This window comes from Rousettus aegyptiacus, unplaced genomic scaffold (genome assembly GCF_014176215.1).
Source record: "Rousettus aegyptiacus isolate mRouAeg1 unplaced genomic scaffold, mRouAeg1.p scaffold_m13_p_7, whole genome shotgun sequence".
In the NCBI taxonomy this organism is placed as follows: domain Eukaryota; kingdom Metazoa; phylum Chordata; class Mammalia; order Chiroptera; family Pteropodidae; genus Rousettus; species Rousettus aegyptiacus.
In genome coordinates, this window is record NW_023416310.1 from 56,783,163 (window position 1) to 56,844,110 (window position 60,948).

The 60,948-nt window shown below is 50.2% G+C and overlaps 1 protein-coding gene, 1 long non-coding RNA gene and 2 pseudogenes across 5 annotated transcripts; 3 read left to right on the forward strand and 1 right to left on the reverse strand.

The window, feature by feature from the left end:
* Positions 1–14,337: 14,337 nt before the first annotated feature.
* Positions 14,338–15,137, forward strand: LOC118605486. Its single transcript, XR_004952189.1, has 2 exons — positions 14,338–14,623; positions 14,764–15,137. It is a non-coding gene; the product is annotated as an uncharacterized LOC118605486 (long non-coding RNA).
* A 9,154-nt stretch (positions 15,138–24,291) lies between these two features.
* LOC118605823 lies at positions 24,292–24,410 on the reverse strand (annotated as a pseudogene).
* Positions 24,411–29,531: 5,121 nt separating this feature from the next.
* Positions 29,532–60,645, forward strand: ATOH8 (atonal bHLH transcription factor 8). 4 transcript variants are annotated; one of them, XM_016136628.2, is made up of 3 exons: positions 29,532–30,421; positions 37,605–37,796; positions 59,598–60,645. In XM_016136628.2, exons 1-3 carry the CDS (start codon positions 29,669–29,671, stop codon positions 59,601–59,603), a joined length of 951 nt encoding a protein of 316 aa, XP_015992114.1. In that variant the 5' UTR covers positions 29,532–29,668; the 3' UTR covers positions 59,604–60,645. The 4 variants fall into 4 exon arrangements, with proteins under 4 accessions (XP_015992114.1, XP_015992123.1, XP_036080584.1 ...); XM_016136637.2 differs by lacking the exon at positions 59,598–60,645 and adding an exon at positions 57,877–59,589; XM_036224691.1 differs by lacking the exon at positions 59,598–60,645 and adding an exon at positions 48,091–48,627.
* Positions 53,626–54,822, forward strand: LOC118605300 (annotated as a pseudogene).
* Positions 60,646–60,948: the final 303 nt, after the last annotated feature.

The window sequence follows — 60,948 nt, forward strand, 5'->3', positions numbered from 1 at the left end:
TTGGGTTGGTTACAAATTTGGGTGTCCAGGCAGAAGAGAAGCCAGAGGGATGGGAGGGAAGCTGAGGAATGTGTACCATAGACGCCAAGAGAGCTCGGGCTTCCTAAAAGAGGCTGCTAATAGTTTCATTCTGATGAGGCAGAAAAAAAGTGACCCTGGACTTGACACGTGCAGTTTTTGCTAGAGTGGTGGAAGAAAAAAACACTTTAATCTGGGCTGAGAAATGTATGGGAGGTCAGAAAGTGGATATGGCATATGTAGACAATCTAGTGGAGAAGTGCAACCAGTTTAGGCCCGAAAGATGCCTTGAGCTGGTTTTCTTCTCCCATTCATTGTCTTTCATTAGACAGGTCTTCCCTAGGAGGTAAGACGGTGGCCTCAGCTTCAGCCTGTTCCTTCGTGCAAGCTAGTAAGGGCATGAATTTCTTTCCTAGGAATCTCAGTAGAATTATCACTGTTTCCATTGGGTCATGTTTCTTTCTTTGCTTGGACTAATCCCAGAGCCTGCCCATGGCCCCTAGAGCTAAGGGTGGGGTCAATGATTCCAGAAGTTCCCTTAGAGAGGAGGTTGATCTCAGAGGGAAATTAAGGTACAAATTCCAAAAGAATGAGTCGACATTGGGTAGCAAAAATAAAAAAAAATATATATATATATAGATGTTCCCTAAATTGAATTATATCTGAATTTTCCATGTCTAAATTGGTATTTGCTGTACTATTTATATAAAAACCAGGAGCCATCAGGGGAAAGAATTGCCCAAAGAATTTTGTTTCGGGCCCCTTTGCACTCCCATGCAGAATCCTCACATGTCCAGATAGGCTGTTGCCCTTTCTGACCACAGGGTGCCTGAGAGACCTGGAACGCCCCAGGGAGCAGGCATCCTGACCCCAAAAGGTACGAGCTCACTGGGCTGTAAAGTACATCCTGGCCACTGCTCTCAGAGGCAGGAACTCCCGGAATGGGCCCATGGTCTAAGTCACAGAGCTAACAAGTCCTAGAATTTAGTTTGGAAAAAAAAAAAATCCAAAAGATACCAAGGGATATAAGGAAATGTACATCTCAGTCTCACCCAAACCCCCAGTCCCTGAGGTCACCTTCCCATAGTCGAACCTTGTTACCAGTTTCTGATGTACCATTTCAGAAATTGTTAGTGCTTATGTGAACATATGTGTGTGTCTGTGCCCTCCCCCCCGCCCCCAATTATTGCATCTTGTATGTACTATTCTGTACTGGTTTCTATGTAATAATATTACATGGCGATTATTAATGGCTACATAGTACTTTATTGGATGAATGTACCATAATTTATTTTAACCAATTCTCTGTTAAATTGGTTGTTTCCAATCTTGTGCTAATAAAACAAGGTGATGAGTATTCTAGATTATATGCCTTTGCCACACCTGTGAGTATGTACGTAGGATATGACAATTGATAAATAACTGAAAGACCTCCTCTTTCTGAGACAAGACCTCGAGCATCACTGCTTGTTCTAGAGCATTGCTAAACGCATGCTCACTTTCAAGAAACCCCAGTCTCTGATACTCAGGTCAATATTTCAAACTGTTGGAGGGCATCGGTGGGGCCAGATTAACATTTTAGGAATGGATGAGCTCGCCTCGGGAAGAAGTGTAGACAAATAAGAGGGTGCGGGGACGAGAACTTCTTCACCATGTGGTTATTGAGAGAAAGAGCAGCCAGCCAAACAGAAGACTACAAAGACAATCAGATGAGATGTCAGCAAATTCAGAAGATGGGACATTTATGAATGGAACAAAAACTCAGTGGTGGGGGAATGCAAAATCTAACAGAATATTCCCCAGTTCCTTCGAGGGCCCAGGGTCCCCTTCATGTGGCATCCCATTTCCTCACCCCTGTACCACTATCTGGACATTTGTCTTGATCATCCTCTTTCTTTCCTCTATAGGTTAACCCCCAATATATCTATTCTCATCTAAGCAACATACTGTTAATGAACATGCAGCAGCAAGCTCACATCTCGCTGTGTGAGAAGAGGGCCGTTTGTACCATTGGATAAAAGCTCCTAGGACAGGAGCAGCTGAACAAAGTCTACCTCAGCCTTCTGAGAGCTTCCAAGAGGCCCTTTGAGGAAGGCATTGGGTGAGGTCACAAGTGAACCTTGAAAACTCAGGGCCACCACAGCAAGGGGATTTGGTTGGGCTATCATGTGGACCAGGGTGGATTTCCAGCAGAGATGTGGTCAGAGGACAGCTGTTCACTGTGGTCGATCCTCAGCCCCCAGGAGCAGGTCAGAGCGGAACACTTGGAAAGTGAAACAAGGGGCCTCAGCTGAACCTCTCTTGGAAGGGAGAACAGGAACTTCATCAGTACACGGTCATGATCAGCTGGACAAGCAGCTGATCCTGGGCCCGACTCCTCGGGCATTGTTCTGTCCTCAGGTGAAGCGGACGGTGTAAGGAGGTGAGCATCTTGGTGATGGCAACCTTCACCACGCCTGTGTGCAGTTGGCACCCATTGTCCTCTGTATCAAGTCATCAGCTCCCTTCCTCCTCTCCCTTCTCCATCACTCCTGGGCTGCTTTGCTCCTGCCTGAGAGCACCTGTTTCCTGATTTCCTGCCTCCCTTCTTGCTGACTGTCTCTTGCTGTGGTACAGTGCATCCTCCAGTAGCTTCTGGAGAAAGGTGTACTCCAGATAAATTTTTTTGGGACTTCATGTGTCTGAAAATGTCTCTCACTTCCACCCCCCAATTTATTGAGAGTTTTCTGGGTTTATAAATATAGATTGTAAAGAATTTTCCTTGCAAAATTGCTTCCTTGTCTTCTTGCTTTTAAGGTTGCTCTTGAGTAATCAGAAGCCATAATGATTCTGATCCTTTTTTACTTATTCTGATTTTCCTCCCTGAAGCTTCTCACATCTAACGTTATTCCTCTAGTGCTCTGAAATGCCTTGGCGTGGGTTCGATTTTATTCACTTTTCCTGGGCACATACAGGTCTTTTCAATCGGGAAATGTACATCCTTCAGTTCTGTGTACTTTTATTAAATTTTTCTTTATTGGTGCCTTCTTTTTATTTTTTTCTGATCTCTCTTTCTGGAACTCAGAAAGAGTAATTCGGATATTAGACTTCCTTTTCTGGTTTCTCTGACTTTTCTCTTTTTGCTTTTTGCTTTACTTTCTGGGAAATTTCCTCAATTTATTTTCCTGTCATGTTTTTCATTGCCTCTATGATTTCTTTTTCACTTTAAAAAGCTTCAACAAATCCTCTTCTTTGAAAAAGCAATCTCTCCCTAGCTGATGGATACAGTAGCTTTTCTCATATCTCTGAAAATGTTAAATTAATATTATCAACATTAGTAATTGTCCTCCCCTGACACCCACACATATTGTCTGTTCCCAGGTTGTTGTCTTTCATGTGCTGATTTTTTAAAAATTGAGATAAAATAGACGTTTAATGTTACATTAGTTTCAGCTGTACAACATAATGATTTTATATATATGCATTTATTGTGAAATGATCACCAAATAAGTCTAGTTAATATCCATCACCACACATAATTACAAATTTTTTCTTGTGATGAGAACTTTTAAGATCTACTCACTTAGCAACAGTCAAATACACAATATTATTAATTATAGTCACCACTCTGTACATTAATCAGTCTCATGATTTATTTATTTTATAACTGGACATTTGTACCTTTTGTTCATCTTCATCCATTCACCTGCCCCCAACTCCAGTTCCCTGTCTCTGGTGGCCACCAATTTGTTCTCTGTGAATTGAGTTTTGTTTATTTTTTAGATTTCACAATTAAGTGAGATCATATAGTATTTGTCTTTCTCTGTCACAAATATCAGGGTTACCTTCTCTTTTATAGCTGAATTATATATATATGTGTGTGTGTGTGTATGTGTGTATATGTATGCATATAATATATGTATATATGTATATAATATGTTATATAATATAATAAAGAAAATGTTTTATTAATGTATATATATAACATTTTCTTTATTAATTCATCCATCAATGGACTCAGGTTGTTTCTATGTCTTGGCTATTATAAATAATGATGCTGTGAACACAGGGGCGCAGATATCTTTTCGAGTTAGTGTCTTTGTTTCCTTCAGATAAAAATCTGGAAGTGGAATTGCTGGATCACATGGTAGTTCTAATTTTAGTTTTTTGAGGAGACTTCATTCTGTTTTCCATAGTGGCTGCTCCAATTTACAATCCTATCAACATTGTACATAGGTTCTCTTTTCTCCACATCCTTGCCAACACTTGTTATTTCTTATATTTTTGATAATAGTTATTCTAATGAGTGTGAGGTGTTATTACATTTGTGGTTTTGATTTGAATTTCCCCTATGATTAACGATGATGGGCACCTTTTCATGTACTTGTTGACCACCTGCGTGTCCTCTTTGGAAAAATGTCTATTTGAATCCTCTACTATTTTTTAATCAGATTGCAGTTTTTTGGCTATTGAGTTGCATGTGTTCTTGATATATTTTGGATATTAACCCCTTAATGGATATATGATTTACAAATATTTTCTCCCATTAGGTAAGAGGCTTTTCAAATTAGTTTATAGTTTCTCTGTTGTGCCCAGGTTTCTTTCCCTCCCTCCCTTCCTTCCTTCCTTCCTTCCATCCTTCTTTCTTTTTCTTTCTTTTTCTTTCATTTGTTTGTATCCAGGGGTTTATGTATTTCCTCACAGCTTCTCAGATTTGAAATTTTCTAAAATCTTCCACCTGGAGGTAAAGATCTGACTGGGTGACTCTCGGGGCCCAGTGGGGAAGGAGAGCCAGGGGCCCCAGCATTCAGCATCGTGTACAGAAAAACTATCTGTTTCTCTTTTGGAGCTCACACCCTCACCTGTGCCAGCTGACCTCTGGTCCAGAGACCCCCAGTTTCTTCCTCTCCAGAGAGAACACTTTTCGGCTCGGTCAGGTGGGAGAGCGCATCTGCTCAGTGGTGCAGGGGAAGGGAGGAGGCCGGGGAGCTGGCACCTCTCACCCAGCTTACCCTTATCCCCTAAGGTCAGCACCCCCTCCCACCATTCTATTCCCAGTGTTTCCAGGGACTGATCTTTTGAGAATTTCACAGCAAGTGGGGTGGTTCTCAGCTTCACATCTGGCATCGACTCTTCCTGGGCTCCAGTAAATCAGGTCCTACTCACTCGTCCACGTTCTGGTTTCCAAAATTTGATTGCTGTGGTCCTCGCTCACGTTTTCCCAGTTCTTTTGGTTTCTCTCTCCCCCGTTCCCACCTTAATCTCTTTACTATAATGTGTGAGGGGTTTCAGGAGGGGGAAATGGTGAATGTGTGTGCTCAACCTGACCTATTAACCTGAAAGCTTCAATCAGCTTTTTCTTATCACCCTCTTACAGAGAGCCAGAGTCAAACAATGAGGAAAGCCTCTGCATAAGTAAGAGAGAAAAACAAGTCAAACAAAAGCAAATGAACAAGCACAAGGGAACTAAAGACAACGCAAGATATAGAGAAAAACTTCAAAAAAATATAATACTCAACATTATGGGATGGTCACTATATATGGATTTAATTTTGAAATGGATAACTAGAGAACTTTAGAAACAAGTAGTTTCTCAAAATCTTAAAAACACATAAAGATGCACATACAAGAGTGTTTATCACAACATGGTTTCTAATAGTAGAAAATTTATACAACCAAAATTTCTAAAAATAGAGGAGTAATTTAATATAACAATAGTGGAATACCATGCAGCCATTAAAAATGATGTGGTAGAAATGTATTTATGTAAATGGAAAATCACTCACAACACATCCTCAAAATATTAGAGCACAGAATGAAAATATTTACAGTAATATCTCATTTTGAAAAAAATATGTATATGTGCACAGAAAAATGTACTAATCTAGCTAAAAGATGAAGACTGTCAAACAATTTAAAGATGTTTATGGACAGATAAAAATATATATCAAAAATATTGGCAGTGATTACCTGGAGGTAGTGGAATTACAGGTGAGTATTAATTTCTTCTTTGTACTTTTCAGTATTTTGTCAGTTATTTTTCAAAATGCATGTACTATGTCAAAATGCATGTACACGTGAACACTTTTTTTTCTGTTTTGCTTTTAATGTTTATTCCATTTGATCTAATAATTCTTTTCCTAGAAAATATTCTAGAAAAATAATCAGAGCAGATTGGAAAAATTATCTAAAAGGATTTTTATCAAAGTGTTATTTAGAACTGCAAAAAGTTGGGAATGAACTAATAACTGACAGTCTAAGATTGATTAGATCATATTATACTTTTTATGTTGGAATTTATGGCTATTAAAACAATTCATGTAAGGATCTTTTTTTTAAAAAAAATAGAATATGTAGAGGTAGGAAGTATGACCTCAGCGTTGTTTAAAATAGCTAGGTATATTTAGGAAAAAGACTTGAAAGAAGCACACTAAACTATTGTAAGTGGTTGTTTAGTGATGGGATTCCCCCCACTGAGAATGATTTCTGGGAGGTCTCTTATCCACTATTCTATTCTCAGAATCTGGTGGCTGCTCAAAAGTTCTTCTTTATACTTTCTTGTATAAATTCCAAAATTTCTACAATAAGCATGTTTGTATCATCATAATAAGTTAAAAATTTTTAGTGAGCAAAAGTATAAAGAAAGAGAAAATTGGAGAGGAGGTGGCGAAGAAAAATACACCCTTTCCTGAACTGACTCCATTCTCCTCAGGGTGGTGGTGGCAATGAGTGATGTGAGATGACTTCAACCTCACCTCCCCAAATTGGCCAAGGTTTGGGCTTTCAGACCACACAAGGTGCAAAATTCTGGTACCTGGCCTGATTTCCTGGAGTGGGCGAGCTTGAGTCAGAGGCGGAGTGTGGCAGTTCTGTTCAGATTCTCCAGCCCAGCCAGGGGTCCCTGGGGTGTTTCACACGTCGTTGATTTTCATCTTGCACATGTTTAGGCCACTATGGGCATCATAATTATTTCCTTGGGTGCAGATTCTTTGCCAGCACTGGGAAGTGGTAGCAGACCAAGGTGAAGGTGAAGAAGATGGACTTATGGAAAGAAGGTCTCATGGAGAGAGCAGGAGTGAGGTAGAGGGTCACCAAGATTCTCTTTGTTATAATAATAGCAATAGTTACTGCTTTGGGTCTTTACTATGTGCCAGGCACTGTGGTAAGCTATTTTCATGCATTATCTGCTTTAATCCACACAAAACCTATGTGAGGTAGGATCCATATCATCACCCCCATTTTACAGAGGATAAAACTGAGGCTTAGACAGGTGAAGGAGGCCACGACGGTCACGCCATAAGTTAAAATGTAAAACTCTGAGTTGAAAAATTCCTGAGGCCTGTTCTTAGCAAAGCGGCATGACCAGGACGACTGTGGAATGGGAGCTCCAGTGAAAACTCTGTGGAGCAGTTTCTCAGACATCAGAAGCTGCGGGCTCTTGGAGACTCTGCTCAATGTAGGCCCTGGAGGCCACCAGGGGGCAGCAGAGGCCGGCGCTATTGAGGCTGCTCTGTCCCCACCTGACTGCAGGCTCTTGCAGCTGTCCTGAGTTAAAATCTGAACCGCTGGTGGCCAAGAATAGCAAGAGGCTGTAATTTACGTGAGTACTCCTTCATAGAGTTTCGAAAGCCCCTCACGTCATCCCGATTATTTTACAATCCTGCTCACAGAGCACTTTTTCCAGCTTTGTCCAACAGGTCCTATCTTGGCTGCTGAGAAGAGCTCCGGGACACACGACTCCTGAAGATGACATGGTAGATGCTGGGCTGGGCACTGGGATTGAAACAAAATGAAAAAACAGGTCTTGCCCGTAACAGAGCCTGTTACATAAACAAATAACCAAGGTACACTGTGTGAGGTGCAATAACAGATGTACATGTGAGATTTGGTGGCAGCACAAAGTGGAGAAAGAGGGACCGAATTATAACATAGGGATTTAGCTCAGAGGTGACCCAAGGGAGCATGTCTGCCAGCAGGAGTAACCTTTGCTGTGAGCTGAAGCAGAGAAAGAGGCTGAGAATTCTGGTCTAGGAGGGTGTCAGGTAGAAGGGCCCAGTTTGAAAAATATTGGATGCTAAGAGAATGTTAAATATTCTAGAAATCAAAAAGTTTGCATCTCTATATCCTGTGTTGGGGTGCAGGTTGGGAAGTTTCAACCTGGGCTCAGGAAAATGGTATGAGAGGGTAGAAGATGGTGGTTAGGAGGTTGTTGTGGTCGGTGAGCTCCAGGACCCAGCAAAACTAGTGGGGTAGAGACCTCTGGACCAGGCCCACAGCTGCCATGGTCCTTCATCTCTAAGGAGGACAGGAGAGCTTGGACCAGCCCAGATGTTCCCTTCTCTAAGCCAAGGACCTAGGCTCTAAGGTTTATCCCAGCCAGGGTTATCTTAGTGGGATTCCAGGTCTTCACCCAGGCCACTCTCTCCCACCAAAAGTTTGAAATGGGCCTGGTTGAATGAATGACTGACAACTTGGACTCATTCATAGCTGATAACCTGTGTGATCCTTGAAGCTCTGTCCTCCCCCAAGATTGGCTAAGAAGGGAATGGGGTTGGAAGGGAAAGTGGGGGCCCTACAGACACTGACATAACTCTATTTGCCCACTGCAGCCCAGCAGCCTTCAGTCATGCCTGCCACATGGCACTGCGGACACAGGTGTGCCGCCCCACGGCCACAGAATGCCTGTGCTGCATGGGACATCCCTGCTTTGCCAGTCTTTGATTTTATGCCCAAGCATCCCTCCTCTGTGCAGACTAATCCCGGATGGTGGCTTAGGCAGCTGTCCTCAGCACGGCTGAGGGCGAGGGAGAGGGAAGGGCACCTGGGCCTGGGCACTCGGTGTGCAATGGCCCTGCCACAAGCAAAGTATTGTTTTGTACTCATGTTCTTTCTTAAAAGTTCACATGCATTTTTCCTTCTATTTTTTAGTGTGTCCTGGTACATTCTAGCACAAAAACAGTGTTTAAAACGACTTATAATTCCATTTAAAGTGAATTAAATGGCTGGTTTTTTCATTTGGCTCTAAGATGCTGTCAGTTTCAAGAAGCACCATGGATTTAAGGATATGCAATGTATTTTTTTTTTTTTTTGAGAAGCAAGAAACATAGCCACATTAAATAAACATATCAATGCATTCAGATTTTTAGAAATGTTAATATATGAAAAAATGTACATCTTAGAATTAGGGAAAATTTTATTGGTAGTTTTTAGCCTCCAAAAAGGCTTTGGCATAAAATTGGCTCTTCCTGAAGAAGTGTGATGTCTGCCCTTGGCTTCCTGTCCCCATGGTGCAGCCCCGGGCAGCACAGGGCCAGGTCATGCTTGTTGTGAAGTGATCCCTCGGTTCTCCCAGAGAGAAAACTTTCTGGTCATCCAGAATGCTCAGGGGCTGGTGTTCTAGTTAATCAAACCATTCTGGTTAAATAAGGATCACTCTCAATACATTAAAAATTTTAGACTCTTGGAGCTAGAAATTGTGATCGATAGATACCTAATATGGGCCTTTCTTCCTTATATTGTCATTTCCAGAACATGAATAGACTCTCACCCAGCAGTTGATGATTTCACAGAGTTCCTCAGGGCCTGTGTAACCAACACAAAGAGGCGAGAGATGGGGCTGAATGAGAATCTGTGAATGGTTTTGTTATATATTTTGGCCAAGCGCTTTGTCACACATGTCATCTCATTTGTTTCTTGCAACAACACTGGGAATATTATTACCATAGATATTCTCATTGGACCAAGGAAGAAACTGATCGCGCTCTGTACCTGGCACGATGTGGCTAGTGAGTGGCAGAACGGGCCTTCCACCAGCCTTCCTACAGCTTGGTCCCCAGGCCTCCCTCTTTTTCAGGTGACTTCTCTGCTGTGGGAAACACAAGGCCGGCTTTGGTTTTGTTTGTTCCAACAAAATCAGATTTATGTTTTGCATCTTTTCCCCACCCTGAGACTTTGAATAGAGAGAGAGAGAGAGAGACCTCTGGGTTGTGTGTGGTTCTATGACAAAGGCCTATTAAAATGCATTCAAAGTAATTATTTGTTTGAGCCCCAACTGTGTGCTCCACAAGGGGCAAACAAATCACCAAGGTGGGCTCCTCCAGTGAGTCTTCATGCCTGGCTGTAAATCCCCTAAGTGCAGGCCCTGGTGACCACCTGTCTATGAAAGACCCAGTCACTCCTGAGCTCTGCTGGACTGCCTCGGCCTGCCCTTGAGGCGCCCCTTGTCAGTGGGGATTGTCAGTGGCGACATGGGCGGTTAGGCTGTGAACCCATCTGCTAACACAGCAGTGCGAGCTCAGTGTGGGTAAAGAGCTGCCTGAACTCAGACCAGGGCTCTCAGATCTGCTAGTGGAGGAGGGTCAGGGGCGGGGTCAGTAGGGGGTAGGGGGACCTATCACTGAGGAGGAGACATTTGAGCTGCCCTCTGAAGGATGAAAGAAACTCACCAGACAGATGGAGGGCTTTCTTGGCCAGGGGAAAGCATGAGCAAAGCTCAAAGTACACAGCACTTAAAGGATGGTGTGGGTAGGAAAGTACGTGTGTGTCTGTATCTGTGTGTATTTGAGAGAGACTCTTATTTGAGTTCTTCTATCTTTGCGTGTCTCTGGCTTCCCCTTCCAGACTCTGAGCTCCACGAGCCTCTCCCTGCTCCCTTCTGCACTCCCCAGAGCCTCCACACTTCAGCCCAAGTGCTTCCCTGTCCCCTCAGCAGCTTCCCTCCCTTACTTGGTTCTTCCTAAGCCTGCCCTGTGCTTGGCTTCCAGAAGGACACTTGATCCCATCTCATGGCTGGCAGTGGAGCGCGGCCCTTGGAGCAGCTGCAAGGACGGTGTTGACTCCAGATGGAAAGTGTTTCGAGAATTTTGATGTGACATCACCTCAGCATGACATTGCACTGACAGTAACTGATCTGGGAGTGGCCAGGTGAAGTCATTCCCAACCTTGCCTCTTGTCAAGGGCTGGCTCAGATCGAGAAGCTCGGCTTGGCGGGTAGAAATCTAGAACTGAGGGGTGGCACAGGGAGAGGCCTTCTGGGTGTCAAGACCATCAGTGAGAGCAGCCTGGAGTCAAACGAATGCCCTTCACCCATCCCCTGTGACTTGAGCCCAGTGGAGGCCCTGCACCCACATCACTGGTTGTGGGCGAAGCCCAGCTGTGCTGCTCTGGGCTCTCTTACCCCACCCCATGGCCAGGGCCCTCTTTCTCAAGGCCAGGCCCCCACTCCTAAAGAGCAGCTAAAGTTCTGTATGTGGCCTCTTGCAGCTCAGCCCCCCCAGCTCTGCTAAGCCCCACTCAGCCAGCCAAGAGCTGGGACTGCCCTAGCAGCATGCGGGAGGATGAAAGGGGAGCGCCCTGCCACAGCTGACATCCGCACCCTGGGCCCAGGCCCAGGACCTGTCTCCAAGGCACCATCTGTTGCCTGTGAGGACTGAGTAGGGACAGAAGGCTGGCACTGGGGCTCAGAGGGCAGGGTGGGAGCGGGAAGTGACAGGGGCATGCACAGTGGTTTTGAAGTCCCCCTAGTGAGGCAGCACCCTTATTGTCCCCCTTCCTCGGCTACTGTCAGCCACCTGTGCAGAGTTTGGACCTAAGGTTGAAGAAGAAAAGAGTTAGAGATGGTCAGCCCCCACCCAGCCCAGGCTGGCCCGAGCTTCCCTGACATCTAAGATCACTCCCTTCTGGGGAAGCCAGAGAGCACAGCCAGATGGTTTCCATCCTAGGTGAGCAACCAGTTCCAGGCATCACAGGGTCACCATGGAATCATGAGACAGAAACTGGGCACTGGGCATCAGGCCACAGGATAGGCTGCCTGAGGTTGGCGCCCTGGCTGGCTCTCTGTTTCTCCCTCGGAGCAGGCCATCCTCAGAGCACAGAGCCAGACATGGCCAGAGACTCCTCTGGGTGGGAATAAACCCCCACTGGTCAGGGCTCTTGGAGCAGTCACAATTTCCAGGGACAAGTTATGCGTTTCCAGGGACTAGGGAGCAGGATCCCCTCTGCTGTCTTACCCTGCTACTAGCTACTTTGGAAGGGGCCAGTGGGTTGGGGAGAAGAGTGAAGGGGAAAGTGAGTGGATCTGAAGATCAGGAAGGAAAAGGAGAAGGAAGAGAAGAGCATGGGAGTGGAGAGGGAGAAGAAAGGGAGGAGGGGTGAGAGGAAGTGTTGGGCTACAGGTAACAGAGACCCCGCAATAACAGTGGCTTGAACAAGATGGCAATTTCTCTTACATACGGCTTTAGGTGGGTGGTTCAGGGCCAGCGTGGGAACCCAGGCTCCTTCTTGTCCCACCGTGCCCAACAATCCCAGGCTGCAGCATGGAGAACAGGGTGGGGGAAGGGCACACCCCTCACTTTAGAGGTGAGAGCAGGAGTTGCACTGAGCATCTATGTGTCCATGGTAAAAAGCTCAATGGGAAAGAAAAAAGTAGACGGTGGACATTGGGCAGAGGAGAGGGGGGAGGGAGAGAGAGAGAGAGAGAGAGAGAGAGAGAGAGAGAGAGAGAGAGAGAGAGAGAAGCTCTGGAAAGGATAGAGGAAGCAGGAAGGAAAGGAGGGAAAGACTCTTTGGAGCAGCTTGCACCAAAGTCGGACCTGATGTTCCAGCACACCTGGTCCCACCCCAGGGCAACCAGGTCTAGGGGTTTGTCAGAGGCAAGTTTCTTGGGATCCAGGAGCTCTTTTCCTTCCTTAGAGATTAACATGCCACTGGGCACAGATCCAAAGTGGCTGTTGGTGAGGGTCTCTGGAGAAAGGTCTGCAGCTAATAAAAGGAAAGAAGACAAAGTGCAGGGGTTTACTTTCCTACGTAGCTAAGAAGAGACTTCCGAGTGTCTCTGGTGGTGTAAAGAAGGATATGATGACTCATACTGAGTTGTATTCTTTCAGATATAAGGAAGAAACTTGTTCATTTTTGTTCAAAGTTTGCGAAGGTACATAAAACCTGGGACCAGCTCACAAATCAATTAGGTTGCTTTGGGCCACAAGTAACAGAAAACCCAACCACAATGTTTAACAAGGGCATTTATTATCTCTCAAAACAAGAAGTCCAGAGGAGGGCACTTCCAGGGTCGATATTTGACAGCTCCATGATGTCTGGGCTCTGGTCTCATTTTCCAGAAGTTTCATAGCTTTTCCTTTTGATTGTAAGATGGTAGCTGGACCTCCAAGCACTATGTTCTCCTAAAATTAATTAAATGAAGGAAGTCTTCTTTTCACCAGTGGCAAATATTTATCTGAGAGGAAAACCTTCCCCAGAACCTCTCCCTCAGAATTCCCCTTCTCTCGGCTCGATTGGGCTACATCTCTATCCCTCAACCAACCACTGGCGAGGGGGGATGGGACCACCCCCTCCCATGGGATGGTTGATTTAGATCTATAATGATTCATCATCTGGGGACCACCCTCTCTGAGCACATTGCAGCTGGATCCTGAACAAGAACAAATTCTGTTTTCAGAGAAATAGGAAGCCCATGGTTAGGCCTAGGATGGACATTAATAATCAATTACAGCTCTCTTTCTCCCAGGGTCTTTAGCCATCAAATGTTGTTGGCATAGGAAATAAAGCATATATATCGTCTTGACCATAGATAATGGGAAGTAAAGAAGTCATAATTCAAGGCATCCTTAGGAGCCAGTCATCTTGTCATTGCTTCAAGTGCTGCCTTTAAACACATCTAAAAATTCTTCAATGGTCCTTTCAAATCATGGAAGCTAATTTCCTTCGAGTGTGGTCTGGACCTAGTGATTCATTTCTAGTGAATAGAAAATGGCAGAAGCGATGGTGTGCGAATCTTGAGATCAAGTTATAAAAGGCAGTGTAGATTTTGCCTTGTTCTCTCTTGGATCATTTGCTCTGGGGAAGTCCAGCCACCACGTCATGAGGATGCTCCAGCAGCCCTCCAAAGAGGGCCCTGTGGGGAAGAACTGAAACCTGCCAACAGCCATGTGACGGAGCCATTTTGGAAGTGGATCGTTCAGCCCCACTCAGGTCTTCAGACACCTGCAATCCTGGCCGACATCTTGACTGCCACCACATGACAGACCCCAAGCTAGAACCCCACCAGCTAAGCTGTTTTCAAATTCCCGACTCACAGAAACCATGAGATAATAAATGTTCACTGTTTGTTATGCACCCAGGGCTGGGACTAGAGTGAAGCAAGAGAGGAACCTGGGGTACAAAATTTGAGGCCCTGCCCCAAGAATGAGCACCTTCTTAAATTTTGTGCATTAGGTTCTGCCTTTGCCTCGCCCTAGTCCCGACCCTGTGTCTAGCAGCACATGAACCTCTGTGCCCTTGCCATTTCCTGGTGTGCTCTAGATTGACATGGGGATCCTTGGGGTTCTGAAGAAGCTGGCTCCATCTCTGGTTCCAAGGGTGGAGCGTGTGACTAAGCCACTAAGCACATTCCAGGACCCTTAGGTCACAGTGATGGGATCAGTATGGCATGTGACCCAGTCCTGTCTAATTAGAGGAGATGTCAAGCCTTTTGCTAGGGATGCTGGGATAGGTATGATCCCAGTCTTATGATTGAACAAGGTAAGTGTAACCATGAGAACTCCTGGCAGGCCATTTGGGACCTCTGAGAAGAGCCAGTTTGGGACAAAGTTGCTAGCAGGAGACAATGAAAGTGGGTCTTTGGTGATATTTTTCAGCTGCTAGATTAACGCCTACCTGAAGCCAGCCTCGTCTCTGGACTTTTTAACCTAGTGAGCTAAATATTTCCCTTTTAAAAATGTAAACCAGTCTGAGTGTGGTTTTCTGTTACAGGCTCAGGAAAGCACAACCGTGATGTTAAACACACAGAGGAGACCCTACTCTGCTTACTCACACAGATGCTGCCACGGATCCAGCTGCTTCACACTGTGCAGAGTGAGCAGCCAGATGTTCCCATTAAAGTGTTCTTGTTTCAGCCAGATGTTGAATATCTTATAGATGGAAGGAAGGTTAACATGATTTAATGCTTAAAAGCAAATATCCTTCCCTTCTCCTCTCCCGGCCCCTATCTAGTGAGTGCCTGTCCACTCGTAGTCCCTTCCAGGTGGCTATGTCTCACTCCCATCCTCAGTTGCCATGTTTCATATCATGTGATACTCCCCACTACTACTTGTCCCCTTTCTCGACTGTTTGTGCTGGGGATTAGTGATTATCCCAGAGAGCCAGTCTAGAGGCTGGGCAACAGCCCATGTGTGGCCTGGCATGAAGAGATGAGCTGGGGCAAGCAGAGCCTTTCTCTGTCTCTCTGAACTAACACGTCCTGAAGGAAGTATTTATAGACAGAGCTACAAAGCGGAGACAGGGCCATGGGAGAATGATAAGCCAGCAAAAGTTACACAGGAGCAGAAATGAGGAGGAGGTGAGGCTATAAGGAAAGAACTGTCCTAGAGTCCAGGGGAAGAATAAGCTTGTTGCTATTGAGAAGAGATGGAGTCAATTCACAGAGAGAACAGGCCTCCTTGAGAGAGGGGGTGTACCACTGAGAAGGAGATGGAGAGAAATTAGTCAGGATGTGCTAGATTCTGTTGTCAAAACAAATAACCTCCATATATCAGTGGTTTAACCCGAAAAGAGTTTATTCCTGACCACACGTGACCTGTCCGTTATAGGTCGGCAAGGAAGGTGCTGCGTACCCCGGTAGCATGAGAACTCAGGCCAATGGAGGCTCCACCTAGACATGTGCTTCCACAATTGTAGAGACAGAAGACGGAAATTCAAACTTCTCACCAGCTATTAAAACTTCTGTCCAGAGGTGACACATGTCCTTTCTGTTGGCAATTCATTGGCTAAAGCAAATCTCATGGCTGGGCCTAATTGTAAAGGTAGAGGAGTCATACGATGCCACTGTGTGTATGGAAAGAGAAGAAACAGGAATATTTGTGATCAACCTTGCTGATGTCCACAGAGAGGAAAGCTGGTCTCTAGAGCTGCCTCAGATCCCACAGGTTCACAGTTCACGAGGCCCCGCCACACTGTGGTCCTGGTTTGTACTCATACAAACCCCTCACCATTCCTGTTGCCCCACATGTGCCCTGCAATGCCCACCACCCTCCACACACACATTTGCTTATTCCTTGCAACATATGACACCCCTCCAGGGACTTCTTATTTCCTTTGACTGCTCTTTTCTCAACTGAGAACTGCCTCCCTCAAAGCCTATAGCCTAAAGCACATAGCACAAGTCACTTTTGTGTCTTTGCCTTACTGCAAGGCGGGGGTCTACAGGCCCTCTTGTCTGGGGAATGTCAGAGAAGACTGCTGGAAGCTCTATTTGCACATACCAAGACTTCATAATTCCCTTGGCAGGTAATAATACAAATCCATACAGTTTTGTAGTGCTTACCGTTAGCCAAGCACTGTGCTAAGAACTTTGTTTGAATTCCCTCATTTAAATATGTTCGACCTCACTTTGCAGAAGAAACTATGGAATAGAGAAGTAAGCAACTCCCTTGACGTCTGATTTCGTGTCTGTACCCAAGAGAGATGGTGAGAAGGACTTGGAGTCTGATAGGCCAGCCCTGGCCAGCTGAGGAGAGAGGAGAGAGGAAGGGTGGAGGCTGCCTCAGGTGGATTGAGAACTTACCTCCAAGGAGGAAACAGTCTGGGGTCCAGGAGAAAGACATTTAATGGGGCAGGGTGTGGTATCCTTTTGATGTTCCTGGGTCCAAACTTAAGTCCTTCTTGGAGAAGATTGAGAAATTAAAAGACAATAAGTTGTCTTTGAGCACATATAGTGACCAAACTGTGGTCTCTAAACATCTTTTCTCATTCAAAGGGACTCAGGCTTCTTGGAGCACAAATATATAAGACGAGCCTAGACATCATGTTCCAGAAGGTACCAAATGCCACCAGGGTCATGTCAAAAGGACTCAGGTGCCAACTTGAAGGAGGTCCTACTGGATAGAAGGGGATCGTTTGTACATCAAAAGCAAAACTAAACAGACAAACAAAACCCTGCAATGAATTGAAACACATCAAATGTTTAAAAAATGCACAGATTCAAAATGATAATAATAATAATAATAGTGATAATAATAATAATAATAATAATAATAATAATAATGACATTCGGAGGATGCTTAGACAAAACTAACCATTCTGAGAACTGATAAAAAAGGGAAAAAAACATTTTAAAAGCTAACTTTGGAGCCTCCTGATGATACAGTGAATTTGAGAGCTAGTTGGAAAGCTTCCCATTTACTCCCCAAACTCTCCCTCTGGCTTTCTTCAGGCCAGAATTTCCACCATTAGAGACTCATTTCTTTGGGTTAAAAAATGTTCTAAATCAAAGCAAAAATACACTTGTGAAAGGCTTGTTAACTGCTTTCCTTACAGATTGTGACAGATGAAAAGCGATAAGTCCTATAGTTCCTGGGGTCTGGACTGACAGGGGTATAGCCAGAGAGGATGCGCTGGAAGGGGCAAAGTGCATGGCCACGTCACAGAGGGCAGGAGAACCCCCTGGCCCGTCATCCAAAGTTCAGGTCCTCGATAGCCCAATCAGATGGAGTCTGACCTCGCAAGTGGAAAGAATGGCAGAAATGTGCATTTTATTACACAGCCCAAAGGATTCAGACACATGTTGTCCTGCCACCGTTTTCTGGGGGACACTGGACAAGGGCCCCTGGAGCTCCCCTATTGGCCTCTGTGACTTCCTGCTCCGGCAGTGCTGGACTGACACAGATGAGTACTTCCGGCCTCTGCAAACTTCACCAGGCCCCTCACCCTGGGGCCCCTACTGCCAGGTCCCTTTAATGCGCCAGGCCCTTCCTCGTGTGGGGAAGCTGGCACCGTGGAGAAGGGACATAGCCACATGGTCCCGGTGTGAGCTCTGAGCTGCCTGCCCTCACCCTCACTCTCACAGCTTCCCACACTGTTCTGACATGCCCGGGCTCTCCTGTGACAGCCCACTCTCTCCTGGCCCCTGATGCTTGACTACCCTCCTTGGGCTTTGCTGGGCCTGGGCCTTTCAGCTCAGGCTCCAAGTTTCCCTGGGTCCTGGAGTCCCTCTTTCCTTGCTGGTGCCCTCATGGGACCCTTGTCCCTGGGCAGGAGATTATTTACAGCCCTGCTGATCAGGTCTGTGTCGCAGCCGGATCTGTGGCTGGTCTGCCCTTACTCGAGGGTCTACTAACCACCCTCACTGTCCTCTTTTCCTCCCTGCCACCTCACCTAGCTCCTTCTGTCCCTTGGGCCTCTCCTGGTCCCTCTCTCCTTGCTTCACAGCCTCCCCTGTTCAGAAGAGCACCGATATTCCAGGCCTGAGCCCATCCTTTCCTAGTAATGCTCCTTAGCCTACCTTTTCCCACTGGAACCGAGTGCCCAGTTTGGGGCTGACCTTCTGAGCCCCGTCCCCACATGCCCAACCCATGACTAATGGGACCTGGCTGAGCTCCCCTGTCCTGAAACCTGGCCTTTGCTTGACCCCACGGGCAGGCCTGGGCGCCAGCCTCGGCCCTCCCTGGTTGGCCTGTCCCCTGCCCCCTCCCAGTCCCCTTCCCACTGCCTGAGACTGGGTTATGACATCTTTCTACTGAGCAACTCTTATTCTGAGAAGGCAAACACGGCGGCATCCACAGGCATGTGCACACGCTAGTACACGCACACACGCACCCCTCCTCGCCCTAACGCCTCACTCACTGGAGTGAAAATCTGGCTGGCCATGTTTATTTTTCTTCATCTCGTTTCCCCCTTAGAACAAACACCAGTCCTATAACACAGACCACCCTCTCCCCTGTCCTCTGGCAGCTGTGAATGAGAACAGAGTCGGTCTTTTAGCAGAAGGCAGCAGCCTGAATGAATTGATCAGAGCCTCAAAGCTAGCATGAGCACTTGTGTTTGCTTCTTAGAAACTCTTTGCACATCCCGAAGCTATTTTTCCATGTGCCTTGGAGCAAATGCCTCTCCGCCTCACCCCCTCCTTTCGAATTTTATTTTAGTTCATTTTTGGTTCCACGCATTTTGTTTTCTGTTTTCTACAAGGGAGCCTGAATCAGGGCCTCAGAAAAACAAGGCCGAGCTGCCAACTGGAAATGTTTGCTCTGGGGGCGAGTTCGGAGGCTGGCGTCAGGCGGGGCAAGATCCGTGCCAGTGGAATGTGATTTGGGGGGGAAGCTGCAGGTCACTCAATTGCTGGCAGCTTGCCCGGGAGCAACTGGATGCTTTCTGGGCTGTGTGTGTGTGTGTGTAGGCTTTTTTCCCTCATGCAAACAGAGCCCTGGAGACGTGGAGACAGAAGCATTAGGAAGAAACTAGACAGGGGGTTGGAAAATCAGGGGAACTGGAGAGATTAGGTGGGCAGGGGTGAAGGGAGGGTGCCAGGATCAGTGTAGCCACTTTATCGAGTATCCATTGTATTCTCAGCCTGGAGCTGGGGCTCCAGGGGAGATGCAAACCAACCTGGCCCCCAGTGACTCATGGGCTCTTTGGACAAGGCTCCTGGTACAGAACACAGGCAGGCCAGCCTGGAAGCTCTCCAGAGCTGCAAAAATGGCTGAGTGTGTTCAGGGAAGGCTTCCTGGAGGAGGTGTGGTAGGGTCCAAGCCCTGAAGTATTGCTTTGAAAGGAGATGTGTTCAAGATACTGTTAGTAGCTACTATGTGCTGAGCCCTGGGCTAAGCCCTTTACATTCATGATCCCCTTCAATCCTCCCAACAACCTTACAAGGGCAGTGTGGAAAGTACTTGGAGATCAGAGAGGAACCTGCCTTGTTTCCCCAGTGACCCTCATCCCCTCCTGCACTTCCTAGCAGACACCCTTCACATGCCAAGTTCTTTCCTACCCCAGATGTCTGCTCTGGGACTGCTTACTTTGGAGATCCTCAGAAGTTGTTTGTGCTACTCTGAGTAGTACATGAAACTGAGGTGAATCAGACAGAATGGATTTATTTGGGGCAACCAGCATGATCCAAGGGTTGGAGTTAGGAGACCTGGAGCTGCCACCGCTTTCCAGAGGTGTTGCGTGAGTTGTTTCCCTGCTCAGGTCTCAGTCTCCTCAGCTCATCCTGGGAGTGGCCGGGACGGCCTTTGAGCTGTCACAGATGGAAGGAGAGAATCTAAGGTGGCAGTTGATAACGTAGGTGTTGGGTGGGGGTGAGGAGACTCTGTCTAAGGTGTCCAGCCCACCCCAGGAGGATTTTCTGCCCAAGGAAGCAGGGTCTATCACAGGCTCAGGAAAGGAGAAGGAAATAAGCCAGGAGAAGACAGGGGCCAAGGGGGTGGAGTCACAGTCAGGACAGGTAGACCTGAGCTTGTTAGATAGAGATCAGACAGACCGTAAACTATCTAGTTAGAACAATTCCACTGTTCACCAGCGGATTTTATTGTCCTGATGTCGTTGGTTGGTTAGTCTCACTCACTGATTCTTTTTGACCTAATTGACCACTAGAGTTAGGTAGACACTGGCTTAGGGGTCACCTAGGCCTGCCAGATCAACTGCACTGGTTGAACTGACTTGTCAATTCTGTGAGATGACTGATTTTTACCAATTATTTCCAAGAAACAGAGAATTGACTGAATTAACGAAATCTAGTAACTGTTTTGGCTTATTGGAGACAGTCTGGATCTGACGTCTTTGGTCCTTATGAGACGGGCCACCTGCCACTTCACTGACAACAGCTAGATCCCCAAGAAGGCTGGGAAAAACCCTCTGAACAATGGACTTTGGGACTCAGTCTCCCCCATCAATAAAATGGAAAGGTCGAACTGGACCAAGAGCAGCAAACACAGAGCACGAATACTGCAACTCTTACTATTCCAGCCACAGCAGACATGGCTAATCAATTACAGCACTCATTCCCTTGGGACCCATATCCAGCCTCAGAATCCTTTTCAATACAGGGCTTCAAGCAGCCCCTACCAATCAATTAGATTTGACGTGTGTGATAAAAAGCATTTGTCCTCCAGGCACTAGATGATCTCCAAGAGCCCCTCCAGCTGTGCTGATCTAGAATTGCAACTGATTAGGTGTCTGAGGCCTCAGCCTGGAGACCACCAGATCTCCAGCTGTCCCCGGGGCTTCCCAGGTCTGTGGTGCTGCCCTTGAGCAGGGCCATGCCTGAGCTGGTGCCTTATTAATTTTCCTCACTGCTAATAAATGTGCATTGCGTCAGCTCCGTCCTGCCCCCTCCTGTTCTCCGGCTGCCGCCATCAGCAGGGACTTTTTCAGAGAGCTGTAAAAATAGTTTTTTTGAGGAGCCTGCACAGAAGAAGCAGCCAAGCCTTTTTGTTTCCTTTCTTTTTTGAGGGAATGGGGGAGATGAGTAGGGAATGCTTCACAATGAAGGAATGTGTTCCTTGGGGGAATTTAAAGTTGTTTTCCTTAAAATAATAATAATAAAAAGAAGTTATCACACTGGTTTCACATCAAGCCACAGAACGCATCTGTGAGGACTGGTAACAGCTCCCAGGAGATCACTGGCTCAAGCCGGTCTCGTTAGGCTGTTGGTTGACAGCTGGGTCCTGATGAAGACAGCCTTAATGAGCCGCTTGCTCCTCACCAGCCCCTCTGGCTGATCCAGCTTCGGTGGTCCAATGGGCTTGATGGCTCCATGAGAGAGCTTGTCTTGCCTGTGATGGTTAGGCATGGAGGAGAGCTTTCTTTCTAACGAGTGAATGTTTTACTTTTCCCGAATGGTGCCCTGGATTTTGAAGAGGATTAAGACAAATGCTAAGATGCTAGAGATGGGAGGGTCCCAAAGTACGTAGCCTCCACCTCCTCCTCACCCTTCCCATTTTACAGATAAAGAAACTGAGGCTTGCAGGTGATGGGGGACCAGGGAAGCAGGTGCAGGAGGGAAGGGTACATAGCTGGTCCTAGGGAGGGAATGAATCTTCTCACTCCCAGACTAGCAAGTCAAAGCTGCAGGAAAATCTGATAGTGGCTAACCCAGAGCTTCTCAAACCTGACGAATGTATGCCACTGTCTCAAAAGGCACACTGTCACAGAGCCCTAGGACGTAATTATACTCTTATGCTTTATGCTTTTAATTCTTATGTAACTATAAATCAAAACAAATTAATAAATTAATAAATAAAACCACGGCGGTGATAAAATTCACATTAACAACATTAATATGATGGATGATATTATTTTTCTGAAGCAGAACCTGTGGGGCATAGAAGAGGAGCAAAGGAGAACAACAGAAGCCTCTGGGCCTTCCCCGTCAGAGGCCACTAGAATGAAGGAATCTGGGGACAGTACAGTGTCGGAGGGGAGAAGGGGACAGAGCCAAGTCAGGTGCTGGTCGTAGTTGCTTTGGGTTAGCCCTCAGATCCTCTTGGAGTATATTTGCCCAGCACTGTCTGGCTTGCAATGTTTCTTCCTTGGACAGGTCTCCTGGAGGCTCAGATCATGCTGCCTCTTCTCAGAAAATCCTTGATGGTGAGGGCAGTGCCATTTGACCACCCCTTCTTCACTCTGCCATCTTACCTGCCAGTGGGAAGTACCCCTTACTGGGCTTTGCAAGGGAGCAGGCGCTGCTCTTCCCTGCCACTTCCTGTCCCCTATGGGTAAGAACACATACCATAAATATGATGCATAAGTAGATCATATTGTGTGTTACAGAAGAAAAAACCTGGTGGTTCTTCTGTAAATGGGTAGTGAGGGGAGGTCTCAGTGAGGAGGTGACATAATAGTAAAGGCTTGGATGAGGCTAGGGGACAAGCCATGGCATTTTTCAGGGAAGTAGTCTGCCTGGCTAGATCCGACTATCCTTCCAGGCTGGTTCAGTGCCCCTTCTTCCAGGAAGTCTCCCAGAGCTGCCATACTCAGAATTCCCACAGTATTTCCTGCAGCATTTGTCACTTTGCACCATGCCTTACAGCTTTCGTTGGACTCGTATAATCTTTCTCCTGGACTAGAATGTCAGCTAAGGGCAGGGGTTTTTGCTTTGTTCACTGCTGTATTCCCAGTCTCAGATGGTGTTCTACAAATGCATATCAAGTTGTCAGAGATGGACCAATTGGGGGTGGGAATCGACTGTCCTCAGTGCTTGAGCTCCCGACAGCAGACACCTCATCTTTCTGCCTCAGCCCCATCTTGGACTCAGCTTAAGATTTGGTAAATGAATGCATGGCCATTGTCCCTCACTCAACTGATCAGGCCTGAAGACCCAAAGTCAGAGAAAAGAGAATGAATGCGACATGACTACCAGTTCTTGTGATGTGATCAATTCTGTCTCTGGATCTACTGGTTTCTTCTATCAAAATGGCTGGCTGAACAGCTGAGCAAGCCCTGGTCTGACCCGAAGTGGGCCTTCCTTTATTATTTATTGAGTGGCTACTGTGTACCAGAAATTGTTCTAGAGGCTGGGATATAGTAGTGAACAAGACAGGCAAAACTCCCTGCCCTCATGGAGCTGACATTATCGTTGGGGAAACAAATTAACAAATAAACAAAAACCAGAAAAAAAAGTCAAATAAAAGTACGTGCTTGAAAACTTAAAGTGGAGAGAGGTAGAAAATAATGAAAGGGGCTGGTGCAAACTTTCTACGGGGTGCTCAGGGACAGCCTCGCTGAGAAGGTGACACAGAAACACCAGAAAGCGGTGAGAGAGTGCGCCATGAGACTACGTGGGGCAGAGCCTTCCAGGCAGGGAGAACTGCCAGTGCGAAGGCCCTGAAGTGGGGCCGGGGGTGGCAGGGGGTGGGGGGTGGGGGGAGCTTCCTGGGTAGGTCTGAGGAGTAGCTAGGAGCCCAGTGTGGTGGGAGCAGAGTGACAGGTGGGGGGTGGGAAAGAGTGGTGGGATGAGGTTAGAGTGGAATGGGGGACCAGATGCCAACTTTGGCTCCTATTCTAACATTCCAGTTTGCCACTGCTGCATAATAAGCCACCCCACAATGCAGTGGCTTAACATACAATTTAGTATTTGTTCCCATGGTTTTGTGGGTTGACTGGGCTCGGCTGGGCGGTTCTTGCCAGTTCTCCTATGTGGCTGCAGCCAGAGAGAGGCTGGGGCTGGAGGCGTCTAAAGGCTCCACAGGAGAAAATGTTCAAGGAGCCCTCTTCATTCACAGGTCTTGCACCATGCAGTTCTCCATGGGGCCTCTTTCCAGCAGAACGATCTGGACTAAGGGCTCTATTTGGCAAGAATCGGAAACAGCTAGTCCCCTTAAAGCACAGTGCCACTCCCAATGGGCTCCAATAGCCAAAGTAGTCACAGGCTAGTCCAGATCCACTGGGGTGGAGGAACAGATTCCACCTCTCCACGCATGCAGGGAGGTGATGGCATCACCTAACACACCTGAGAAAAATAGGAGGTCACTGGGAGGGTTATTTTTGTTGTTGTTGTTGTTTGTTTTACGCCTACAGCACCTGGTCTCCCTAGGTGGTCTCCCATCGAAGTACTAACCAGGCCCGACCCTGCTTAGCTTTCGAAATCAGACGAGATCGGGCGTGTTCAGCGTGGCATGGCCATAGACTATTGGTAGGTTTTGAGCAGAGGAATGACATGGTATGTTCTCTGTTTTAGCAGGCTACCTGGCGCCTGCCTGCCCATCATGCCAGGCTCCCGTTGCTCGTAGAGCACCTTCTCTCCACCCAACCTCCAGGCGTGCCCTCTGCAGGGGAACCTGCTCTGTTGCGGCGAAGCACATGCTCTCTGCTGAGAAGGTGCACCCTATCAGGTCTCAGGGAGAGAGTGCTGAAGGCATCCTTATCTTCCTCCAGTGCCCTCATCTGGCTCCCATCCCAGCCCCAAAGATTCTCTCAATTTTCCATAATTGGGATGGTCATGTGGATAAAGGAAAGGGAAGACTGAAGAGTAAGTCTGCAAGAGTTTCCTGCCTGGATGCCTCATTGCTGTCCTCTGGATCCAAAGTCCTGCTGGTTAAGGGTGGCAGTGCAGGCACTGTCACTTGGGGGCCACCAGGCTGATGGTATTCTGCTTTCTGCTCAGTCCCCTGGGTGGTCCTGTTCAGGGCTGCTGTGAGTACGACTCCAGTGGGCACCAATCACATGTGCTCTGTTTCCTTCTGGCAGTCTAATTTCCATTCTTCTTCCCTTTCTCTAATGGGTGACACACCTACTTTGGAACAATCTGAACATCCAGAAATAGGGACTCTAGATTCAGGAATACAGAGCTTCATGGAACAAGTATCCAAGGTTCCATCCCATCTGGCCAAGGAGATGAAAATCACTGGATACCACCCCATAGAGCCATCCTGTTCTCACCCGTGAGATGACATCAGTGCTGGATACTAAGATCTGGGGTTCATATGCCTGAGATTCTTGACCATCCAGAGGAGGAGCTTCTGCCATTGAACCCTGGCCTGGAAAGAGCTGGGGGGAACTGGGCTGGTCCAGCAGAGGCCAGTGACTTCAGCTGAGAGGTGGACAGCAATAATCTCACGCAAGCTGGCAGCACATGCAGGCACAGACAGGCTGCCAAACAGGCCAGCCCTACAGGTGGACCAGTTACTAACCTCCCCAGATACTAGTCACGGAGTTCTCAGGAGGCAGTGAAACACATGGTTCAAAGTTGGGTTTTTGGGTCAGTTGGCCCGAGTTCAAATTTCATATCTGTCATTTCCTTTCTGTTAGCAAGGTCTTTACTCTAGGAGCCTATCTGTAGAATGGGTTTACCTCCTTAGGTTGTTATAAGGATTTTATGAAATCACTCCCTGGGTGGCAGCGATTATTACTGCCTGTTTTTCTAGCATTTTATTCCCAGGGGCCCCAGCCCTAAGCTCTTCCCTTCTCTTCCCTTTTTAGTTTCTTTCCTGTTCCCTGGACCAGCCATCCAAGGGATGTGGAACCTTGTAGTGGCACCTTCATTCTGGTTGATTCAGTGGGCGATGTTTTTAATGTAGGGCATAGGTTTTCTTGGGGTGTCTGCATTGTCACATCCCAAGCAGGGGATGAGACCACCTGGAGCCTCAAGAGCCTTTTCATCCCGGCAATTATGAATTCACGAAATCCATACTACTGTCATTGCGGGGCCACCACCTTGGCTCCAAAATCAGCAAGAATTTCATTGTGGGAGAGTGCAATGTCACGTGCAGGCCAGGCAGTGTCATACCACCAGGGGGCACTGCGTGGCTGGGTTCTCTTCCCACTTCTCAAGGAGGCTGAGGGAAGGCAGTATTGGAAGTGCAGTAGGCTAGGGGGCCATGGGCAGGTAGGCTGGATTTTGAAGGTCTGCCACCTGGCGGGCTGGGAATGGCAATGGAGACCCTTCACAGCACTTGGGCTCTTTATAGGTTGCCTCCTGTTCCTGTACTTGCCATTTCATCTTATGACTAAGGGGACGATGCCCAGATAACGAGCTGAAGCTCAGAGAGGTGAAGGGGCTGCTAAAGGCCACACAACTGGTAAGTGGTAAACCTCTCCTAGGCTTGCCTGATGCCAACCTTGGGGCCCTAGGATTTGACCAATAGGAGAGGCAGTATGGTGAGGGGGAAGGAGTGTGTCCTAGGACCTGGGTCTGTGTCCCACTCTACCTTCACCCAGCACAGCAGACCTTGCTATCCAATCTCCTCCACTCATTCCACCCCATGGGATCTCAGGGAGCTTCTCTATTTGGGGGTGGTGGTGGTGAGGGGCTTAAGATCAGTGCATGGATACCGTGATATGCAACCAAAATGTGATTTTCCTGGTGCGCAGCCTGGCCTCTTTAGGGACGATTTCAGTCCTGCCAGAGACTTCTATAAACCCTAAGTAGCCGTGGGCTAGCCTGCAACTGCACCCCAAGTTTGGGGCAGACCCTGGACGGAGCCTAGGTGGTTGTGCTAACCCAGGGTGCTGAAGGCTACCATTCACTCTACTTTATGCCCCATGCCCAACGCTGTATAGGCAGCCTCACTTAACCCTCATGTCAGCCCCATGAGGCAGACAATTATGATTGCTATTCCCCAGAGGGTAAACTGAGGTGCAGGGAGTACCTTAGCAGCTCTGGAGAAGGGGCTTGACTTTTCCCCTATCTCTGCTACTGACTGGCTAGATGCATGAGAAGTGGGAAAGCTGGGATCTTAGCCTCTGCTTGGGATCTGGAGAATGTAAAGGGCATGAGGGCTGGTTGTCCTCAGGTAAAAGATTCCTGGGCACCAACTCTTGGAGACAGGAAGGAAACAGCAATCTTTCTGGAGCCCACAAGCACAGGAGCTCAGACTGATCTGCAGTGGCAGCAATACTTGCAAGTGAGCATGTACAGAGGCCAGCAAGGGTGACAGGGGGCTGTGATGATCAGCCAAGGCTTACAAGAGGAGGGGAGAATGGAGTTGGTCACCAAAGGGTGAGGAAGAGTGCGCTCCGCAGAGGGGAGGCATGGGAAACCTTTGAGCAAAGGCCAGTGCATTAGGGTGGTAGGCTGGGTAGGGAAACAAGAGAATGAGAGCTCCTCTCTGGGGCACACCCTTGGCTTTCAGGACATAGATAAAGTGCAGGATGACATTGGGTGTCCAGGGAAGGGGGCAGGGTTCAAGGAGCATGTACACTATGATGCTGGGACCCATCTCGGTGGGAAAAAAATGAGGTTTTGCTTTTACTATAATTAGAAAACTGCATGCCTCCATGTGTGTGTCCCTGTGGGAATGTGGACGTGTGAGTGTACATCTGAAGACTTATGTCAAAGATGTCAACATCCTTTTACATCCATGATCTCTTTTTACTTGCTCAGCTACCCTGAGAGGTTGGCTGGATAGGCGTATCCTCAAGGACAGATGACAAAACAGAACCCCAGTGAGATGAAATGTCTTGGCTAGGGTCATAGGTCTCAACAGTTGAAAACCCAAGACCCATCCCGGCCTCCCGGCCTCAGCTCTGTGTTCCTGCCCCTGGGACCTTATGCCCAGACTCCATCCAACCTCTAAGGACCCTGCTTGCCACAGGCCACCCCCACTCTCAGGGCATTCTCTTCTGGACTCTGGACTGTGTGTGAGCCCTGCATTTTCACAAGAAAACCCCACCAGGTCTAGTGGGTCTAGGGGCAGGAGTGGAGGACTGAAACCAGAAAGATGGAGATCCTAGTGGCGGCAGAGGCCAGAGCTCAAGGGCAGGTCAAGGGTCCATCCCCTCCCAAACTGCTTTTAGCATCCACCACTGCCTTAAGGAGAAACTGCCACTGAAGGGACCTGGGAGGAGTGAAGCCCTGTGCTGGTCCTTCAAGGCAGCCTTGGGATGTGGCTCTCAGATGAGGGCTCACTAGAGGGCTCACCCTCTTCTTTCCAGAATCTCCAGTGGAATTAAACAGAGGACAGAGGGTCTGGGGAATAGACATCTGTCCCTTGCCAATAATAGCAGGCGCTTGCAAAGTCCTCACTTTGTGCCAGGCGCTGTTCTAAGTGGTTTGCACAAATATGTTCAATGAATCTTCACAAGCATCTTGAGAGGAAGATACCCTTATTACCTCTGTTCATGGATGAGGAAAAGGAGGCACAGGGAGGTTCGATGACTTGCCCAAGGTCACTCAGTATGTAAGTGGCATAGCTGGGGTTTGAACCCAGAAAACCCGCCTCTAAAAGCTATTCTGCCTCTGTTATATTAATAATAACTACCAAAGCAACCATTTGATTAGTACCTCCTATGTACCTGGTACTTAATTCCTCACAGCACTGCAGTGACTTAGGCATCGATATTCTCTGCATTTCATAGATACATAAATCCGAGTTTTGCAGCAGCTGGGGTGAGGTGACCAGATTCTGACAGATGCTAGGTCTGGCTAAATCGGAAGCTTGCACCCTACTCTGCCTTTTGAAGGCCTGTTTCATTAGCTATGTGACTACAGGAAAGCACATTCCTTTTCACAGCCTCAGTTTCCCTATCGCTTAAGCCTTCTGCTCTTGGCCTTCTTGCCAGTAAGTGGTAGAATGGATAGGGTTGCAGTGCCGTGGGAATGCAGGTCTCGGGGAGATTCCAGAGCCTTTCCCTTCCCCCATCAACCCCCCACTCCCACCCCAGAAGTTGCTGCTCCGTTTTTTTCTCGATTGGTTAGTGTTAGGGTGGAGGGGTAAACCAGGAGGCACTGGGTGCGGAAGGTCGATACCTCGGCCACAAGAGGTCAGCAAGGCCGGGTAGAGCAGGTCCAGCAGTGATTTGAGGAAGGGCCGAAGGGCCCAGAAGCCACGTGCTGGGGCAGTTCTATAAGGTTGACCGTCTTCTGGGAAAGAGCAGCGCCCCCGATTGGAGGAGGGGCGGGGAGGGAGAGCCAGAGAAGGCCGATTCTGGGCAGAAGGGGTGGGGGCGGGGGGAGGTAGAGAGGACGCGGACAAAGGAGGCGGCCGGTAGCCCAGCTGTTTTGAAAAATGCTTCCTGTTTCTTTAAAGGCGCTTGCGGCTCGGGCGGCCCGGCTGGGAGGCGGCGGCGGCGGGAGCTGCCTGCTCTCCCGGCGGCGGCGCTGACTGATCTCGCGAACTGGGCTTCTGTGTAAACTGAGGCTAAACAAACACAGATGGAGCGCAGCGGGCGTGCTCCAGAAATGCTGGCACGGCGGCAGTGACTTCAGATGACACTCTGAGCGCTCCGGGAACGGACTGCCCGGCGGCTTCGCGGAGCCGGCGGCGCAGCTGCCCCGGGAGCGGGGGAGAGAGGGTGGGGGGGCTGGGGGGAGAGCACTGGAGAGCTCGAGCCTCCGAGGTGCTGAGCGCGGCGGAGCCAGGCAGAGCCCGGCGCCGCGTGCAGAGCGAGCGTGGCGGGCGCGCGTCCCGGGCAGCCCCACGCCCCTGCCTCGCGCGCTGCCCGCGCCATGAAGCACATACCGGTTCTCGAGGACGGGCCGTGGAAGACCGTGTGCGTGAAGGAGCTGAACGGCCTCAAGAAGCTCAAGCGGAAAGGCAAGGAGCCGGCGCGGCGCGCGAACGGTTATAAAACTTTCCGATTGGACTTGGAAGCGCCCGAGCACGGCGCCTCCGCCACCAACGGGCTGCGGGACAGGACCCAGCGGCTACAGCCGGTCCCGGCCCCGGCGCCAGCCCCGGTGGCGCCGGCCGCTCCCTCAGGTGGGGCCGCGGACACAGTCGGGGAGCGCGGGGGCGCCCGGGCGCCAGAGGTCTTGGATGCGCGGAAACGCGGCTTTGCCCTGGGCGCAGTGGGGCCGGGACTCCCCACGCCGCCGCCACCACTGCCTCCAGCGCCCCAGAGCCAGGTACCTGGGGGTCCCGAGGTACAGTCTTTCCGTGAACCTGGCCTTCGCCCCCGCATTTTACTGTGTGCACCGCCTGCCCGCCCTTCGCCGTCCGCGCTCCCTGCGCCCCCCGAGACCTCAGTGCGCGCTGCGCCCCCCACGCGCCCGGGGGAAAGTTCCTACTCGTCAATTTCACACGTAATTTACAATAACCACCCGGATTCCTCCGCGTCGCCTAGGAAACGACCAGGCGAAGCTACCGCCGCCTCCTCGGAGATCAAAGCCCTGCAGCAGACCCGGAGGCTCCTGGCGAACGCCCGGGAGCGGACGCGGGTGCACACCATCAGCGCAGCCTTCGAGGCGCTCCGGAAGCAGGTACCGTCTCCCAGCCGCACATCTTGACTGCGCCCGCGGACGATTGCCCGAGTGGGTGGGTGAGTGGCCGGGGTCTTTAGGGAGGATAAGAGTGTGGGTGAAGGGCAAGTTTTCCCTGCCTGGTCATCCCCAGGATCCAAACAGATTTGCGGCCTCCTGGGGTATTGACCTTTGCCACAGAGTTGGTAGGGATCTTAGTTTGCAAAGTAGGGATGACGGTCCCCCCAAGGCATGCCGTGGTCCCTCCCGCCCCTCCCCTCGGGGTGACCCTGCCTGCGCGTCTGACTTCAGCCCTCATAGTTCACTTTTATGGCAGCGAGTATTTGTCAGCCAGAGTCCCTTGAGCGCGGTGGAGAGTGGAGAGGGGGAATGTGGGAATCTGTCTCGGGCGGGGACCGGGGAAGACCCCTTTGGGCATTTGGCCCTTGGGAGGCCTGGAACGCTGCGGAGGGGCCTGAGGTTGCCAGAATGTAAGGGCCCCGCCTTCTCTCTTCAGCCTCTAGCTCCTAGTAGAGAGGTTGCTTCTGGGTTCTGCACCCCTTGCCCTGGCCTCCTTAGGGACCCGGGCTACAGGCCTGCGCCCCCTCCCCAGGGACTCCTCAGGAATTGGCTGGTGAGAGCCTTCCCAGGAGATGCAGTCTACTGCTGCCCTTCACTTTGTGGTGTAGCAGGCGGGTCTGCTAAGGGAACTGTTTAGTTGAGCCTAGTTCTGGGATGGGTCAGCGGCTTCTCAGTTTGGGGCTGGTGGGGGCTGCCCTCGCTGGACAGCGTCGGGGGTGGGGGAACGAGGAAGTATCCATGGTGGGGAGAAGCAGTTTCATAATTCTACTTTAGACCAGATTGAGATTGCCCCGGGGTTCTAGGCTTCTCATTTTCTTAGAGAATGGAGATCTAAGAGGGTAAGTGCCCCCCTATTCCCAAACCACACAGAGTATGGGGAAGGGTAGGGGGTGGATGTGACTGGTTTGAGTAGTCAGGTTCTTCCTTGCTCAGCAGCAGACTTCCTGTGTGACTCCAGGAAAGTTACTCAACCTCTCTGGGCTTTAGCCAACAACAAAACAGGTCAGAAAATGTGACCTCCTCTTTTGATCACACTGTGCTCTTCCTCCTGCAGGTGGGGTAGGCAGTGTGCCTCTGTCCATTCATGAGAAGGGAATTGAAATGCTTGGGGAAAAAAGCCCCTATGACTTTTGAACTAAAGTGTCTTGCTCGATTTGGGTAAGATGTTTGCTCAGTGAGGTGGGGTGGAAGGGTTAAGACTACAGCCATGCTAGTTAGGATCCTGGGCAGGAGGCCCAGTGGAGCATTCAGTCTGCTATTGTGCAGTGGTCTGAGTCTGAATGTCTGGGGAGGACAGCAGCCTGTAGGGTGTCCTGCAGCCCGCCCCCCAGGACGGAAGGATCACGGTCAGAGAGATGCCTGTCCACCTTGCAACTAGGGAGACCCTTCCCAGATTGGGGAGGCTACATACCCAGAGCATCACAGCTGGTGAGTAGTAGGGCAGGGCTGGCACCTAGGACCTTTGACTGCCAGGTTCAGAGGTTCAGAGCTATGTCAGGTGATTGAAGCCTTGTGGGTTTTGCACCGTATACCTCCTTGGCGTGCCATTCACTAGACTCCAGTGTGCTGGTATCTCCTTGGCATTGTGCAGTTGTAGCCTGCATAGCTGTGTGCCACTGTCATTGCAGAGCCTGGCTTTGAATCAATGTTAGCGACTTGCTCCAGTGCCCAGGCTCTTGACAGCTCTGATCCTCAGCCTGTTGAATGTCCTAGAGCTGTCCACCCTTAGCACAGGGCAGCCAGGCAACTTCTGTTTTGTCCATCTTACTACCACGAAGGGATAGTGGGGAGTGGGGCTGCTTAGCCACAGAGGTGCAGGCAGGGGACAGGCCCTCTGTTCTGGAAGGGTGCGTGGCAATGGGGCCAGGGTGGAGGGTATGTGGGGCAGATGGTCAGGCTGAAGCACATGCCACCAGCCCAGCTGCATAGAGCCCTCCCCGCCACCTCATGTGAAGGCCATGTGTGCACAGCTGGGCCTGGCCCATGTGCAGGGCTGCTCTGGGGCCAGGTGGGAGGGGGTCGAAGTGGAAGCCTGGCCTTACTGGGTGGATGAGGGGAGGGGCCAGAGCTGTGGGCTTGGGCTTCTGGCAGAAACTTCTGGCTCACAGACTGTGCTCATCCTTGGGGCATCTGCTGTGCGTGCAGATTTCCTCTCTCCCATGAAAGCACGAAGCCCCTCAGCCTTGATGGAGGAATGGCAGCCTTGCAGGCAGAGGCCCGAGACGGCAGTGAGGGCCCCTCCTCTGCTGCCCCTGGAGTTTTCCAGGGGATCCTCACCAAGGGAGCTCAGGATGGCCCAGGAGGGGCTGTGGGGATGGTACCCCTACCCCTACACCTCCCTCAGTCTCAGATATGTCTATCTTGCCCCCTCATTTCCACAGCTTAGGAGCCTCAGTGCATTGGGCCTGTGGTCGTATATCTGTCGTGCTACCTTCCCTTGTTATAGATGAGATACTTACAGAGAGGTTAATCAAGTGACCAGGATTTGTACCCAGACCTGTCTGGCCCTGGAGCCATGTCTCTTAATTACTAAGACTTAGGTTCTCAGGGTCTAGTCTCCTTGCTGTGTAGAAAGTTGGGATTAAAAAAAATCTATTTAAATAGAACTTGACAAAGATCTTCAGCAGCTCTGCATAGAATGGCTTTGTCTCAAGAAGTCTGTACTCACTGACCCTGGAGATTAGAGAATAGTAATTACAAATGGAATTAAATGCTGAGTTGTGTTTTATGGACAGTGTTGGAGCTCTGTGGTCCAGGGGTCTCTGTGGACTTCCAAGAGGGCATCTGGGGCTGGGTCTGAAGGGCGGCTAGGAGCTGGCACCAAGACCGGTGGGCAGAGGGCTTCCAGGCTTCTCCTGCATTGGCTGGTAGATTCTTGGCTTTGTTTCTCTGTAGCATCTTCCTACATTTGCCACAAATGCATCCCATTCTGAGGTAGCAGGTATTCTGATGCCCTTTTAATTGGCAAGGTAACTGCAGTCCTCTGAGGTAATGCACTGGTCTAAGGTAATGTAGTTGGCCAGGGGTAGAGCCGGGTCCTCAGACTCCTGTGCTGGTGCCCTATTCACGCTTTCCTGCATCCTGGAACCTGGAGAGCATCTAGCTTGGGGTAGGTGGGATGGAATGTTCTGAGGGGTATTTGAAACCTTGTGAAAATCCCCCAATTTTCTCTTCTGAAGCTTAAAAATCTTGTGAAGTGAGCACAAGGCAGGTTCCTTCCCTTTCCTGGAAGTTGGATAGTCCCTCAAGAGTTGGAGTTAAGTAACCCTGCTGCCTTCTTTGACCTGAGTCCTCTGACCAGGGTGAGCAGACGACTGCATGGGCTCTTCTACAGGCAGTGGGGTGGCTGAGCACTGGACCTTGCTGTGGATTCTCAGAGAGGTAATGCACAAAGGCTGGGGTCATATGGGATCAGTCCAGAACTCTTCATCTGCAGCTAAGAAAGGTGGTCTGCCTACCTCCTCACCTTAAGCTGTAGATGCCCATCCAAACCCCAAGCAGTTGCTTCTGGCTAATTGGAAAGAATCTAGCTAAGGTGGGAGTTCAAAACCTAAAAAGTCTCCCACCAGCCGAGAGTCACAGGAAATTTTTACACCCCCACCATCAAATGTTCCATGAAGTAGAAGTGATGCTTTCTACTTCTTGGGATTGTTTAAAGATGAATGTAGGCATTATATTCAAAATACTCAGCCTTCTGCCTGGCTTGGTAGACCACAATAAACAGCAAGGAGTGGCCCGATTCCAGTGTTCCTGCAGGGTGGGCAGGGTGTGTTAGCCTCACTCTCCAGATGAGGAAACCAAGGCTCAGGGATGAAAGGCACTTGCCCAAAGCCACACTGCTGGTAAGTGCCCAGGATTCAGATCAGCTCTTTCCTACTGACCTTGGCCTCCTAGAACTAGAACCTGCCACTGGATTCTCACTTTGCAGTGGATGCCCAGGCCCAGAGTGCCTCTAAGCTGGGCTCTGGGGGCCAAGGCACTGCATCCTGGAGCTTGGGTACCAGGACGACCTGGAATTAGCCAGGTGGGATGAGGAGCACACTCCCCTACACACATAGGGGAGGGGGGGGGAGAAGGAGGAAGAGTCATTTGACCGAAAGTTGTCCCTGGTGTCCTATACGTGGCCACCTCTGGTAGTGGGAGCCCGGAGAGCCCTGTGGACATGTGCCTTCCTTGGGCACCAGACAAACAAGCTTCTTGGTTCCAACCAGGTCTTAGCTGAGTGACCTGGGGCCCAATATGTCACCTCTCTGTTTTCTCATGTGCAGATGGGATAATAATCTTTTTTGGGGGAAAGCTTTAAATGGGATAAAACTACTTGTAAATAGCTACCTTAGTGCCAGATATACAATCGAAGCTCAACAGGTGCTTTTCTTGTTACACCTGGACTTTGATAGAAGCAATGGAACAGTGTGCCCATTTCTAGGGCCTCTACCAGTGGGGTGCTCTCTCCCCGGGGTGCCCTGTCCCAAGACTCTTGGGGACCTTTCTGTCCCACAGACCTGTTTATTTGTTCAGGCTGATAAAGCAGGGTTCTCTGGCCTGCAGTTGGGAACAGGCAAAGTGCATCGTTCTGCTGGCTTTTCTTGGATGAGTTCAGAGCTGCAGCTAGGCTGGGAGTGAGGGGTGGGAAGGGGAAATGCATGGGACTTGGCGGTCTCTCTGTCACCTCCCTGCCCTTCCCTGGGTTTTCTAGCCAGGTAAAGGGCAACTCCTTGGCTGCTGGAGCATTTTAAAAGGTGACAGCAAACCTTGCTTTTGGTGTGGGTGTCTCTCAGGACCCCCAGCAGGTGGGGGATCAGCAGGGCTGTGTCCTCGCTCCACATTTCCTGCTTCTCACCCTCTCTGGAGCTTCTCTTCGGAGATGCACGACATCGACTATACTAAATTTGCTGACTTGTGTCGGGCCTTACTCTGGGCAGTGTATATGTCATCTCACTTAATCCCTACCACACTGTGAAGTCAGTCCTGTTAGCAACATGATGAGGACTCCAAAGCTTAGAAAGATTATGTCACTAGCCCAGGGACTCATAGCAAGGAAGCCTGGAGTTCAACCAAAAGGTATGTATACTTAAGCTCTAGGCCAAATAGCTAAATCTTTGTCCTCAAATGAGGAAAGATCTTTGAATCCACTTCCAAACATTCTGGAGTCACCTGGTGAAGATGGAGGGAAATCATTCATTTTTTCTTTCATTCCCTCATTCAACAAACCCTTTTGAGGTCCTCTTATGAGCAGAACCTATGCTGGGCTCTGCAGACAGGGGCCTTCCCCCACAGCTTACAGGGAGACTGACCATTAAATGAGTCACAATAATCAGGAGTTAAGGACAGATTGGGTGCTACTAGAGCATATCAGGGGCAGCCCCCACCCCCCTCCTTCCCCTAGTCCTGTGATTTAGCGTTGGGGTGGGACAGTCAGATAAAGCTCTCAGACAAAGTGAGTTTAAAGTGAGATCAAAACGGATGTTACATTTAGGGTCCTCATCTGAGGTGACCATTTTGTTCATGCTTTATCTCCAAGGCCTAGAGTAGAGTTTCTTCACTTCAGCACTGCTGAGATTTGGGGCTGGGTAGTTCTTTGTTGTGGAGCATCGGAGGATCCTGTTCATGGTAGGATGTATAGCAGCATTCCTGGCCTCTACCTGCCACAGGCCAGTAGCACCTCCCCACCTGCTCCCACTAGTGACAATCAAGAATGAAGGCCAGAGGGGAGGGAGGCTGAAGGCTGGGAGAAAGGGGTGAAAAGTTAAATACAATGAGTAGTTGATATGTGGTCACGGGGGTGGGGAGCATGGCATAGGGAATGCAATCAGCGGTAATATAATGGCTGGGTATAGAACCAGACAGGTGATAGGGTAATCAGGGGGTCATTTCATACACTATATAAATGTCTAACCAATGTACTGTATATTGAAGTGAATAATAAAATAAAATGCTGAAAAAAAAAGAAGAATGTCTGCAGACATTGTTAACTGTCCCCTGAGGGACAAAATTGTCCCCAGTAAAAAACCATTGGCCTAAAACAGTGCCTGAAGTATGGAGGTGCCCACTAAATAATTGTTAAATGGATGCACCATGGGGGTCCCGCTCTGTAGGATGAAGGTTAATCAGTACCAGATATCGGTGGCAGGGATGGATGCTGTGTACAGATCCTGGAGAGCCAGAGAGAGGAGGAAACCTGGAGCCTTGGTTGCTGAGCGAGTACATTTCAGCCATTTAGATGAAAGATGCCTCATGGCAGCAGTGGCTCTGTATGTTAGCCCCTGTCGGATGGACCTCTGACCTTTCCACATTACAACAAATAACTCTGCTGCAGTCTTCATAGCTTTTTGCTCATGCAGCACAAACATTGGTGGACAATGTTAAAGAATTAGAGGCTCTGTCTCTCACCCAGTACAAATCCCTGAGCAATTAGTGTCTAGTTGGTGATGAATCACTGACAAACATGTCAAGTCTGGTTGGGGCTGTAAATATTTATCATGCACCTGTTTAATACCCAGCAGCATTTCAGGTTCAGAGGCCGTCAAGAAAAAGAGAAAATAAAAAGAAAACCACCAAAAATATGTACCCTTCCAGCTGAGCATTGGCACTTTTCCTTCTGTTATGTTCCCAGAGTCCCTAACTCTGGATGACATAACATCGCTCTTGAGTATGAGTTCTCTGAAGGCAGGAACCACATTATATATGCATCACTGGAACCTCAAGTGCCTAGCACAATAAGCTGCACTGAATGAGTGAATGAATGGAATATCAGAGCTGGAAAAAACATCTTTTCTCTCACATGGAATTCTTCTCATGGAGGGCTGGGGACCAAGCTTTGTCCTGGTGGGACTATACTGTGCTTCCTTCAGACTGACTTGTGGGCACCAACTGAGCCTCAGTTTCTTCCCCTACAAAATAGGAATGTGGATACCTCCCTGAATTTGTGAGTGGATGAGCTGAGATGTGTATGAGGATACAGATAGTGCTTAGAACAGAGAATAAGATACGGGTCTATGGCTTAGATAGGCCATCTCCAATGCCCAGCAGTCCCCTCTCAGGTGGTGCAGATGTCATTGTGAGTGGTTATGCTCAGCACAGAGACCCTGGCCATCCTGATGCCTTCTCACCTCCCCCTACCCAGGTGCCGTGTTACTCATATGGGCAGAAGCTGTCCAAACTGGCCATCCTGAGGATCGCCTGTAACTACATCCTGTCCCTGGCGCGGCTGGCTGACCTCGACTACAGCGCCGACCGCAGCAACCTCAGCTTCTCCGAGTGCGTGCAGCGCTGCACCCGCACCCTGCAGGCCGAGGGACGTGCCAAGAAGCGCAAGGTATGCACCAACCACTCAGGCAGCAGCCTCTGGGGAGGACATGGGAGATGGGGACAGGAACTTGGGGTGCCCCACACTTACCCAGGCTTCCAGAGGGCCAATGAGATCAGCTTCTTGGAGCTTTGCTGGGCTCACCCAGCTTCAGGGCTTTTCACATCCCTGGGAGTATGGACATGGCTTTATTCCTGGTAATGGGGCTGCTAGGGACCTTGGACAGTAACCCAGGGCCTCTGAGCCAGTGTTTGCTTGTCACTGAAATGAGGACGGTTTATCTCCGAAGCTCTTACTGCCTTATGTGCTCTGGTGCTGAATTCCCCACACAGCCCTTGAGAGATATCGGATCAGGGTGAGAGCCTCTGAGTAGGTGACAGTCCAGGAGAGATTTGGGAATGTGACTTGGCTTGTGTGTTACCTGAGTCCATGCATTAAGGCAGGTCATATTCATTCATTCATTCATTCATTCATACATTCATTCATTCTGGAGGCATTCAAGCCCCAACCTGAGTGTATGGTCCCAGTCCCCATGCACCTTGCGGGATGGTCAGAGGACCCTCTTTGTCAGCAGATAAGGGCAGGACAGTGTGGCGAGATGTCCTGGAGGCCTGTACTAGGGGCTGTGGAAGGCCAGGCAGAGGAGGGACAGGTTACCTCTCCTGCCCAAGCGAGTTTGAAAGGGCATTTTAGTGTAAGTAGTGTTTGAACTGGGACCAGTGGGACGGACAACCAAGAGGTGAAGGTCACCAGGCAGGTGAAGCAGGGAATAGCTTCCCAGGCATTGGGAACAGCCTGTACAAAGCCTGGCATATACGTGCAGGAGGAAAGGTGTTGGGCATAACTGTGATTCCCAGATGGCTTGTGCTTCCAGCATTTCCAGCTGGGGGCCAGTACCAGGCAGTGCCGATGGCAACCCTCTGGATCTCTCTTCTCACAGGCTAAAGGGAGAGGGACAGAGGGTGGGACCCAGTCTACATCCAAGGAGAGGGTGGTCAGCTCCCCTGGGCATGGGCATGGGGAGTGTGGGGAGCCAGATGACTGTCACCTACCATTGGTTCCTTCCTTCCTGGCTTGCCCCTCCCCCATCCCTGAAGTTCACCACTCCTTCTTCCCAACAGACCCTCTCGGGGTTCTCCAGGTTTCTCTGGAGCCCCTGGGCCCTGAGCCAGGGAGGCCCTCCGTGGGTTCTCATCAGGGAGGGCTGTGGCATGTCCTCACAGCCAGCTGCTGCCTCCGCTGTGGTAATGGCACATTGCATTCCTGGGAGTGATGAACATGGACCAGTTAGATGAAATCTTCATCAAGTGGGTGAGAGAGGAAGAGCCACTGGCTGCTCACAGGGCGGCTTTCCACTGAAAAGCGACACGAGTAAATTACGGGCGTGATTGATGGCTCCATGCAGTGCTCTGTGACAAAGGAGGTTTGTAAGCTCTCTGTGAACTTCCCCTGGCATTCGGGTGGTACAGAGATATGGACATGCAGAGTGGGCAGGCGCCTTTCTTCCATCTCTGCCCCTCGTTAACCCTCCCCCCAGGTCCTCCCTTCACCTGCCAGACAGGGGCACTGCAGCCCCTGCCTTCCCTTTCTTGATTGGAGCAGACAGTGTCCTGGGTCGCGGAGGAGGCTGATGCCTGGGTGGTGAGAAAGAGGGAAGAGTGGGGTGAAGATGCCCCGTGGAGACAAACTTTTGGCTGCCCCTGAAATCATTTCTAATCTGAGACACTTTAGAGGCCATCTGGTCCAATCTCCCCCCTGTCCGGACTGGGAGACTGAGGCGGAAGATTGTGGTAAAGAGCACCAAACAGCTCTGACTTCAAAGTCCTGGCTCACCTCCTATCAGCTGTGTCGTCTTGGACCCATTCTTAACCTCTTAGAGCTTCAGTTTTCTTGTTAATAAATGGGGATGGTGGAAACCATTGATTTCTAAGGTCCTTTTCAGTCTGACTCTCCAAGAGGACATCTTGCCTCACCTCAGAAGAGCACTGGACAGCTTGCATCCTCATCACCCTCCCGCCAGGCAAGCTGTCCTGGGGTTGCTATCTCCCAAGTGCTGGGCCTGGCCTAAGACAAGAGGTGGGGGGACAGGACAGGGTCCTGGAGCTGCTGAGACCTCTGAAGGCCTCATGGGTCCAGCATTCTGCCCTGACAGGTTGGGGGCTCACAGGACCGCCCTACTCTTGCTGCTGTGCCTTCGTGCATTTCTGTCATCATGCAGGTGGCTGAGTTCTGCGGTGTCCTTAGGGATGGTCTCCAGTGACTTGACCAGTGGACCTGAGTGGGTGATTGGGATAGGCTTCTGTTGTATTAACCAGAACTAAGGGGGATGCTATTTCTAGAGATTCATTCATTCATTCATTCATTCAATGTTTATTGAGCATCTACAGTAAGTTACACACTGGGGAATTCTACACTGAGCACCTGGGCACTGTGATGGGATGTTTGTGGCAGGGCAGGCTTGATCCTCTGTAGTCCCTATAGACAGAGGGGTGTGGGTTTGGGGCTCAGATCAAGCCCCTGTTGACCCTCCCCTGTAGCCACCGAGATCAGCCTGAGGGTTTGGGGAGGAGACAGTGCCAGGCTTACATTCTAATGAGGGAGATAAAAAGTAAAGGAAGGGAGAGACTAGCAAATGGGCCATTGTAAGCGATCGGCTCAAAGAAAGTCCTCAATAAATGACAGCTGGGATGGTGATGATAACCGATGGAATTGATGATGATATGAGATACTCCACCTAAGGACAGCTCCCTCACAGTTAATGTGCCCTGATAGGCTGGACAGTCCTTTTTCAGGGTGCCTCCTTGGAACATTGTGCCCAGGTCCTCTGAGATCCCTTGCAGCTCCGATGAGTTGCCCTGTCCCTCCAGACCTATGTTAAGAATGGGATTTAAAGTGAACCTGGCACACCCCTGAGACTGCAGGCACGATCCTTTTGCCCATCTCAGACCCTTCCTTCTTGGATGGGGGACCTGCCTTCCTTGACTGGTGAGTCTTCCATCTCTGGACCTCACAGGATGTGACTTCGAGGGTTCAGAGCCCCGTTTGGAAGCCCCTGTCGTGCAGAGGCCAGTGTTGGAGGCTGCTCAGCAGAGAGACCGGCGGGAGGAGTGGAAGGGCTCTGGAGAGCTCAGTTCTGACTCTGGCTGCAGCCAGAGATAATGCACATTAAGCAGCTGGCTCTGGGCCACATTTCCATAGCTCCTGTTTTTAAAACAGCAACTCCTGGGAGCTGAGGATGAGGGCAGGGGAGGGGGAAGAGGACAAGCGGTAAAACTATTCTACACCTGGGCTGGGCGGGCCTTGCCAGACCTGCAGAATAGGAAAGGACCAATTTCCCGCAATCTAGTCCACCCCCTTCCAGCAATTTTAAGCCATTGAGCATCATCAACAACAACAACAACAACAACAACAACAACAGCTACTAACTTTGATAGCAAAGTTTAAGCCCTGATGATAAATGGCCAGTAAGTTCCTTGCCTCAAGTTGCTTTCAAGCCCAGGGTTGGGAGTGGGGAGAGATAAGAGAGGTTGTGATACATTCATTGACTTAAGGGCTTGGGGAGAGGCTTGGGCAGCCATTAGGGACCCCAGGGTCATGTGACTAGCCTGCTGGTACAGTCTGGGAAGGCTGGCTCTGCAAGACCAGAGGTTTCTCATGCTGTGGGTGACACGGAGCTAGAGGAGGCATGACGGCCTGTGTAGCTCCCTCCCACCTATGTCTTCTCCTTTCCCTGCTGAGTTCTGAGTCCAAGGGTGGCCTGACTCCTCTTTGGAACAAAGTCTTGAGTGCTGACTTCTGTAGCTTCGTGATGGGGACAAGCTGAGGTGACACATGTGGTTTTGGGCTGGGGGGAGTCAATGGGAGCTAAGAGTGTTCCGTGGGGCCCCTTACTCTCTGGTGGCTAAGCCCAGGCCTCGGATAGGTCCCAGGGGCACTTGCCCTTTCTGCGGACTGTGGAGACTCTGAGTGTGTGAGGCACACTGCTGTAGCTGGATTCATGCCTTCCCCACCCCCACCCCACCCCCTAGTGTAAAGGGTCTCCTGCACCTCCAGAGTGCCCACTGCCCTGGCTCTGTCCCTACCTGCCACTGAGGCCTTTCCAGTCTCTTCTTTTGTAAGGTGAGTTGTCCCTGGAAATGATTTCTAAGGCCCTTTCCAGTGTCCGAGCTGAGGTCGCCTCAGCCTGTTTCTCTGTGTGACTAAATGTGTTACTCTCACTTCCCCTCTGCTCATCACGGGCATGCCACATAGATCCGAATGTCACTCATAGAGACTGTTGAGACCCCAGTGCAATGTGCCCTGAGAATACTGATAACACCTGACATTCTCAGAGCCTGGGTAACGTGCGGGGACATGGTGCTTAGTGCCCTGGCATATCACCTCATTGACTCTTCCTGCCAACCCTGCAAGGTAGGTGCTGGTATTATCCTACTGCACAAATAATGAAGGTAAGGCTGAGGGCCTGAGAAACTGCCAAGACTTACCCAGCCAGGAAGAGGTGCGATGGGGCTTCTGCCACTTCCTGTCCTGCACGCCCGCCCCCCCCCCCCAACCTTCACCACTTCCATGGAAATGCGCTGGGTGAGAGGAGGTTCTGCTTCAAAATCCTCTGGCCAAGTTATTGAGTTAAATACCATTTGCTTTCAAAGCCCACAGAGTCCATCTATGCTGGGAAAAAAGGGAGGTGGTTGGGAAACCACCATCAAATTTCCTTCTAGTCATAAAAATGGATGCAATTTATTTTTTCTGGCATTCCAATTACATAGATGTTTGTCGCCAGCTGTTTGTTCTAACATGGAGCGCTCTCTCAGCTGCCGTTTCTCCTCTCACATTTGACACCCTTAGTCCATAAGTCTGGCGGGGCCTGGGCTGGAGGGATCATTGGCTGGGGAGCCTCACAGGTGAGCTCAGAGCCACACCCCCTCCCTCAGCTGAACGCGGCCCTCTGATGTTTCCCGGGTGGTCCTGAGGCGGGGTACAGGCTGGGGGTGCTGCTTTCCTTTCTCTCATTCTTTTCACCCCACCTCCTCCTCTCTCCTTTTTCAAATTGCTCCCCTCCTGACATGCACTCACAGATTTCACTCTTCCCCCAACATACTGTGTATGAATGAAAACTTGGGGTCCTGGGCATAGTGAACAAGAATAACTACGCATAGTCAGGAAGTCATGAAGACTTGGGAGGCCCCCTAATGCTCTAAGAGATAACCCTTGGCAATGCAGAGACTCTTCAGAACTGTACCGCCCCCGCCACCTTTGGAGCCAAGGTGTCCCCCTGGAAACCCCTGCAGAGGCTCTGTGGCCCTTGGTCCCAGCCTCTGGAGAAAGAGTGTCCGTGTAGGTGGGAGTTAAGTTGAGAGAACACTACAGTTCTTTTAAGTACCCTGCGGTGCTGTCATTTAACTCTAAGGCACACAAAAATGCAACAAGGAGACTCTTGGCAGGACTATGAAGTAGGTGAAATATAGAGAGCTTTGTGGCTGGAGCCCTGCGTTCGAATCCTGGAATGGGCACTTCCTACCTGTGTGACCTTGAGTGTGTTACCTAACCTCTCTGATCCCCAGTTCACTCATCCCTAAAGTGAGAGCCTACATACCGTCCTTGCCAACTTGCTAGAAGGATTAATCAAGGTCTCCTATGAGAAAGGACTGGCATTTTCTTAGTGAGTACCAGAAAGGAAATCTCATGAATTTACCGCTGCAAAGTAACAACTTCATATGGAACACCAAGAAGAAACATCTCAGAAAAGAGCAGTCTCGCCAGGAGGGGGATGAGGGGTGGGGGTGGAGCGGGGCTGAATGGCTGACCAGTCAAAATGCAGGTTAGGGCTAATAGTTCTGAGTGGGGGACTCTTCCCTCTCCAGCACTCAGGGCAAACCCCTACTCCTGCACCCTTAATAGGGGATGAGCATGCAGCCAATCCAGAAATCCCTGGACCTCTAAAGTTCATGGGCTCATACCAACAAACATATATAGCATTGGTTGTACACAGTAATATGTTAATAGACAGATTGCCACCAGCAATCTCACTGACCACATGATGAGTGCCCGCTGTTGCAAGACACCTTATGTATATTACACTAACACCTTCCCGCATAGCACAGAGAGGAAACTGAGGCCAAGAGAGGCACTTGCTCAAAGCCACAGGACTAGAAGTGGTGGAGCTGTTTCAAGCCTATGTCTCTTTGGTTTCAAACTCCTAGTTCTTCAACTCTGAAGCCTGCCAGGCCCTGAAGCTCACCCGCTGCCCACCCAGCAGGGTGGCCTGTGCCTAGAGGCCCCCAGCAAAAGCTGGGTGCAGGGCCTTGCCCAGAGCAACCGCTCTTGTGTAAGCAGCCAGGCTGCCGCACGTGGAGGTTTCATAAAACCGCGGGAAGCCAATAGCCTGCTGGTGGTGGCGCAGGGGGTGGTTTGGGATGGGGTGGGCTAGGGGGTGTCATCAGCCCTGAGCACCCCCAGCAATGTGCCGCCAGCGAGGCCTGACACCGGGTTAAGTCGCCTGGCGGCCTCTGGCTGCAGCTGGGAGTGCGCCTGGTTCCCATTCGGACACTGTGGTTTTGATTAGCTGTTCTCCGAGGCGGGCCTGGTGGTGAGTCCCTGGGAGCTCTGCTGGAACAGAGGGTCCCCCGCCCGCCGCCGCTGTGGCCCCCCCCTCCTGGCAGCCCCAGACTCCAGATGTTCCGAGCTCTCGCTGGGAAGGCCTGCTGGCGCCACGGAGGGCAGAGGGCAGGGAAAGCACGCGAGCTGGAAGCCCAAGCACTCAGTCACCGCAGGCCTTGGCAGCCCGCCCAGCCCTCTGCTGGCACATTCCCCAGCTCTCCCCTGGCCATCTGTTCCCAAAAAACCCTTTCAGAGCCTCATCATCACTCAGGATACAACAGCGCGAGCAGCTGGTTTGGAGGCAGCAGGGAAAACCGTGCAAAAGGTCCTTTGTGAGAGAGGAAATTCGCTTATGAATAACAGGGCTGGACGCCGTAAAAGTTGGCGGCTGGAATTCTTGTTTCTCAGGCGCCGCTGTTTTCTCTTGACTTTTTATCTCTGGTTTTTATTTTGTTCCCCCCTTGTTTTCTTTTAATGTTGTTTCTTCCTCTTCTTAACACCAGTTGTGACTTTTCTTCCTCCTCTAAGGTGCCCAAAGGCCACCTAATTAGTTCCTCTGGGTGCTGCTGGACTTTTTCTTCTCAAAGCTGTTAAAATTGGGGACAGTTGGAAGCGACTGTTTTCGTTAAACCTTGGATGGAGGGGACAGGCGAGAAAGAGGTGCCTGAGAGTGCATGGGGTGGTAGGGCCCAGGCCCGGCAGTGTGTTCAGCAGAACGCCGTAAACTGAGCATAACTATATGAGCAATGTCCACGCAGAGGGAGGGTGCAGGCCGGAGGTGGCATGGAGACCCCCACCAGCTCATCAGAGAGCAACACAGGACACTTCCGGAGAAGAGTGGCATTAATACACATCCCAGGGACCGGGCCCCTCAGCTGATTACAGTATGACATGAAGCCTTTTTAAATAACTGGCCACCGCTACCACCAGAAACTTCTGGGAGATATCTGCCTGGAATCTGGGCACCTCCTGCGAGTAGTCACCGGGTGGCCTGTTGGGGGCCCATGGGGTGCTGAGGCAGGGCTGGCAGCTGGGAGGCCAGCGCTGGAGAGGAAAGAAAGGAGAGGGCAGGTCCTGGCCACCTTCTTCACAACCCACTGGACCTCCGAGTAGGAGCTGGGCGTCAGGCCTGGGGCCGCCATGTGGGGGTGGAGAGAGAGATGCCTTCCAAGTGTCAGGTGGTGGTGATGTGATGTGGGGAGGGGGGGGCGCACAGGTCAGGGACACGAGATTGGGGTTTTCCCCTTTACTTTCTCCGTTCCCTGTACTCCTTTTCTACTGCCTGCCTTCCTCTCCCCCGGCGCTGCCCCTCAGCAGCCCCTTACCCCAGCAGTGGAAAAAGCCTGTCATCCACGCTGCTGTGGGTGGCCAGCTCTTCACAAGTGAGGATTCTTGGTTTTACAGGGTATTTGTGCATTTCATCTGCACCCCACTAAGGCCTCCATACTTCATCCCTCTTGCCCTCCTCTTCCCTCTCCTCCCAGTTTCAGTTGGAGAGACGGCAACTCCAGCAGGACCAAATACTTATGTTTATCACAGTTTCAGGGCCATTAATCTCACCATCTGAAGGGCTTAACATGGGCTGACGAAATCCACCCTCCCCACTGTGGCCTCACTGGGTGGATGTCTGGGTCTAGACTCTGAGTCTCAGCTCTGTGACTGGGTGGCCCTGCTCAAGCATATTATCTGGGAGATACTCAGTCTGCCTCCCAGGTCTATGCAGGGGTCAGTGGCACAAAAGGATGTGAAATTGTTTTGCGAACTCCATCTTTCCTCCAGTGTCTCCTTTCTGAGAAGTTGGTCTTCATGGGGCTGAAGGTAAGGAAGATCTGGGGAAGGAGGAGTGGCCACCAGCCCAGGGCCCTGGTGATGATATGGAGTTTGCCCAGTGACCAGAAATTGTTTCCAGAGGAAAAGAGGGGAGGCAGGAGGATAGAGGTGACCAGGTCTGCCCACTGCCCAGCCTTAATCCCCTGCCCCCAGCACAGTGGGAGGCCTGGATCAGAGGGGCAGCAGCAGGCCCTGGTTCCCCGCTGTCCTTGAGCAGGTCATCCCTTTCTACCTGCCCCAGCAGACCAGAAAGCTGGTTCTAGGGAAAATACAAATCCTTGCCTTTTTTGAGCTCCTAGTACAAATATTTCTAGAAGGCAAAGCGGGAACCATTGCCTCCTTCAAGTCTCTGCACTCTGGCCTGGCCCAGTGTCCAGCCGCTCCCCTGCTCAGTCTGTCCCCACCTGAGCCCCTCCCAGCAGCTCTGCTAAGAGCCAGGTCTGACCACCTCAGTTCTCTACTTAAGACCCACAGAGTCTCCCCCACAAGCCAAGGATAGAGGCCAGACTTTCTTATAAGACACCTGACCTTCCCCCTCAAGTGACCTAGCTCCTGGCGGTCGCTCCCTGTGTCCCAATTTATACTTCAACACGGAACTCCTCGCCCAAATGGGCTATTTATGGCCTCTGTGCTCATGCTGCCCCTTCTGCCTGGCGTGTCCTTCTCCCCTTCTGTCTGGCTAACTTCTGCTCATTCTGAAGGCTCAGCTTCTCCTGGAAGCACTCCCTGACCCCTACTCCAGCCTCCTCTCAGGGCCCCCTGGCATGGCCACTTCACTGCCCTCACCACAGGGGTGTGTGCAGTCTGAGTCAGGAGTGCATCGTGATATACTATGAAGTAATGATACAAGATGTTCTATTATGCGATACTCTATTATGTGCTATATAAGAGTTCATTTTATGTCGTTACATTATATTTGTAGGTGATATGTTACATGATATATTATGCAATAGATCCAATACACTGGTTAGTTACACAATGTTTGTTTGGTGCCTGCCTCTGGACCTAGGCTGTGAGGTTTTTCATCTTTGTGTCCCAGCTCCTGTCACATGGTAGGCCCCCAAATAATCACACACAGTTCTTTCAAATAAAATCCACACTGTGGGGCTGAATATTCCTGTGCTGAAGGCAAAGACTCTAGGGAAGAATGGACTAGGGGCTTCGGGACATACCAGGGAAAGGCCTGGGCTCCCCCCAAGCTCCTGTTTGGGGAGCTTTTGCTCTCATTCCTTCGAGTCAGCGAGGAAAGCTTTGCATTTTAGATTACAGAAAACCCTCGAGCAGCAGCTTAAACTAACAGAGGCCCCTGTTTCTCATAGTTCAGAAGGTTAAAGGGGGCAGGAGCTCCCTGGTCTCTAAGGCTCCAGTGATGTTGAGGCTCCAGGCTTCTTTTGGTCCTCATCTCATGTTTGCCATAGCACTGAGCACTCCATCCTCACACTGCATCCAATGGCAGGGCGGGGGCCTTACCTCAAAGAACATTTCTCTTCACCAATTCAGTCAGTCCTGCCCAGACATCCTCTACCTTCCCTGAAAGAAGGGGTGCTCCTCCCGAAACTGAGAAAGACATGAGGGTCTCTCAGCTGGGAAGGCAGCAGGGTGAGCAGTCACATGGCTCGTGCTTGGGTGATTTGTGACAAGGTGGTTTTCTTCCCGAGAGGGCTAACTGGTATCATAAGGAACCACATGGCAGAACCGCATTTCCACGAGCTTGCCTACTTCTCACTGCAGCCCTGCAGAGTGAGTGCCAATAGCCCCATTAGCCCCATTTTCAGTTGATGGAAGTTCAGAGAACCTAGGTGAACAGGCTAGGCCACTGGTGACCTGGTACCCCTGCAAAGCCCTCTCATGCTCATTATTATTTTGACTCCTGCAGCAGCCTCTGGAGGGCCACGTTACTAGCCATGGTGGGTAGATGAGGAGGCTGGGACCCTGAGAGTGAACTCACCCAGGATCATACAGCTGGTGCGGCCAGGCGGGACCAAGGCACGCTCTTCCAGCCCCATGGAATAAGTGCTTCCGAACCTAGACCATCACTGTCCTCTGCTCCCCTGAGAGAGAAAGTGTGAGCTGCAGGGGCATCTGGCAGTATAGGGCCTGAGGCTGGCAGACAAGGGTCTGAGTCCCAGCCCAGTCCAGCCACTCATGTAATCTCAGGCATTTGACTTCTTCCAAGTTCTACTTTCCTCAAGAAACATGGATAGAAATGTCTGTGGTGAGGAGGGTTCATGGAAACAGTGGCCATGAAAAGGCTTGTCAGCTGAAAGTACTGACAGTCAGAGGGGTACTGGTAGATACTGCTAGCCCATCAGGAAGGTGGGCAGAGGGACCCCCGTGGCCCCTCCCCACCCGGTTACTTAGAGAGTGGATACCAGACTGGGCTGCCCACTGAGGACTTGATTCCATTGCCAGGCAGAAGACACTGAATCTGTCCCTCTGCTGTCTGCTGTGTGTGTGCGTGTGCGCGCGCGCGTGCACATGCATGCCCTTGTACACACCTGCACGAGTGTGCTGGTATAAGCACCATCTGTCAGGATCAGGTGGAGGGCCTCCCACGTGGTGTGCCGAGTTCCTGTGTGGGTGGGAATGGGGCACACACTGGGAGACAACTGAAGGTCTCTGAGAATTTCACAACTGGCTCTTCTCCCCCAGGGGCCAGGAGCCCTCAGAGATGATCCCTTGGTCACAGGCATGGCAGAGCCAGACAGCTGGGCCCGCAGGGACAGCCCCAGGAGTCCACCCAGCATCTGTAGAAAGCTGCACGACATTGCCGAGAATCACCCCACTCCTTCTGTAACAGTGGTGTGCACCTGCCACCCTGTCCTCGCCACCACACAGGACGTAGGTGGGCAGCCTGCATTTGCAAACAACCCCTCCACACATACACACAGTGACTCTTCACTTTTTCATTCTCCTTAGTTACATGAGCAGAAAAAGATGAAGAAAGCATGATGGCCCTGCACATTTATTTAAGAATAAATAGTTTTGAGTGTTTACTATGTGCCAGGCATTGTTCTAGGTGTGGGGCCCTTCAGAGTACGAAACAGATAAAGGTCCCGCCCTTTGGAACAAGAGCTAAATGACAGAGGCCGTGCATAAAAGCTCACAGGAGAGCCGGGTCCAGACCTTTGGAGCTCACTACTCGCAGTCTATGCCCGCAGTTCTTACAAGCTTGACCCCTGGTGTCTCAGGTCAGAGCAGCTGAACAGAAACAACCTATTGAAGCAGGAGGCCAGCTCCTGGAGCAGGTGCAGTGACAGCACCCAGAATCACAGCCAGTGCCTAATCATGTGGGAAGAAACAACAAAGGGAACAACGCCAGAGGCTGAGAAGAGCCAAGAGGCTTGGGGCCATTTAGTGTTGGGGCAAGAGGCCCCAGAAGCCTCCGGGACCTGGGGAGTCTTATGTAGACTGACGTTCCTGGGCTTGACCTTGAGTTGTCAAGAGGAAGCTAAAGTACATCCAGTAACGTCTGGCTGAGAATGCAGGGAAGTGCATCAGTTATTGGGAAAGGACCTGCCCAAGCTGTTTGGCACAGAAAGCAAGAGGCTTCCTTTCTCTGGGGAACGCTGCTTCTGCACAGGGGCTGCTCCTCCTAGGATGCCAGTCAGGGCAGGGCTCCTCGTCTGTTTTGCTCTCTACAGGATCCCCAGTGCTTCAAGTGGAGCCTGGCTTGGCCTAAACACTCAGAAAATATTTGCCAAATGAGTGGAAGGATGGAGGCACAGGAAGGAAGGGATCTTTAGTTGCCTTCCATGATAGCTAGCGGGCAGCTCCTCTTTGCCCAGCGCTGAGTGGGCCCTGGCAATCTGAAGTGGAGACGCAGTTCCTGCCTTGAAGAGCTGATGGGCAGATAGGGGGAGAGACACACATGCGTACACAGACATACGTGTGTGTGCTCTGACATGTGGCTGCCTAGTGCTGAGTGCTTGGCTCTGCAGCCATTGTGTTCTTTAATCCTGGCTGCCACCTCATGCAGTAGATTACTATTATTACCATTTTATAGGTGAAGAAAGTGAGGCACAAAGAGATTAAGTAATTTGCTCAAAGTCACACTGCTGGTAGAATGGGGAAGTCAGGATTCAAACAGAGGCTGTCTGATGCCCTAGCTGGCACATTTAACCACTGTGCTGAATGGCCTGTCAGTGGGTGTGCATGTACATGTGCATGTGTGCATGGGAAGTGCATATGTGTGCACTCGGATGTGTGTATGCATGCGTATAGATGAAAGAGATTTTTCTCTTCCCAGTCTTGGCATCTCCCCTGTGCAGCTGGAGGTGTCACTGATGGCCAGGTGGTAATGGGCAAAGAGCCCTGATCAGAGATGTCCTGCCCCTGCCTGAATTCCGGGGTGGCTCCAGAATCTATCTCTGAAGGGCTTAGGGATGGTGGGGAGGGCCAGGGGAGGTGTTTTTCTCATCTTAAAACTGTGTTTTCACTCTGTTTTGGCAGAAATCATTTGATCATTTGGTCTGCCCAGGGGCCTTAGGGCCTCTCCCAGCTATCCCATTGTTACCCAGGCTGTTCCTGCAATGTTCAGGGCTAGACTCCTTCCTGGGGGTCCCCTGGAGACATACTGTGGTCTGTACAAAGGCTGGCTGGCCAGCACTTTGGCTTGGATTGGCTTGTCTGGTTGGTACCCCATCACTCCTGCTGCCACTTTGTGGTAAGGATCGGGGAGGGGAGGACTACTGAAAGACGCAGAAGGGTGATGGCAAGCAGGTCCCAGCCCCGAGGAGGCAGGCCTAGTGGGGATCCCTCGACACCGTGTGTGTAGTATGGGAGGGTCGTGAGCCGGAGACCTCTGAGAAGCTGTGAAAGAGATGGCCTTCTTCACCTGGCGGGGCCCCCTATCTGCCCGGCTGTCTGCTCTCCTTCAGCCTGGGTGCCTCTTCCGACTATGGGGCAAGGTCATGGGCTCCTTGAGCTTCTGGGTCTGGACGAGCAGCATGTGGCCAAGTGGAATTGGCTGGGCAACATCACAGGATGGGAAACAGATGGGAAGCTGCAGCAGCTGGGCCTCAAGCCTCACCCAGGCCAGCTAGACCCTCACAGTGCCCTGTACTGTGTGAATGGAGTGGGGGCCAAGAAAGATAGATAGGCTGATGGACGTGGAGAGATAAACACAGGAGAGGCCAAGAGAGAGTTGGCACAGAGACACACAGGCAGAGCATGGAGAAACAGAGAAATTGGCAGCCAGAGAGAGTGGCCTGCAGCCCAAGAAGGCGTCAGCGCGGTGGTGGCCTTGGGTCTCCCTGGCCGTCCCTTACGGGCCTAGTGGGCTCTAATAAGCTCTGGCCCTGGCTCTGGAGGTGCCAGGACTCTCCCATGGCCAGCCACCTTGCCTTAGGCTCCAAGGGATGAAGGCTGAGGTTTTCTTAGAGCCAAGGGAAGTGGCAGCTGGGTGGATGGTTTGGAGACTTGCCAGTCCTTTTGCCAGTGAAATAGCTGAACTCTAGGGGTTAGGGGGTCTGCCTCGCCTAGGTCCTAGCAGTGTGACCTAGGGCAGGTGAGGAAACTGCTCAGCCCCCCATTTCTCCATCTGCAAAATGGAAACAGCGACTGCCCCCCTCCCCCAACCTGTGAGACAACGGATACAAAGGAGTGCAGCATGGTGTCTGGCCCGAGGCTGCCCCAGTAGTGGTAGCTCTGAGCACTGAGTCACTTGCTACTCTTCCCAGGCCTGGGAGGACAGGGGTGCAGAGGATGACATGCCCCTTTCCTCAGGAGCTCTGGTGGAGACGTGGGGTGAGCAGGGGATGATGGCAGTGATTCATGGCACAGAGAGATGGAGGGGGAGTGGGTGCGAAGTGCTCCAGGGGCTCAGAGCAGAAACGCGCTCCCCCAGCCTGCAGTGGAGGTGGCAGCCAGGAGGTGGGGAGGGGAATGGGGATAAGAGGCTGGACCGGAGCTGGCCCTCATTGTCCTGGACAGAGGAGACAGCAGGGACATAGCAAAACCACACCCCTCTGGAGCTTGTGTTCCAGTGGGCGGGAGTGGCTCCAAGCACGGCTCCAGCACAGTGTGGGCGGTGGACGCATGGGACAGGGTACCTGAGACTCAGCTCCGCCCTAGTATCTTGGCACGTGAGAGGTCCGCAGGGCTACCTGCTCTCACCCCGACACTATCTGATGGGAGAGTTCTGTATGTTGTTGACTGACTATGAGGTTTGAACATATCCACTGACCTCAGTAAATGAGGGATTTGGCCTGCCGGACCCACCCAGGCCCCAACTTGGGTTGCTGGAGCCTGTGGGACAGGACAGCCTCTGACAGCACAGGCAGCTGTCTGCACACCACAGCCGCGACCCTTAGCCAGCTCCATCAGTCTGCTGGTCAGCAGCCTGAGGAGAGCAGCATGGGTGGGACCAACAGCATGTACCAGCAGCAGTGGTCTTCAGCTTTGCCCTGGCCCAAGCGGCCCTAGGGCAGGGACTGTAACCCCAGGGCCTGTCACTGAACTGGCACCCAGTAGGAACTCAGTAAATCTTTGTTGAGTAAATGAATTTTTCTCCCGATTCATGGTCCCCAGGCGGGTTCTCCTGGCTCACAAGGGGCTCTGGCTGTAACTTTGCAACTCTCAGATGCCGGAGATCTCTGAGGGCCCTCCCAGCCCAGACACAGTGTGGTCCCTGATTCACGCCGTGTTCCTGCCCTCAGCAAATAGCAGCCAACTCCAGCTGCTCATAAATTTCCTGCCTGTCACCCGTGGCGCCCAGGCCAGGCGGGGTGGGAGGCACTGGGGGTGGGTTGATCATACCTGCTTCCAGTTCCCTGGGAAGTTAGAAGGCTGGAAGCCCAAGCCTGTGCTTGTGCCCAGAATAACCTCAGCAAAGCCTGGCCCTGGGAGAAGATGTTAAAGTAGATCCGCCAAGTACAAAGATGTATGGGCTGAAACGTTAGAGAAAACACAAACGCCAGCTCCGGTGCAATTTGTACAGCATAATTAATTCCACTTTCGTAAAATACTATAGGTGTGTCTAAGCATAGGGAAATAGTCGCCCAGTGTTGCCAGTGGTTTTCTCTTGGTTGGGGAGATTGAAGTGATTTAAAATTTTTTTTCTGTTCACTCTTCTGTATTTTCTAGTTTTTCTGTAATTGACCTATGCAAATTTAAAACATTTCAGGAGAGGTCACAAATCATGTGACAGTGGCTTTCAAAGGAACCTGGCTTTGAAGTAGTCCTTGAAGTGATAGCAGGCAGCCCAGAATCCTGCTGCCTGGAGAACCAGACAGCCCGGAAAACCAGATAACTGGTGCCACTTTGCCCGTGTTCAGGCCTGGGCCCATGGGTGGCGCGGGTGGTGAGCTGGAAGAGGAGAGGACACCCCTTCTCCTTTACTTCGGCCTGAGATCTTGGGGGCTGGGGAGGTGGAGTGGGCTGAGGCATGGATATTGAACTTGAGGGAGAAAGGGGTTCACCATGGCAAATGACCTAAATTGATGCCTATAGAAAAAATTACCAGGCGTGGCAGGGCTCCATGCTAGTGTTGTGTCAGAGTAGAGTGCCTGTTACTAAAGTGGCCAATGATAATGCTCCAGAACACACTTCGAGACCTGGTTTCTTACATACTTTTGCCTGTGCAATAGACCAAGGGAGCAAACCTGGACTTTCAAAAAATAAAAGTATCATCCGTTACTATAATATCTACCAGGTGGTTCAATTCAATCTTTTACCTTTGGTGGTGAGTTTTAGAGCCAGGAGCAAATGCCAATACACGACTAATTGTCAACATAGAAAAGGAACTTGCTCCATTATTTGAAGAATCGAGTCAAGTTGTGGAAGTTTCTTAATCTGACAGTGGTTTTGATGCCTACCTTATCTTCGTTATAATGGACACAATATCAATCCGGCAATCTTTAGACCACAGCAATACTTGTATCGATGTGTTCAAGAAAGGGCCCCCTTTTCTACCTTACATTAAAGAAAGAGCCTATAGATATAATTCATGGGGATATTGATTGTTATCTTTTTGCATATAGGGTCTTATCTTATTTACTGAGATCCGGGAATACCACAGAAATGGTTCAGACTATCACAGCTCCCATGGAGTTAGTCCAGTCACCAAACCTGCATGAGGTTCTGTTCGGAGGGTCAGAATCCAAATGGTACTTTGAGCCATGCGGTGTTCCCTATAGTACAATACGCCCAGACCTGCAGAATGAAGCAGATTCTTTATTGTGAACAATAATGAACATGTCTTTTTCATATTGTTTTATTTCTTTGCAGTAAGTATGAGGAAGATAAAATGGCTTAGTAAAAGTAATAAAATCAGTACAATCCCTAACTTTCCTATGTATATATTATTTTGCAGTATAGATGAATATTACTGATTGATTGGGTTCTTCTCAGAGAGTGCTGCTCTTTAATGCAAATGAAAATCATAGTTACTTGTTTTCCCACCTACTCTGCTTTATATAATAAGTGTGTTAACGTTTGCATGTTCTTTGTAAAATTTAGATGTGATTCATTATCGAACTCTGTTTCCAATATTGGTAATGTATGTAAACATGATAGTACGGCCATTTTTTTTCATACCTGAGTATAAATAAAGTAGTATTTTTAAAAGTAAAAAAAATTTCAAAGTTTAACAGCTTTATTGATATTGTAGTTCACCAATTTAAACTGTACAATTCAGTGGTTTTTAGTATTTTCACAGCTATGCACAACCATCACCACAGTCACTTTTAGAACATATTCATCAGCCTAAAAAGAAACCCTGTATGCTTTGGCTATCACTTCCCATTCCTCTATCCCACCTCCTCACCAGTCCTGGGCAACCACCAATCTATAGATTTCCCTGTTCTGGACATTTCATGTGAATGGAATTATATAATATGAGGTCTCTTGCGTCTGGCTCCTTTCACTTAGCATACTGTTTTCAAGGTTCATGTTCTGTCATGTATGTTGGTACTTCATTCCTTTTTATGGCTAAATAATATTCTGTTGTATGGCTATACCACACTTTAGTTGTCCATTCATCACATGATAGACATGACATATGTAGTTTAAAAAATTGTGTTTATTTTTTAAAAAGAATATGTCGAAAGCAAATTGGTCAAGATGACAGTTGGTTCCAAGTAATTATTTCTATTACCTGTTTTGAGACTTTTCAACGTGTTTATTCCATGTTTTCAAACACCAGTTAGTCAAACTGAGGACATAGCTCTTTGTGAGAGTGTGAGCCAGCGTGCTACAGTGCTCTCACTGTGGGCCAGACCCCGATAGTGGCCCGGTCCCAGCTCCATTGTCTCACTGATTCTTTGTAATTGATCTAGAAGGAGGGCAACTATTACTGTGCTCATTTTAAAGCTGAGGAAACTGAGGATTGGAGAGATAAAACAGCCTGCCCAGAGCCCCACGTCCTGCTACCTTTGATGCCAAAATGAACCCATGTTCAACATTCAAAATGGAACATGAAACCCCCTTTCTAGCCCAGATACTGGTGTACCTAAAAGTGAAAGGTAGAATAATGCCTAATATTGTGGGTCTTGAGGAACACTTCTCCCATGCTCTCCCTACTTTTCTTTCATATTTTAATTTTAAAATAAAATTTGAAATCTGACCTCTTTTTTGGAACAAACCAATATAAAACTCTCAGGATTTCAATCCCATTGGACAACTTTTTCTGCAGGTAGAAAGCTGTATCCAAATTGCTTAAACATAGGAAAATGTTTAAGTTGAAAGCAGCGAGAAATATTTAAGTAGGTAAAGTGGATATCAGAGACTGAAAATGAATTTAAAAGGCAAAATAACTTAGAAGGCAGATATAATTTTTTTAATGACCTCAATGTGGTAAAATTACCCCGCATCACACAGGAGTGACCAAAAGAGGAAACCAATCCACGTAAAGCCAGAGGGAAATTTAGTAAGCAGAGGAGGTATAATTTGAAGAAAACAAACAAACAAGCAAAAACAAAAAACAAAAAAACTGGAAGTGAACAAAAGCAAAAAAGATGCAAAATTGTTTCAAGGTTCACAACAATTACCAAAAGTTCCCCTAAAGCACAGGCACATTTATAAAAATGCTCAATGTTATATTCAAAATAGGAAACATTCTGTGATATGTAAAATCTACAGTAAATAAAATGCCTGCAACTAGAAGTATTTATTCACTAGTTCAATAAATATTTATCGAGATGCTGCTGTGTGTCTGGCACTGTTGTAGGCACTAGGCTACAGCAATGAGCAAAACAGACCACATCCTTGTCCTCATGAAGCTGACACTTGACCACAAACAAGTGAACAGATAAAAGGATGATTTCTAAATGTGATAAACTCATCCACTTTGCCACAGTGACCAGACCAAAACACCTTGATTAGACTCAGCACATCAGACCACCTGAAAGGGACCAGAGAGACTGAGAGGCCATCTTGTGTGTTCGTTTTCAGAGTTTGTGTGCTAGCAGCTAGAACCTATGTCTAACAGGCATCTTCTATGGTGAGGGGCTGTGATGCAGGGGGCTCCTTAGGACAGTGAGCCAAAAACCTTATGCCGCTGTACCCAGAGTCTTGGCCCACAGCAGAAATGGCACCCACAAAAGGCCAGAGCCAGAGAGATGCAAGAGGCCCTCTCAAGCCGAGCTTCTCACATAGGGTGATATTGCCACCGGGTGTTTGTCACAGTGAGGAGTACTCATCAGCCTCCTCACCTGTATTTGCAATTATGTTCAGACACTCACAACCCCCAGCCCCCACACACAGCCCCTTCTGAAAGGGTGGCATTAGCAGGTTCGTCTCCCATTCCTCAGCCATAGTTGATTGGTCCAGGGGGAGAAATCTGACTGAGGCTAGACCAGTCAGGGTCTCCTTGGGAGTTAGGTATTGGGATGCCAAGAGACTGGGCCAGTCGGTAGACAGGCTGGAAAGAAGCAAATCACTCACAAGTGACTTTGTGCTGTTTTTTACTGGTGCCTAGAGGGAAGGGCCACGGATTGCCCTACTGAGGTTCCCAAGCCCTGGGCTGCCTTTCCTGAGACTTCATCCTGGCCTCTCTGAAATGCCCTTTTGTAGCCTTATAAAAGCTTCACTTTACCAGAAGGTTAGCCTGATCCATCATGATGCAGTTGCAATCATACTATCAATCGAATGAGTCTGGAAAATACTGGGTAAAGTCACGTGAATTTCTTTAGTGCAGGAATTTAAATGCTAATAGACATAGTGACTTTCCAAGATGGGGCCGAGGTCTGAGGTGTTTCCCAAACTCATGGGATACACGTCACCTGACTAGTGTTCTGCAGAGTACCTTTTGGAGAATGCTCATCTATGTACGACCCCTTGCTGTACAAGTGAGGGAATTAAAACGTGGAGAAGGAGGTGAGTTTCCCAAGGTCACACAGCTGGTTACTTGCAGAGAAGGTCCTGGCACATTAGGCCTTCCAGGGTTCTTCCCACCACGCCCTAATTGATATATGGCTTCCTTGGGTGGACGATGTGTGTGCTGGGATTCCCAGGCCCAAGTGGGTGGCAGGTCCAGTGTAGACACAGGGAAGGGTGGGGTCAAGAATTGAAGGTCAGGCCTTGGCGAGAGAAAGCCCCATCTCCCTCTCTTTTGGGTGGTAGCCGTGGCTTCAGCAGGCTGTGAGAGCTGATAGAGGTCTTGGGGCTGGACCCGGCTGCCCCGGCCACTCCATCTAACCTGGCCTTCCATGCCTTCCCCTAGACCACAGGCAGGCTGCACAAGGAAGAAACTTGGCTGTCCTTGGCAGGGCCCGCCCAGGCAGCCAGCGCCAGGATGACGAGCGCTGTAAATCACCCCGCGGACCACAGACCCAGTGCCATCCCCACGGATTTCCTTTCCGCTTCTTAATCCTCCTCCTCAGACTCAGTAACGAAAAGCAGATTTCTGCTGGGGCCAGCGAGCCCAGGGTGTGCTTGGAGAACGTGAGCCCGGACTCGCCACATCAAGATGCTCCCTCCTCTCACTTTTCCGTTTTCCCTTCTTAGCCTCTGTAAGCTAGAGGACACACCTTCCTCCTGGCCCAGCTCCCTTGCCCTCCCTGGACCCCACTCCCAGCCTTGCCCCAGCTTGCACCTTGGCTGCCTGCCGAGCGCAGCCACCCCAGGACTGTGGTTCGCAGGCCCTCCGGCCTCATGGTTTGGCTCTGTCCAGGCTTCCTGAGCCTCCGTTTCAGCGGGAGCTGCCTCTGTGTGGCAGAATAAACATTGCCGATCTGGATTCAGATCCTGATGCTGCCAACTTCTCGTGGTTCTTTCTCTGAGCCAGAGCTTGCTCCCCTCTGGGGTGGGGATATGAGGAAGCTCCCTGGCATGTCAGAGGTGCCTGACAGAGTTCACTTCAAAAATAAATGCTCAGCTGTTTGTTCAGGGTTGTTGCAAAAATCAAGAGAGAAGTATTTGGAACCGCTTTATTAGGGGTGTGCTGTATGGGTCAAGGGACTACTGTCACTTGTTTGTGTGTCTGGGTAGATTTGGAGCCCTCTGCAGAGCCTCTTCACCAGCTCTGAATCCCCAAAAAACTAAAACCCCAGCAGCCCCCATTACCTTCCCTGTCTCCTGTCCCTTCTTGGTAGCAGTTCCCACCCTCTGGTCAGTTTTCTCACCAGCAACACCAAGTTTAGTTGCTAGAGTGAAGTTCCTGAAGGTCAGGACTTGTTCTAACCTCGGGATTTTCACATTGTGCTCCTTAGTGCCCTGGGTTCTCAAGTCACAGAAAGTTAAGTGATTTTGTCCCGGGGAATGCAACTTTGGAGGGAAAGCAGTATGACTCTGGGTTCCGTCTCGATGTGTCCCCCTGCCCCCACCACTCCAAACAGACTAGAACCATGTTTATCTGTGTTCTGTGTCAAGGTCATTTCTACTGCTGAAAAGAAAATTTGGACATTGTTGACCTGCTCCAGTTATGTCATTTTAAAGATGAGGACACTGAGGCACAGAAAGCTGAGTGACTTGCCTCAAGTCATCCAGCTGGCAGCTAGTCTGCCTCTTAACACCTGATGTAGTGCTCCTGTCTACAGTGGGAAAAGAAGCCACGGGTGGCCACTGCTGTGGTGCAGGCCTGGCTCTGCCATCCCTCAGAGGTGTGGCCAGGGTACTGTGGTCTCAGGCCTAGGTGTACCCCCTACAGCGCTGCCCAGTCCCCCAAGCTAACATAATCAGCGATGGCTCTAAAAGGCTGGGGCACGAGTCAGGGGGCAGTGTGGGCTCTGCAGGCAGCCAGTCCTGCGTCTAAATGCCTCCACCACTTCCCGAAGCCCTCAAGGTGCAGCCCCTGCCTGGACCATACGAGTCCCTCCCAGGGCAGCTGCAGTGAATAAGTGAGAGCAGGTGCTGGGGGTGCCAGCACCTGGTATGCGTTAGCCTCCTGGAATCAAGAGTCAGGATGAATAGGGGCAGATTCTGACAGTTGGTTGTTTCTTTCAGGAGTGACCAGCCGTGGGCTAGACCAAGGACGCTGCTCTGGGCCCTCTTTCCAGTCGAGCCTGTGGAGAAGGTGGGCTCGCCAGGTCTAGCCTTGTCTTCTCCAAGATGCCGCCAGATGCTCAGACCACTGCCTCTCAGGGTCAGACAGAAGCACGCCTGCCTCTCTCACCCTCCTGCCTGCCCCGGCCACTCCACAGTGACTTTGCACTTTGCTCTCTGCCTGATGGGGAGAGGAGCTCTCAGCCTTCCCCTTGCCTGGGGCCCGAGGCCCACTGTCGGCTGCAGAAATTCATTGCCAAAGATTCCAGAGACACTGAACAAACTGTGGTGAGAAAACCCCACAGGGAAAAGCCGCACCACTGCCCTAAGACTTCTGCTCCTCCTGTTGCCTGGCTTCCATCTCAAGCCAAAGATGAGTCAGCAAGTCTACTAGGAGCTCACGGAAGGGATGGACATTTGGTGATCATTGGAAGCACCTGACCCTCTGCCCCGGACTTCTCTTTCGACACTGGGCCCTGAGCTGGCTGGCTGCGAGAGGCAGGCTGGGGTGCCTGCAGGGAGTGGGATCCGAGATCCAGGTCCCCTTCTCTCTCTCCCACTGGCTGCCCAGGTCTCTGACCCTGATTCTTAACGTTCCCTCCATGGGCCAAGGCTCCTCCTTGGGCCTTTAGCATCATGGGAAGGAGGAAATTGGGGGAACAGAAACAATATTGACCACCCTGGTGCCTACCCCAGGGACCTGACCCACAGTGACCTGCCTGAGGGTCTTTGCTCCCCAGCCAGCCCAGCCAGCCACTCCTTGCCCGTGATCTGCCCTCCTGCCTGGGCAAACAGGATGGCCCCTGCTTGGAGGTCAGTGGTCTGTTACCGGTTATACAGGGGGCAGAAGGGAGGAAGGGACCAGGGGAATGGGTCAGTATGTGGGGAGCGGGGCATGTTCAAAGCCAAGGCCTGCTCCTTTCTTTGCTCAAAAGGCCAAAGCTGTTCATATCTGTGCTCAACCATCTGCTTCAAATTGAAGTAAAAGCCCCAACATGTAAAGAAAACACTTGCTTGTGTTGAGTGAACTCTGTGGGTGACCAAGACTTTGGCTGGTCAGTGATTGGGGCGGGGGGTGGTGGGGTGGGACGGGGTTTGGGGGGAAGGGAGGGGAGAGGTCAATCCCTGCCTAGAGGTTGAGAGCCCCCCAGGAAGCGGGTAGTATGTGAGTGTGTGTGTCTGCCTGTGTAAGGGGGGTGCTCTCACCATGGCCTCACCCTGGACTAGTGACCAGGGGACATGTGAGAGCTCTTTCCACTTTGTACCTCGCTTAATCCATACTACGAGTTTGTGACATGCGAGCTGTATTTTA

Excerpts from the sequence above, each read along its gene's own strand:
- ATOH8 (XM_016136610.2), top strand. The coding sequence starts at position 29,669 with ATGAAGCACATACCGGTTCTCGAGGACGGGCCGTGGAAGACCGTGTGC. Across the intron at positions 30,422-37,604 it reads TCGAGGCGCTCCGGAAGCAG|GTGCCGTGTTACTCATATGG; the intron begins GTACCGTCTCCC and ends CCCCCTACCCAG. Across the intron at positions 37,797-38,908 it reads GACGTGCCAAGAAGCGCAAG|ACCCTCTCGGGGTTCTCCAG; the intron begins GTATGCACCAAC and ends TCTTCCCAACAG.